This window comes from Oratosquilla oratoria, chromosome 4 (genome assembly GCF_046742065.1).
Source record: "Oratosquilla oratoria isolate Oo_2021 chromosome 4, ASM4674206v1, whole genome shotgun sequence".
NCBI lineage: Eukaryota > Metazoa > Arthropoda > Malacostraca > Stomatopoda > Squillidae > Oratosquilla > Oratosquilla oratoria.
In genome coordinates this window covers 23,230,705-23,293,996 of record NC_134780.1, presented here as the reverse complement: position 1 = coordinate 23,293,996, position 63,292 = coordinate 23,230,705, and the positions used below count along the sequence as shown (strand labels likewise).

Sequence of the window (63,292 nt, the reverse complement as noted above, 5' to 3'; positions counted from 1 at the left end):
AGAAAAAGAGCCGAAAGCAGCTGTTAGTCTTTTGTCACACCTCACTAGTTTTGTCTAACACCTCTTTTCAAAGCTTTTATTTGAGCAACTCTATCTTTGAGCAAGTCAGAGGTGAGGGGTATTTTGAGCAGGTAAAGATGAGCTCTTTTTACGCCGGTATATAAGCCTGCCATGTTGACTCACTCAGAACTCGGTCATCATGGAAATGATCAAGAATAGCTGAAGTGAAGACAAGCGCGATCTTGATGGGTACATGTATCATGCAAAGTTGGGCGCGTTATCGCCGGACAGGTAGTGCGTTATCGAAAACTCTGTGGTGTATTTCCGTCAATGCGTTACCGATTTTAATTCCCTTACAGCGGTGTGTGTGTGTGTGTGTGTGTGTGTGTGTGTGTACACACATACGCAGTAACGCGGACCGCTCTAAGGTAATTAAAATCGGTAACGCGGAAATGCACCCCAGATTTTTCGGTAACGCATTACCTGCCCGACGGTAACGCGCCCAGCTCTGCATGTATGCCAAGAAGAACTTACCGAAATTGGATTCTTCAGAGTCCAAGAGCAATACTTGACTGGAGATACATCATCAGAGGAATCTGGTTCTCCACCGCTAATCTATTTCACATTGTGTACAATAAATTACGCATGTCAAATCTACAGCACTCCCAAATTTCCAACTCTAGCGAAACAAATGTTTAGAATATATACTGGAATACTTATAATCTATGGTAATCTATACAAAGTGACCAAGTTCAATAACTAATACAAACAATAACAGGCACTGCATATTTGGGTCTAAATGGTACGCATTTATCTGGAACGCCTCTATCAAGGTCTTTATAGACCTTGGCCTCCATGGGCACGCGTTCACGAATCATATGACAAATTACAGTCCTTTTTCAGTCACCACCTCATTGGATAACACATATTTCACTGTCTGTAAAAAATAATTATATTGTATACCTTAGTCAGGTAGAGTGAGGAAGATATGGTCAAGCACCTCTCGTCATTCCGGGACATGCTCTCCTCCCTTCCGTCCGTGTTCTTTCATGGATCTATAGTGTTTGCACTGACGTCATAGAAACCCGGATGAGCCGCCATGTAGGTGGTATTCGGATTTGACAGACGATTGTAAACAATGAAGAGGTGTGAAGAAAGTGCATGTTTCTGTAGAGACTAACTTCAACCTAGCGAGAAGATAAAGTATAAGAAAAAGTTCCGGTTAATCAGGGGAGAAATTCCCTACAAAAAGTGCCGATCATGAGGTGCTACTTGCAGTCACCTACCCAGACACAGAGAACTACCTGTTGTTTACAGCCCCCTACACTACAGAGGACCTGAATATATACAATGGGATGGAGGCCTACAACCTACAACCACATAGTAATAAAGTGCTTGTTACGTTTTTAAGTTTTGCCATGTCATGTCGTTTGTATTGTTAGCTAGGCCCTATCGTACTCATGTCATTTGTATTTGTATTTGCCTTTTTAGATTTGACATTCTCAGCGTCTAAGAGAACCCCTGGTACTTCGGGTGATAGCAGAGAAGAATGTTAAGATTCTGGCTATCCATTGCCTTTGCATGAGTGCTCTTGGGAGAGCGTACTCGCACGTGCTCACATGTAGCAGCATTAATGTTTTCGGTGGCAGCAAATGTTAGAATTCAGAACTCAAAGACTGTACTCTAGGAGAAAGCATATTGGCTGCTTCCGAATTCCTTGAAAAAAAAAATGAATACAAAGAATGCAAGGATATTGATTTCACGTCTGCCAAAACAGTGAAAAGGAAACAAGAAAGACAGATAAACAAGCGTCTTCCACCAAATTCTAGTTTATCTACAAGTGGAAGTACTAGTATGAATAGTACACCTTTGATGTCGGATATACCAAATCCCTCAGCCAGAGAACCATCAGAATTCTCAGACTCAGTCCAGGTGAAGCGAGTTGAAAGAAGGCAGCAATTTCGACAATCACCCTCATTCGTTATGATTTTTTTTTTTTTTTTTTTGCAGTCCGTTTTTCACGATCTGATCGGTTTATGCAACCAAAAACTTGACAGAAATTAACAATATTTTTACAATGAACAAGTTCATCAGCCTCTGGTCATGCTGATTTGTTTACTTTCCAACGCCTCCAAAATGGCGTGATACGGTTGTGACGTAGCGTACAAGCGCTCTATACTTAAACCCATTTACACCATAGTTACTATATAATTTATCTAAGGATGTTATACACGGAGGTACTTACTCTTTTCAAACTCCCTTTCTCTTGGGATAGATTTGCGTATTTTGTTTCATGATGCCCCCCTAGATACTTGTCATGGCCTCAAAATGCTGCTGGAGAAGACGACAATTCTGTTGAGTGACTTGTTTCGAAAAATGTCTGCTACATATACAGTGCATTTGCAAAACCAAACTCTTCGACAATTACGATGTACTATACTGTACAGTAGTTGCAGTTGAGAGCACACATGTAGTCAGCAGTGTAGTATTGCATCCCAGAACATTAGTTTCGACAGCTACCCTGTTTAGCTGGCACTTCGTTTGATTTAAACAATTTTATTTGTGATTTACACAACTTGTGATTTGTGATTCATACAACTTGTGACTGGCAATTTACACTATTTTCATGTGAAGAAAAAGTTGAATAAATTATTTCCCTAGCTGGGCATTTTGCAGCTTCTATACGCGTATGTCCGCGCATGCGCAAGCGGACCAAAATAACGACTATTTGCACGTTCACTCAGAAAAAACAAATTCGATCATTCTTATTCGTAGTAGCACCGAGAGAACCACATACAAGTTCACTCACGAAAACGGCTATAACACTCAGGGGATCACTCACGGAATACAGTAACTCACAAAAATATCACAGTAACTCAAATTAGAACTATCCAACCATTTATCCTTCTCCAAACTATTGGGTAGGTTGGGGAGGCTCCTAACTGATCAGTTTGTCAGGCATGACTACAAACATAGCGTGGTTAAGCATCGAGTACTAGCCAGCTCGAGGTGCATGGTAATATCATGATACTGACCTGTCAAATGTAACTCGTGTCTAGTAAATTCATCCAACCATGGGCACGGGATCTTCGCTAATTTATTTGTCAAATTTACCATAGAATGTTTAGTGATGACATATCGCACGTGTCCACCACACCCTAGATTGGTAGACGTAGGGAAAGATGGCGATTTCGGAGGGTATGTATCCAAATGGATACACAGTAGAAAAAAAATAAAATGAAATATATACATGTGTTTTTTGTCCATATAAAGGTACTGTAATATAAATATAGGGCTCGTAGAGTCCTGCTAATACAAAATTAACGTAATTCCAATATAAAAAATGACAACTATAAACAATTGAAAAAAAAACAAAATCAAAGTATTAAGATTATGTGTTCCTGAGCCTAATATAAGAGGAACTTGGTAAAAATAACATTATGAAAATGACCTACATATGTCAATTAATTTCACACGAAACCTATAAAACTTCAATTGTACAGACCACATATTGCCCTGACTAAATGAAAATGGGTGATTTTGGAAATGCATTTTTATGTATGTGTAAAAATGATGCATGTAATTATTTTTCTTTTATGAAATTGTGTTTCTATGTGAAAAAGATATTCTGTGTATGAAATGATGTAGTGGCCCTTACATAGAGGCACTAGAGAACATGGGAGGCGCTTCGGAGCACTCTCGTGCTCTTTAGTTTTGATGAGCCGACTGCACTATTCTATACATATAATTATTTTTTCACATATAAACACAATTTCATAAAAGAAAGATAACTTCAGGCATAGTTTTTACATATTATACATAAAAATGCATTTCCAAAATCACTTTGTCACTTGACAGCAGGAAGAGTGCCACTCGCCCCTTTTACCCCCTGCAATCTCCCACCCCTAACCTCTTATTCGCGGCGTTCGTGGCGCATGACAAAAGTGAGTCTCGTCATAATATTTTTTTTACATTTATTGATTCACAAGAAGTACATCTTGTTTGGGTCTCTACCCATATTCCTAGAAGGCATACAAGTATGCCTTTTACAATAAAATTTACATGTACATGTGTTTAATTATGTCAATATTTGTAGCGCTGCACGGTCCTGGTCGGTCTCCACGATCTAGCCGACGTGGTTAGTGTCCTATGTGTCCGTCGCGTCCCATCCGGTCCAGCCGACGTGGTTTAGTTCCTGCACCCGTCGCGTCCCATCCGGTCCAGTCCAAGGCATCATGCGCAGTTACCTAAGTGAGAAAGGAGAAGATATTAATCCTTTGGCTTGAATTTTTGTGGTGAGCTATAAGTCAATATTTCAAGTGAGTGCAGTTAAGAACCCATCTGTATCCTCTGGGGCTGGCACTTGAAGGAGACTTCCCAGCCGACGTGGTTGGTATCTTTTGCACTCGTCGCGTCTCATCCGGTCGGTTCAGGGCATCCTGCGCAGTTACCTAGGTGAAAAAAAAAAAAAACATTAGTCCTTGGCTTAAGTTGAAATGTGTCATAAGTCAAAAATCAGCAAGAGAGTACAGTCGAACAGAACCCATCCGTATCATCTGGGGGGCGGCACTTGAAGGAGGCGTCCCAGCTGATACGAGTTAAGTGACATCGTCAGTCGACGGATGAGTCCCCCGGCCGAGGTCCTGGGGCCCGCACGCAGAAATCTGGTCGCTGGGCAAAGGGCCACATAATGATCTAGCCCGTTTGCGCCGGCCTCTCCACAGTGGATGCAGGCCTCCGGCTGTCCCGTCACCTCCGAGAAACATCGATACCCGAGACGGAGTCGATGAAGGGTGACTTTCTCTATCCTGGAGAGACGGACTCCAGGGGTCAGTCGCTCATACGCTGTGGCAACTTGATACCAGCGTGCTGACGGCCTCTGGGCTGTCAGGTTCCTATGGCTTTGCAGCTCCCTCTTGGCCATCGTTCTCGTTGCAATGGCCAAGATCTCAGTTCGGCTCGGGAGGACACCGATTCCGCCTTCCATGTCCCCTGTGGCCGCTCTTCTGGCCACTCTGTCTGCCGATGTGTCCAGGCACACAGTTGAGGACGACTGATCTCCCTTGCTGACGGAGGGCCTTGAGCTGAAATAACAGCGAGGTCATTAGGTTTTTATGGTCATTATGATAAATTTTAGATATTAATTGCAACAGAGCTAAACTATCTGTGTAAACCACAACATTACTCTGGTGGGAGTTGAGAGCATGGGTCAATCCTAGATTCACTACAACACCCTCTGCAGCGAATGCCCAACACCCTTACTCCCTGTTGCTCGTCCTTCGTGACAAACGCTGCACCTGCCACGTTGTGTACGGGATCCACGGAGCCGTCTGTGAAATAGACGACGCAGTTTTCCTGGGCGACAGATCTCATTGTGGCCTCCGCATCCGCCCGCAGGCGCGGCAGCGGCGTACCGCGTCGTGACGCCATCACACTGATTTTGGCCAGTGGATTCTCCCAGGGGGAAGACTGCACATAACCTTCCACCGGCACATCCCTCCTCTTCTGAAGGATAAGGTCATGCAGGTGAAGGTCCCTTATGCGGTGTGCAACCCTCGCTGACCACCTCTTCTGCGGGAAGAGATCCGGATCTTGCTGGAGGGCGCTGATTAGCCTTCGCCGCAGGAACGAGTCATGTTCTCTCTGAATGACTCTTATGGCGAAGGCTACCACCAATCCTGAGATCCTCGCACTGATAGGCACCAGTCCCGCCTCTTGCTGCATATTGGCGACCAGAGTCCAGCGCGGCGCGCCCAATATTACGCGCAGCGCCTGGTTCTGTACTGTCTCCAAGCCAGCCAACCGTGTTGCGGATAGACCAGCCAGAGCACTGCTGGCATAGTCTATCACCGGTCGAATTGCGCTGACGTAGAATGTCCGGAGGACAGCGCAGTTGGCACCTGCCTCTCTGGTCGCCAAGGACTTCAAAACGTTAATCCGGCTGAGGACCCTTCCCCGGATGTAGGCCACTTCAGTCCGGAAGGACAGCCTGGAGTCGAGCCAGACACCAAGGTACATGTGCGTGCTGACCCACTCTACCTCATGTCCCTGCAGCAGAAGCCTGTCCCTCGGTGTCACGCTAGTGCCAAAACACATGGCTTTGGTCTTTGGTGGCGAGATCTTGAGGCCAAGCTCTTCGCATTTGGAGGAAATGCGGTCGAGGCACATTTGCGTCCTTCTGGCCTTGGTCCTTCTGCCTACTACCACCAGCGCGACATCGTCTGCGTATGATAGGAGGCGGCATCCTGTGGGTAGAGGGATGGCTATTAATTCAGTCATCAGCACGTTAAACAGGGTGGGACTGAGAACCCCACCCTGGGGTGTACCATTTTCCAGGGGGTGATAGCAGGACTCCACTCCCTGTAGACGGACTCTGGCAGTTCTATTGGAGAGGTAGTCCGCTATCCACTGTAACAGTTTCCCCTGTACTCCTCTGGCAGCCAGACTGTCCAGAATTGCAGCGGGACTGGCAAGCTCGAATGCCTTCTCTAGGTCAAAGAAGACGACCATGGCGTGACGTTGCTCCATATGGCTCAGAAGCGTTGCAATGCACTGAGCCGTGCCCACCCCTTTGGTGAAGCCATAGAGGTTCTCTTGTGGTGGTCCCAGTTTCCACAAAAGTCTTTGGAGAACCATCTTTTCCATGGTCTTCCCCAGGCAGCTCGTCAGGGAGATAGGACGATACTTTCCGGGCTCCCTGGGCTTGGGGATAGGCACGATGTCGGCCCTCTTCCAGTTGGACGGAAGTCTTCCACAGGACCAACTGCTGTTTACCACCTGGAGGAGTGCTTCTTCTCCAGCATCCCCCAGGTGTGCAACCATGGAGTACGTCACTAGGTCGCTCCCCGGAGCAGTGTCGGAGGATCTCTTACGTGAGGCTTGCAGCTCATGGATGGTGAATGGCGTGTCCGTGTCACCCGGAGACCCCATGGCAGCTTGTATCCTGGCCTCTCTTGGTTCACGGAGCATGGCCTGCCTCTGCTGCAGCTCGGCGGGTAGCGTGGCTGTGTGCGTGCGTCTGGCAAATTCTTGCGCCAGATTTTCTGCCTCGCACTGTGGTGCACGGGGAGCGCGCCGTGGTGGGGTACGGCTGGTCGCTATGTGGAGTTTCCCCCAAAGTTCCTTTAGCGTGGTGGACTCACTAAAGCTTTGGCACCATTCTAGCCACTTCTCGCTACGCACACGTCGAGCTGTCTCCTTGGCCTCTTCGACGGCACTCCGGAGGTTGGCCAGGTTAGCAGGGTTGTGGTGTCTACGCAGGATCTTTCGTAGACGGTTGACCCTGTGGTTGGCATCCTTGATCTCTTGGTTGTAGTACCAACCATCACGATGTCTCCTCCTGTTGAGGCCTTTCTTAGGTATTGCCTCCTCTGCCGCTGCATGAATAGCAGAGACCAGTGAGGCCTCCGCATCATCCAACTCACCCATGGCCAGAGCGTCGGTGACGACCTCGCGAGCCACTCTGTCCTTGAACAACGTCCAATTGGCCTTGCGCGGGTTCCACCTTCCTATTCTCTGGACCACTGGGGGTGGCGGGGCTACGGTGAGCGACATGTCTATTCCAAAATGATCACTCGTAGCCGTGTCGTTGATGCTCCACGACATCCGATGCAGCAATGAGGAGACAAATGAGAGATCGAGCCTGCCATGTCGTACATGCGTCGGCGACCCGTCGTTCAGTAGGACCACACCCGGGCTGGTGTTCAGGATTTCATCAATGTGTCGCCCGGACGAGTTTGTAGGCGACACAGAGTGAAGAATGGGGTGGTGCGCATTAAAGTCACCTGCGATGATGTACTGCTCGTCCTCCGCGACGGTGCATACTTCCCCCAGGTCCAAGTGTCCACGCACAGGGGCCTTGTAAATGTTATACACATGGACCGTTTCATGGGGGAAGTGCAGTCGAACTGCGAGCACCTCCACATCTTCCCCACACTCTATTGGTGGGTCTACTCTTGAACATGGGATGGACGCATGGACAAGGGTCATACAACCTCTGCTTGTGTCCGTTTGGGGCGACACGAACACGTGGTATCCAGAGATCCTGATCTCTTCCTCTCCCACCAGGGTCTCTTGCAAGAGGATGACCTGTTTTTCCTCCTGCCGTATGATGGCTTGCAGAAGTGACTGTTTCGCTCTGAATCCAAGGATATTCCATTGGAGGAAGCGAACAGTCTGGGTGGTCGAGCGCACTGTGGACACTCTATCCATGGTGCTCGTTGTCTTCCGATGACTCCGACGACGATGACGGGCTTGACGGCGAAGAAGAAGAGCCCTCGCTGCTAACATCAGTGTCCGTATCCACCCCTTCGTTTCCCCTAGGTACGTCAGGGAATCCAGCCACAAACGCTGCGCCACCTGCCTTAGAGAGGGTAACCTCTCGCCTCGTCTGGTACCGCTGGACTCGAACTGGGCCCTCAGGCAGTGTAGCCTTGACCGCGGTTCCTGCGGTACTCTTGGCACCTGCTTTGCCTTTTCGGGCCGGCTCGTCAGACGTTGGCGGCTCTGCGCGTACTGGGGAGGGCGCTGGATCCTCCTCGGGTGTCCGGACACTGGTCGAGGGCACTGCGGGAGGCCGCGCAGGAGATGGGATCATTGGAGAGCTTTCGGTCACCTGGGTGGTACCTGGTGCAGCGGATGGAGACATGGAGGGCTTGGTGGCAGGTGAGCACTTTTTGATGGAGACCATCGCCTGCGCTATGTCCTTGAGGAAGCTCGTAGCTTCCCTGACCTGGTCTTCCGAGCTCCCCAGGTGGCGGGCCAGCGCAGCCGCGGCGACCATGACGAACTGCATCAGTTCGTCATCCTGGAAGGTGAGTAGCCGCGGAAGGGCTTGCGCCGGCTGCTGCTCCCTTTGGACAGGAGGTTCTGCCGGGGGGCTGCGGTTCTTGGTTCCGTTATGGAACTGGGGCCGCTGAGGGAGCCCAGGGAACTCTGCCTCCGTTAGCGCAGGCGACGGTGTTGGAGGCTGCTGACGTGGCTCCCTCGGTTGCCGAGGGTGTTTCCACACCGAGGGACGGGGCGGGGCCGGAATGTAGTCCTCTCTGGCCTTGTACACCTCCCTCGTAGCCTTGGCCTCGTCTCTGCGGACGCCGCAGGCAAGGCTTCAAGCGTGGTGTGTTTTGTCGCAGTTGGGGCACTTGGCCGTCGTCTCCTCATTTTTCTTGTGCTTTGCAATGCACGTGTCGGTGGTATGTGGGCCACTACAGATGCCGCACTTAAACGAGCGTCTGCAGTGCCTTTGGTGGTGCCCGTACTGCTGGCAGCGAAAGCACCTCATGGGGTCCGGCACAAAGGTGCGTAGTGGGAACGTGCCCCACATGCCCAGGTCCAGTTCCAGTTCCCTCAGTGCGGGCCCCCGGAGGGTAACCACGACCTGCCTGGTGTTCTCCTTCCTCCAGGTGCATCTTTCTGCACTGATCACCTGTGGATGCTCTTCGATGGCGTCCAGGGTATTAACCGTTGACCAGCCCTGTAGCACCATCTTCGTTCCCTTCTCTGCTCCTTCCACCCTCTGGAGGTTTACCCTCCTACCACTGACCTCCGTTAGGTTGGCAAGGGCAGAAGTGGCGGCCTCATCCTTAGGAGAGATGAGAATCTCTCCGGTTGGCAGGTACTGAAAAGTAATGTTCCAATTGCTATGCTGTTTCTCGATTTCTCGAAACCTTCTGGAGACTTTGGGATCTTGTATCCTGTGGTGACCAAAGGGGGCGATGCCCTCTTGGCCCTTTCCGCTTGCTCCCGATTCTCCTGCAAATCTCCAGAGCGCATAGCGCGCTCTTTCTTCTTACTCCTCTTTTGGCCAGCAGTCACCCAGACTCCTTCACCGTAATCGCCCTTAAAAGAAACGCGCGGGGATTCATCCATTCTTGCTGTTAATGGTAGCAGGAAACTTGCGATCGAGAGAGGATGTGAAGGCTGCAAAGAGGAAGGGTAGTGATAGGCGAGGCGGAGGAGGGAGAGGTGGGGAGAGAAAGAGGAGGGAGTGATAAGGGAGGAGGGATAGTGGAGAAGTGAGAAAGGAAGAAGTAAGGGCGAGCGTGAGGGAGAGGGTGGTAAAGGGGGGGGAAGTATAGTGATAGGTGTAGTGTAAGGAGGAAGGGAGTTGGAGGGTGAGTGGCGAAGGGCAAGGATGGAGGAGCAACTAGGTACAGGGGAGGAGAGTGAGAATGTGGGTTAGGAGAGGACGGGTGGAGGAGGAGGGAGATGGTGAGGAAGTAGGAGAAGAAAGGGTATGGGCAGGAGGGGTTATGGAGGAGGAGGAAGTTGTGAGCGGGAGAAGTAGGAGATGGAGGAGCGAAGTGGAGATAGGCGGAGGAGGGAGAAGAGTAGAGGGTGGAGGACGAGGGAAAATCGTCATAATATGGCAACTCACAGGGATTTATTAGGGTGATATTACCACGTGGCACTCCGATAAATATAGTGCCAACTTAGCACTCCATTGTACCGTCCCAATAGTGATTTTGGCTTTATCATTGTTTTAATATCATACAGCCTGTTATTCAATAAAACCATTGCTTGTATACTGTAGTCCGACCGGGCACGACGCGGGGAGTGCCATATCTCTACCATAGCTATTTCTCACCCCAACCCATCTTACATCCTGTTATTCCCACATCACAAGAGAGCGGTCTGGACATGATACAGTGATGTTAGCACGTTGGCACTCTTCCATGGTACCGTCCCAATGGATACACGATAGGAAAAATAAAAATGAAACATATAAACTTGTTTTATTTACATATATTTATGAAAATATAAGCTCACAGAGCCATGGTGATAGATCAATTACAAAAATAAAAGAAGACAACTTTAAACTATAAAAATACTTTGACCAGAAATATATAAGTCGTCTCTCCTACACTAGCCTACATAAAATCTACTGACGCCTCGGTGTGCCTTCCAAAGCCGGACTTTACAAAAACCATGGTACCTGGAATAAATGAAAAAGTGCGATTTTGAAAACGTGTTTTTACGTACAATTTGTAAAAGTAATGCCTATGATTACTTCTTTTTTTTTTATAAAAGACTTTGTTTCTGCGTGTGAAAGATTATATGCGTATAATACAAAAGAGTGAAATATAATAATATATGACCCCTTGTTTTATTTCAGGGAGCTCCCAACAAAGAGATGACCATACTATACGATGCCTTGGTCTACCATAGTAACTTGTACCCCTGTACCAAGGTCAATACAAATAGGTCTGCCAATGTGAAATCGGGTGAGGTGTCTGTGACTTCACCTGAGACCTCTTGAGCAGTAGGGCTCAACTAGGCCCATCCATACCTCATTCTCCGTTACTAAGTTTTTCTTCCCTACTTGTTCAGTTTTAAGTGACTATTTCCAGTTACAATATAAATTAATTAATTTCTAAGTACTGTCGATGTTATATGGAAAGTTCAATTTAGAATAAAACTACATATATGAATGAAACTTTATTGAGACAACTTCTTTGGTAACAAATGTTAAGGCATATGCCGTAAAGTATGTTTTTAATTTCTATCTTGTAAATATACATAGCAATAAATCACATTACAAACTCTTTAAATGAGGACCTGCACCCAGTGAAATCATGAAAATGATACATGTTTTGAACAAAGGAAAGGGAATTCACATGTTGAAGATTCTCATAGCTGTATTATAATTTCTTAGTTTTGCGAGCCTCACTTCTGCATTCTCTCTGTTTTTTCTTTTCCAAAACTAGAAGGATATTGAGATACCTCATTCTAAAGTACAAAGAAATTTTAGCAAAAAATGCTACGACATCTTTAGGTAAGTCAACATTTGCACTTTCAAGATCAGAAGTGAGAGTTAAACAATTGGTTCCTTCTGTAAGGTCTTCAGAATGTAGAGCCTTGAACACCTCTCTCATGATTGTCAACTGGGAAAATAAACGATCAGAAGGAATATACAGATTATCTCTACCATATCTATCCATATCTTGTGTGAGGATGGCTGATCACATACATTTTCCCGTGGCCGAGGGTACTTTGAAGCAAATTTCTTTACTATATAACCTCCTATGTATCGCAATGACTCTTCTTCAATTACTGTTGCAACAGATTTTACTCCATTTTCAGATATTTCCACCTCACTCATGTTTCCATCTATGTCAGCATCCATGCTTTTAAAAACGAGACTAGTTAAGCATATTTCCAATGCAAGTTTTCTCTTATTAGATGTTTCATTTATATCTTGATTTATCCCCTGAGACGTATGACTTGAAAGGCAGTCATAATCGTCATCCTTACTCCTGGAATTTGTTTTGTCACTAACTAATGCGACTTCTTTCCCAAGCAACACCTTTCTCAGCCTGAATTTAAAATCTACAGCATTTGGGTGCTCGAATAGACCACTCATTTGTCTAATGCACCCGAAAAAATGCTCAATACAATCCTGGTTAAGCCTTTGTGTGATTATGTATTTAACATCGTATAATCTTCAACATCTGAATTCACTTTCCTTAGTTCAAAACATATCATTTTCATGATTTCACTGGGTGCAGGTTCTCATTTAAAGAGTTTGTAATGTGATTTATTGCTATGTATATTTACAAGATAGAAATTAAAAACATACTTTACGGCATATGGCTTAATATTTGTTACCAAAGAAGTTGTCTCAATAAAGTTTCATTCATATATATAGTTTTATTTTAAATTGAATTTTCCATATATACTGCTCAAGAGGGGCTCAGGTGAGGTCACAGACACCTCACCCGATTTCACATTGGCAGACCTATATGTATTGACCTTGCCCTGTACTTTATGAATATATTGTACTTACCTATTCGTGGCAAATGACGTGGGAGTGATCTGGGCATATGTGCTTGTCGCAGTGTTGTCCACCGCCCTCTCCTCAGTTATCTATGAAAATTTATAAGGCTCACAGAGCCCTTGTGATAGATCAATTACAAAATTAAAAGAAGACAATTTCAAACTATAAAAAACTTTGACCAGAAATAAAAGTTGGGGTCTATGTATACTGTATATATTACACTAAATAAAATCTACTGACTCCACGGTGTGCCTCCCAAAGCCGGAATCCAAAATCATGGTGCCTGGAATAAATGAAAAAGTGTGAAAGATTAGTTATATGCGTATAATTAAAAAAAAAGAAGAAATATAATGATATATGACCTCAACCCCAACCAAGGAATGACCATACTATACGATGCCTTGGTCTACCATAGTAACTTCCCCTGTACTTTGTGCATATATTGTACTTACCAGTTATTCCTGACATTCGTGGCAGATGATGTTGGAGTGATCTGGACATACGTGCTTGTCGCAGTTGATGCAAACTAACCTGGTTTGTCTGGCTTTTTTCCAAGGACAAAACTCGCAACGTCTCTTCGCGCGTGTAAGTCCAGTGTTGGCCACCGACCTCTCCTCAGTTATTCCGAAGCCCTCCTTGATTGCAGATTTCACAGAGTTTTTCATCCCCCTCCGGGAAATCCTCACCTGGGCCCATGGTTTCACTAGTTCGCTGGCCAGCGTATGCATGAATGTGCGTCGTACTTTGACGCCCTGTATTTTTGATAAAATAAAGGCGTTTACAACTGTCAGGTTTATAACATTATAGAAAAGACAAAGGCTCCACCTTTGTTTTCCTATTGCATGTGTATCTGTTTCACATATTGTCCATCACATCTACTCCTCCCTTAATTTTATTATAATAATGGATAACTGCCGGCTTACTCCTTTCCCCTATCTCGGAAGCATTGTGCTTTGATGATAATAAGAGCACTATCTTTGACCTTCTGGGCTTGTATGACACCATTGTCATGTTTTGTCCAAACAAGAAAATGGTGGTGTTGATGGGCCTATCTAACTTTATGTCGAGCATGGCCTTAGGTACATATCCCTTGCGACGAAGCGTCCCGACTAACGTCGTCCTTCGTCTATACAGCACTTCTGCAAGGGACTTGGATGTGAACCAGTTGTCAGCTGTTACGTTGCGATTGCTGTCAAGATAGGGCTCACACACCTTCATTGTGTAATATTGCCCTATCTTTTCAGGGGGTATACGCTCCTGCCGGTGTCTCCCCAAGTCCACCATTCCATTTAGCATATAGCTGTTGGAGCTGTCACATGCCATTATTTTTTATAGGCCATATTTTTGGGGTTTCTTACTCATGTAAAAACGGAATTTACACCGTCCTCGAAACGCCATCTGCTCGTCTATAGTTATGTCTTCTCCAGGGACATAACTTTCCTTACAGTTATTTATAAACTCCTCCCACATATATCTGAAAGGAGCCATTTTATCTAGCCTGCTTCGCTCTTCTCGTGTGCTGAAATTGTCAAATCGCAAGGCCCGTAACAGGAAACAAAATCTGCCCTCACTTAGCCCAGACCGGCACAAAACTGACCCATGCAATGTGTGAAACAGTTCATTCGCTGTCCGTTTACTATCTTATTTGCAGCCAGTTTCTACAAGGATACCAATCAGTGCCCAAATCTCTTCAGGACAAGTGTGGCCACATTGTGCCTTTTACTGATATTTAAATTTGGAAGCCAATACATCAATTTTCTGATTTGTGAAATTGACAACATTTTGTACCATGTCATCAGAGATAAAGAGGGAAAAAAATCCCTTGCAGAGACCGCTGCACTTGACTTCGCTGTGAGGCCTTGGGTATAAGGAACTTCCGGTCGAGTCGATGTTATTGTTCGCCGGATAGGTGTCCTCGACCACACAGTCTTATCTGATGCCCGACACTGGCCAGCAGATAAATTGAAAATATGCCGACTAGCATCATCAGTAGGGGTGACCGGACGCGAAGGCACTGGTGGTGGAGTGTGAGAGGGAGAGGGGGAGGCAGGGTGTGTAGGCCTATGCACTGATGGTGGTGGAGTGTGAGAGGGAGAGAGGGAGGCAGGGTGTGTAGGCCTATGCACTGATGGTGATAGACCGTGAGGGACAGAGGGGGTAACCGGAGTGCAGGCACTGGAGAGAGAGAGGTTGTGACCGGATGTGTAGGGCTTGGTGATAAGGATGACGCAGCTGCCTTGGGACCAAGCAAAGTACTCGATCGAGTTCGGGATTCAAACACACAATCCGGATCATAGTCTGAATCTGAAACGTCACTCGATTCCTCCGTAATAACAGTACGATGTTGACGGAATATCTTGCAAACTCTGCTCATTACGTGGTGTAATGACAGCCCCAAGATCCCCATGAGGACCTTCTGAGCATTCAATAAGTGTCTCTGGTGAAATAGGAGACCCCAAAACTATAGGTGGTGATGCAGGTATAATGCTCCCTTGGCACTCGCTCCTTGAACCCTCATCCACACTCGCGATGGTTTGATCTAACGTCTCCACCGTATCATCACAACCACGTTGAAACTCATCACAGTTTACGAGCTGTGCTAACTCATCTTTGGTATAGTATATAGTACGTTTCATTTTTAGTCACCACAACCTAAAATGAAATTGAAAAAAAAAAATACATAATGACACTTCCTTCTCTATCATACGAGTCGTGTATACAATGTGTTCATTTATACCTAAACAACACACAATTTTTTTTCTAAACTACCACGTGCACAAATATAATGACCTCACTTTCCCTATCTAATCATTACGATCGTAACATAAGAGCAAGAGGTGTGCCAAATGGACACAAAACCTTACCGGGGCTGTATGAGTATGCAGATGGGGTAAACACATCTTTCACAAAAGGAAGCAGGACCAGTACTGATAACACAAGCAATGAAAGTTACCATTTAGGCAATTCTATGGACACCACAGCCCGCGAAAATTTTATCTCAATTGTACAGACCACATATTGCCTGACTAAATGAAAATGGGTGATTTTGGAAATGCATTTTTATATATAATATGTAAAAATGATGCATGTAATTATCTTTTTTTTTATGAAATTGTGTTTCTATGTGAAAAAAGATATTGTGTGTATGAAGTGATGTAGTGGCCCTTACATGGGGGTGACCGGACGCGGAAGTGGAGTGTAAGAGGGAGAGGGGGAGGCAGGGTGCATAGGCCTCTATGCACTGATGGTAGACTGTGAGGGAGAGGGGGGTAACTGGATGTGGAGTGTGAGAGGGAGAGGGGAAGGCAGGGTGTAATAACAGCACTCAGATCCCCATGAGGACCTTCTGAGCATTCAATAAACTATAGATAGGTGGTGATGCGGCACTGTGCCTTGGCACTCTCTCCTAGGACCCTCATCCACAGTCGCGATGGTTAGATTACTTTGATCTAACGTCTCCATCGTATCATCACAACCACGTTGAAACTCATCAGTTTACAAGCTGTGCTAACTCATCTTCGGTGTAGCATTGAACCCCCGTACAGACCTTATGAGTAACTATGGGCTCGAAGCTGTGTGGATAGAAATATTGTTACCTAAATCGCATCCTATCTTATGCGGGGTCTGTTACAGGCCACCGAAACAGATGTCCTTCTATAGCGCATTAGAATCTACCTGTTTCAATCGGGTCAATATGCATGATCAAGAAATTATTATCCTAGGTGATTTTAATACGAATGTGACAAGTACAAATAACAACCTTATTAAGGCAATGAGAGACTTGCTAATATCCCATGGCCTGACACAACTGATTGACAAGCCTACTAGAATAACGGGCACATCCAGGTCCATTATAGATCTTATCCTGGTCTCCGATTGTAATAAGATAACGCAGTCCGGTGCTTGTGACTATGGTCTAAGTGACCACAAGCTCATGTATTGTACTAGGAAAGCTAGGGAGACGATTTTTAACAAGCACAACACAGTGAAGCTTCGTTCCATGAAGCATTACTCACGGGAACATTTTGTAGATGAACTGGGTAGGACAGACTGGTCGCCAGTTCTAAATTGTACCGATGTTCATAAGGCTTGGTCTAATTTTAAGTACACATTTCTTACTATTATAGACAGAGTAGCGCCTCTCAAAGAGATACGAATAAAACAGAGGACGGAGCCATGGATGACTAACGAAGTACTGGGTTTAATTAGAGATAGAGACAGATTCATTGCCAGATTTAGGAAAAGTGGAAATCAGGAGGACTATAATGGCTTTCTGTACAATAGGAATCAGGTGAAATATTGGAAGGAAAAAGCCAAAGCTGATTATTGTACTAAGATGGTGCACCAGAACAAACACGATCCAAGGAAGCTTTGGCAAACACTGAAGACCCTAGAAGTTCACACAAAGCCTAGTAACAAAGTAGACAGGATAGGACTCATGATAAACGGCGAGCTTAACTCTGATAGGAACACCATAGCCAACCACTTCAACACCTTTTTCACAACCATAGCCACAAAACTAGTTAAATCCCTCCCAACGGGTTCTGGGAAGTTTGGGCTAGGGTACGTTCAGGAGCACTATAGAGACAAGTCCACAAAGTGTTTCAAACTACACAAGACCACCCAAAAAGAAGTGTTTAAATTACTGGCTAGCATAAGTGCCAATAAGGCTACAGGGTTAGACGACATTCCTGCGAGGTTTGTTAAGGATGGAGCCACAATTATTACTCCCCTAATAACCCACATAATAAACTTGTCCATTGGTTCAGGATCTATCCCAAGCGACATGAAGAGGGCTCGGGTAGCACCTCTTTATAAGAAAAACGCAAAAACTGAGGCAGCTAACTACAGGCCCGTTTCAATTCTAGGTATTATTTCCAAGGTTTTGGAACGTACCGTATACAATCAGTTAGATACCTACCTCAGGGAATGTAATCTACTATACGGTATGCAATCTGGTTTTAGAACGAATTACTCAACAGACACCAGCTTAATATACCTTTACAATCTGATAAAACAGGAATGCGACAGAGGTAACTACACAGGTTTAGTTTTGTTGGATCTACAAAAGGCATTTGACACAGTGGGCCATATTTCATTAAAAAAAAAAAAAAAAATCAGGCATAAGGAGTGGCGAATATTGGTTGGTTCAAGTCCTACCTCACAGGTCGCAAACAACTTGTACAGGTAAATGAAGCCTGCTCAGATGACAGAGAGATAACTTGTGGTGTACCACAAGGTTCAATTCTAGGACCGCTACTGTTCCTGGTCTATATTAACGACATGCCAGGTGTGGTGAACTGTAAGTTACTGCTATTTGCAGACTCCGCTCTAATTGTCTCAGGTAGGGACCCAGTTGAAGTAGAAGAGAAACTGAGTGTCGAACTGTCATCGGTCCAGGACTGGCTCAGAGAAAATAGGCTGTCTTTACACCTCAGTAAAACGGAAAGTATTGTCTTCGCATTAAAACCCAACCTCAGGAAACACAGCGATGTACAGGTCAGATGTGGGGTTAATGTCTTGGAGTCAAAAGAAGAGGTAACCTATCTTGGAATACCCTTAGATCAGTCCCTCTCAGGGAATGCCATAATGGATAAGATTGTATCCAAGTGTTCACATAAAGTCACATTTTGTACAGAAAAGCTAGAAATTTTGATCTGGAAACAAAGAAGCTTCTAGTCTCAGCCTTGTTACAACATCACTTTGATTACGCTTGCAGATCTTGGTACAGTAGTCTGAGCAGAAAAAAACAGTCCCGGCTACAGGTTACACAAAATAAGATAATTAGATTCATACTAAATTTACCTCAACGTAGTCATATTGGTATTGAAGAATTTAGCAAGGTAGGAATGTTACCTGTAAAATATCGTGTCCAGCAGTTGAAACTAAACCAGGTTTACAATGTCGTTCATAATTCTGCTCCCTCATATGTGAGCTGTAATTTTACATTATCGGCTGAGAACCGAACCCGGAACAGTCAAGAGTCTCTTATTGTACCTCATGCAGGTCCCTTCACCAAAAACAGTTTTCACTTCACAGGTGCTCAACTATGGAACTCACTACCTGTGTCCATTAAGAAGTCAAATAGCAAGGTTACCTTCAAGAAAAAAGTCAAGGGTTACTATATGTCTCAGCTATGGACAGAGAACAGCCTTGATTTTGTGTACTACTAGCTTAGTGAGGGATACCTGATTCCATGAGTAATACCATCCAAATCTGTGTTCATTCATAACTGTTCTGACCTCCTCCCCCTTTTTTTTGTTCTTCAGAAGTTTAGTTTAGTATAACAATGATTGATGTTTACAAATTGGTTTCCACCTCTGTTTTGCCAGTCATAATATGGTATATGTCTCAGGTAGGGTCCGAGAACAGTTATGATCTGACCTTTTTCCTCGTTCTCCTTGTTGTTTTACTCATTCGAGTACTGGTCCCCTGTACCCTACCCCTGATGCTTCAGGTTAAATGTACTACTCCCTAGTGCTCATACTAATTGCCCACTCCGTCCTGTGATTCAGGTTAAATGTTAGATTTATTTAATAGGTGACCCTAGCTGCAGTGTAGCATTCACTATAACTACATGTTGTTACAGATGTAGAATATTGTAGTATATCATTAAAGGTACTACTCTGATATAGTACTCACTCATACATGTTGATACAGCTGTAGAATAATGCAGTATATCATTAATGGTACTACTCTGATATAGTACTCACTCATACTGTTTTGTTACAGTTTAATATTATTTTGTTGTTCCTTTGCTTATTGCAATGTTCCTTTTTTTGATAGTGCTCAAATTTTTGGTCTCTATTACTGTGTGTACAAACATTTTTGTAATATTAGCTAAACTATAACAATGTTTATGTGTCATGTGTTCTGACTGGTATTACTCATGATTGTCTCTGGTCCCCTTAACCCTCTACGTATGTTGTCAGTGTGACTTAGTGTAGAATAACAATCTGATGAGGACCACAATGGAAATAAGCATACATGCTTTTTGTGTTATCCTCGGTAATTTGCATTTATTATTCCGAACTATGTGTTCTTGTCATTATTTGCACTTCATGTACATTGATTCATTGCCAAATAAAGTCTATCTATCTACCACAACCTAAAATGAAATTGAAAAAACTACATAATGACACTTCCTTCTCTATCATACGAGTCGTGTATACAATCACAGTGTTCATTTATACCTAAACAACACACAATTTTTGTTTCTAATCTACCACGTGCAGAAATATAATGATGTCACTTTCCTTATCTAATTTCAACAATCGTAACGTAAGAGCAAGAGGTGTGCCAAATGGATACACGAAACCTTACCGGGGCTGTATGATATATGCAGATATGGTGTAAACATATCATTACAGAAGAAATATTACCAGTACTGATAACGCAACCAATGAAAGTTACCACTTAGGCATTTTTATGGACACCAAAGCCCGCGAAAATTTAACTGCGAAGTGTGTGTATCCATTTGGCACGGCTCTACCAATCTAGGGTAAGGACGACTTTTTGATGACAGTTGTTGTGGTAATAGGTTCAGTAATAAGCCAATTTCCCTCCCCCATCTACAATTCTCACAAAGTCAATATTATTTTTACCGAGTACGCAACATACTTCCCTATGTAGTATTTAGCTTACAGTTGTAATTTTATTGAAGAAATAAAAACGTTGTTAGACAAATAATTTGAATTTTGTATCATGAAAAACTCGAGTAGGTAAAATTGTTTGCTTGTGACATACATGAATATTGTATTTACATGACTCATGAAACCCCACATTATGATTAGATTCAGAGTTGGACTGGCAGTGTAAACTGTCGAGTAAACTACTGACCTTTTACAAATATCTTTAATTATTCATTCATAGCTACATTAGAAAAACATATACAATTTGAATATATATAGTCCGAAATTATCAATACAGTATTGTGAAGAATAATGTTTCGTTTGAGTAATTATTGATTTCTCGTCTCAATTTGCAGGCGACTCTTAGATTCAAACGCCAAAGTTCGTTGGAGTTGTTTATGAATTGCTGTTTACCTTATTATTTCATATATTGGTTAAGTTAGTCAAGAGCATTTAAATTTGTTTATATTCTGTTTTCTGTAGGAAGTTGTGGAGAGATGGTAAAGGTATTGATGTTTTGTCGCTTAAAATGCGGTTTAGCAGCATGAATGGATTTTAACCACCTAAGATTTACGGATGATATTATTTTTAATTCAGAAAGAGCTGAAGACTTGCAAGATATGCTGAGTGACCTGAACAAGGAAAGTTTCAAAGTATGTTAAAAATGAATAAAAGTAAAACCAAAGTAATGTTCAACTCGAAAGTTCATAGTAAAGATATTATAATCGATGGTGAGAGTATTGAAGTTGAAGAGTATAATTATTTAGGCCAGATGGTGAAAGTAACCAAAGATCATGATAATGAAATAATTGTGGGTATTGCAATTGGTTGGAAAGTGTTTCGTACGTATAATCAATCATAAAAGGCTCTCTGCCAGCAATGATGTACGGGTGTGAGACTTGGGAACTGACGAAGGCGATAGAGACAGAGCTAAGGAATATACAGAGGAGAATGGAAAGATAAGTGATGGGAATAACGCTGGGAGACCGAAAGAGAGTAAGGTGGGTGAGAGAGCAGGCTAGAGTGAAAGATATCGTGGAGGCGGTAAAAGAGAGGAAAGTGTAATTGGGCTGGTAAGTTAACGCGAACGACTGATGAGCAATGGAGCAAGTGTGTTACTGTGTGGACGCCGCGAGATGGGAAGCGTGGAAGAGGGAGACCAGTGACACGAATTTCCTGGACAGTGGAAGGTGATGGATGAGGGGGTGTGGGTAATACGTACCTTAAGTGAGTGATGAAGGGAGGGGGAGGATAGCTGCAGTTGGGGAACCGAAGTCCAGGAGATTTGTATCACCATCCGGGAGCACTCGCGCTCCCTTCAGAGCGAGCGTGAATGTAAATCAAAGAGGGGGGGTGATGGGGCAACTCATTAAGTGAACCGTCCTAGGCTAATGAAACCCAGAACTCCTAATGTGAGTTTTAATGGATTAATTAATTCTATAATTAGACACTAGAATTATACTACTTGTCATTAACAATGTGAGTTAACAATTAACTGGATTTCACATACATCCTAGCTATTCCCTGCGCGCGATTACTAGCTATAACTTATACTAAAACACCTTAACTTAATGTGTGTCTTGCGTGTGGAGACGTCTTCAATTGGCGCGGTCTCCTGCTGAGTTCCGACCGGCGCGGCTCCGCTTCTGGTGGGGGCGGGGGGCGACGGTTTTTGTGTGGATCGGAGCGGGAAACTGACCGACTTCGTAGCTTGATGGTTAAGGACGGGCGCTGAGATGGGCTTTGTAAGCGACACACTTCACCGACGTATTCTTGGTCAATCGTACACTGCACTTTGTGGAGTTCCGGCGGGAGGGGTCTGTACCCAAATCACTTGTTTGATGTCCCTTGATACGCGATCGTCACTTAAGGATGAAAATCCTTAATAGCCACATGAGGGAGGAAAGGACACGATTGGACTTCCGAGAATGAGCGGCCCGACCTCCCTTGTTGAACCCGATGTGAAGACTGCCCTGTGTCCCGCGGCATGTGAGGTCAAAAATGCCCGCCAGCTAGCATCCAACGTTGCCAATACTTCTACGTTCCCGCCACTAGTGTTGAAGGGTACTACGAATAATGTTCATGTGGAAGATGACACAGTTCCAATTGTTCCTTGAGGTAGACACTATTCACGAGCGTGTTAGATACGATCCTAATTATTCTAATTGCCTAGGTTAAAACAAATATGTGGCAGCGCGCAGGGGAGGGGGTGTTTTCGCACGAAGCTGGAACAAGGTCGCTTTGTGCTTGGGCGCGGAAACCGTTGGCCTAGGTCGTGTGAGAACACTTGAATCTAAAGGGGGGGGGGTTCTCTAAATAAATAGAAGTTTCTCTCAACTTCGTTAAGGCACTGTAATTGATTGCCAAAATGGCACAACAGTTGATGAGGATAAGGAGAAGGAGAAAGGACAGGATGTAGCTACTAGAAGTCTTAAGGACTCTGGTAATTCCCCCGAGTATAGGGAATGAAGGGCCGAAGCGGTGAGAAATCGGACGAAAGAAAATGGGAAGGGGAGACAGCGAGCCGGGTGTCACAATAATATTCAAAAATTGTGACAACCAGAGGATGGAGAGACGAGATACAGAAGTGTGCAGGAATGACGTGTCAGAGGTTGGCACGGTCGTGTGAATCATGGAATGCTATGAAAAGGGTCTTTGTTCAGCAGTGGACTCAGGAGGATTAACTGATGGTACAGTGAGGGGTAGTTTTTCATTGGCAAATGGGAGGGGAGGGGGTTGTTTCCTGTCTTGAAGTGGACATGTGTGAGGTGTGAATGCCCTGTTATTGGGTGCACTAGTGCTGTTTCAAATCATGTACATCCAATATCAATCCTTCGAAGTACTACTTCCTGACATGACTCACCACTGTTGTGCACTACACTACCAAGGTAAGTAAAACTTTCAAAGACCCCAGTGCCCTCGCCACATGCACGAGCAGACTAAACTCTGTCATCCAGTCAGCCCCGAAACTCCTGGACCTTGGTCTTGGCCCAGGAGACCTCGAGTCCAAGCGGTCACGGCCCCCTGTGCAATCGAGGCTTGCAACCAAGACTTCCAACGACTCCGCAAAAAGGACAGCATCATCAGCAAAGACGAGGTCAGTGACCTTGGTGTTGCCAATAGATGCTCCACAACGACATTGTTCGACAACTCTGTCCAATACCCAGTCCATGCAGGTGTTGAACAATGTGGCGAGGACACACCCTTGCCTCACTCCTGAAAGAAGCTAAACACGCCTCCTCTATACTTTACAACATTCTATCCTAGAAAATATGCCAAATATGAAGTCATTAATCTTTGCAGGTATCCTACGGATCCGCAGATTATCCTAGGGTCTACGATACACCGAGTCGAACGCCCTCTTGAGATCAACATAAGCTGCAAGAAACCCTTGTTGAAACTCATGTTGGCGCTCCACAAGAATACGAAGCGCCAGGATCCGATCAGTTGTTGACTTACCTGGCGTGAACCCAGACTGATCAGACCTTTGAAACTTTAGCAGATGTAGACGATCCCGTGTCAGCAAAAACAAGCACCTTACCTGGCAAGGTCTAAATATACAGGCCAGACCATTTGAATTATTGTGCGCAAATTCTGACGTCATTAGGCTGGGTCTGTTTTCTCTTTGTGAAACACTGAATAAAACTGTGAAACGCCAAGGAAGACAGGAACTATAATATTTTATATATATATATATATATATATATATTATATATCATATATATTATATATTCATATATATAGACAGGAACTATAATATTCTATATATATTTATATATATATATATTTTATATATTTGTCAGAATATAACTAATTGCGTGGAGCGGTGCGAGCGAAGCCAACGACATACCCGCACGATGCACCAGCTTCAACTGACAGCTATAGGATCCGAGAACCCCACTTTGAACAGCCAAGTGACGTTCACGGGCCCGCTGCGCCAACTCCCTCGAAATTCGGTCGGAAGTGGTTAGACCTTATATCCTTAGATCTTGTTACCTGGCACACTGAGCAGTGTAATGCCGAGGTAATTGGTAAATCCCACGTCTCTGTCACATACAAAGCCGTCGGTACACTCACCCCTTCATACAATCTCCTCTTTGCATCCATTCCCAGACGCCTATTTCTCAATAATAATAATGATAATAATAATAATAATAGTAGTAATAATGATGATAATAATAATGATAATAACAATAACAAAAATTATGATGATAATGACGATGATGATTATAATAACAACAATAATAATAATAATAATGATAATAAAAATAATAATAATAATAATTTTATTTGGCATTGAATCAATATACATGAAGTCCAGACAATGAAAAGAACACATGGTTCGAAATAACAATTACAAATGCCGAGGATAACACAAAAAAAAAACATGTAAGCTTATTTCCATTGTGATTGTGGTCCTCAATAGACTGATTTTCTACACTAAGCTACACAGACAACATACGTAGGGGTTAAGGGGACAAGAGACCTTTTTAATCCCCTAAGGCATTTACTTGCTCCTCTCAATCTACAATTTACCTCCACCTCCATTCATCTCTTCCCTGCCACATGTGACCCCAAATACCTAGAGCTATTCACTTCCTCCAGCTTCTCTCCTGACTTACTTCCACTTCCAACACACTGTCATCCTCTCTCCTTGTACATCTCATCGCCTTACTTTTACCCACATTTACCTTCAGCTTTCTCCTATTTAATATCTCCTCAAACTCCGTCATTAACTCCATTAACCCCCTCTGATCCTGCCACAAGTGCAATGTCGTCAATAAACAACAACTGGCTCGCCTCCCCCTTTTCTCCATTTTCTTTAACCATCTCCAGTTCCCTTGCCTTTGCCTTCCGCACCACCCCATCCGTCCGTATTGAACAGCCACGGCGACATAACACATCCCTGACGCAGTCCCACCTTTAATTCAAACCACTCGCTTTCTCTATTTCTAATTCTAACACAGGCTCTATTGTTCTCGTAAAAATTCTTGACTTCCCTTAACAGCTTTCCCCCCCAATCACATATATTTACAAAATCCCCCACAGTGCCTTTCTGTCCACCATGTGATGAGACTTCCAAATCCATAAAGCCCCAAAAAACATCCTTACCTTTTGCTAAAGCTTTCTCACATATCTGCCTTAGCCAGGGGGGGGGGGACTTTAGCCCCCCCCAAAAGTGGCCAGCCCCCCATTAGCCCCCCCAACTGAAATGAGCAAATTGAAAATTTAAAACACTCATTGAAATAATTTTATTAGGTGGAATTTTTAATTGCCAGGGCTAAAGATTTGTCAGCCATCAGTGCTAACCCTACCACTAACCCCTCCCCTTCTGAAATGAGGATGATATATGTGTATTATCATATTACTATTAGCCCCCCCTTAGCCTCCCCAACTAAAAATTCCTGGCGCCGCCGCTGAACTTCTCTTTGATCAAATTTCATGGAAATCACACATTATAAAGAAAATGGGTCAAATAATGCAACCACATTTTAGTTTTATATATAAAATTGTGCAATTGAGCAAAAACCGTCCTTGTTCGGGTTTTGTCGGTATTAGTGAGACGGACGGTATGCGTAGCTGTGTTGGGTAATTTTGCAGAGGCTAGAAACGTGACTTCTCTTTGATCAAATTACATGTAAGTCACACATTTTAAAGAAAATATGTCAAATAATGCAACCATATATATAGAATTGTACATTTGAGCAAAAACCGTCCTTGTTTGGGTTTTGTCGTTTTTTTTGTTTTTGTTTTTTTTTGTCGGTTTTGTCAGTAATTAGTGAGACCGGAGCCGATCAAACCCGAACAAGGACAATTTTTGCTGCAATGCACGATTTTATATAAAAAAAAAAGATAGGAAATGGTTGCATTTTTTTTACCTATTTTCTTTAATATGTGTGATATCCATGTAATTAGATAAAAAAGAAGTTACGTTTTTATCCTCTGCAAAATTACCGACCACAACTACGAATACCGTCCGACTCACGCCGACCAAACCCAAAGATGTTTTTTGCTCAAATGCACAATCTTATATAAAAAATTAGCATATGGTTGCATTATTTTACCTATTTTCTTTAAAATGTGTGATTTCCATGTAAGTTACATTTTTATCCTCTGCAAAATTACCGACCACAGCTACGATTACCGTCCGACTAACTAATAGCCGACCAACGCCTACCAAACCCGAACAAGGACGGTTTTTGCTGAAATGCACAATCTTATATAAAAAAAATAGCATATAGTTGCATTATTTGACATATTTTCTTTAAAATGTATGATTTCCATGTAATTTAATAAAAAAGAAGTTACGTTTTTATCCTCTGCAAAATTACCGACCACAGCTACGATTACCGTCCGACTCGCTAATAGCCGACCAAACCCGAACAAGGACGGTTTTTGCCGAAATGCACGATTTTATATAATAAATTAGCATATGGTTGCATTATTTTACCTATTTTTTTTAATTATGTGTGATTTCCATGTAATATGATCAAAGAGAAGTTACGTTTTTATCCTCTGCAAAATTACCGACCACAGATACGAATACCGTCCGACTCACTCATAATCAACCAACGCCGACCAAACCCGAACAAGGACGGATTTTGCTCAAATACACTATTTTACATTAAAAATTAGCATATGGTTACATTATTTGACATATTTTCTTTAAAATGTGTGATTTTCGTGTAATTTGACCAACGAAAAGTTACGTTTTTATCCTCTGCAAAATTACCGACCACAGCTACGATTCGTCCAGCCCGCCATTTATGATCACTGGTGGTATGGATCAAACTACACTCTTTTAAGTTTCTTACTATTGTGTTATTAGTGTAATAGATTGCATATAGTAATTCTACAGAGGATAAAAAAGTAAGTTCTCTTTGGTCAAATTACATGAAAATCACACAATTTAAAGAAAATAGTTCAAATAATGCAACCATATGCTAATTTGTTACGGTATTCGTAGCTGTGGGCTGTCATTTTGCAGAGGCTAAAACATAACTTCTCTTTGACCAAATTACATGAAAATCACACATTTTAAAGATGCCAATACAGTACAATTTCCAATCACAATAATGTTGCTAAAATCTAGCGGTATCATACAAGTACTGACGATAGCACAAGCCAGCGAATGTTTTGTAAACACGGCAGACGACATAGAAGATCGCAGTAACTGAAACGGATTACTTGGTAATGTAAGTTCATTTGGGATAATTATGAAGAGTAGATGATGTCATGGTTTTGCTAGTTATTTATGTAATGTTTTCAAATAATTCTTGTACAATAAATTTCCGTAAAGGGGTCATCCCCCATGTGAATATTACCGCATTGGTGACTGTAACCTACGGCTACGGCTACGTAACAATTATTATTATTATATATATACACACTGGACAAGAACTACCTGGATTATATTTTCCCCTTTCAGTAGTTCTAAATAGGTCTTCTGTTTTCATTGTATGATGGCTATAACCTACTAGAAAGTCTTCAATAGCATCATCATTCAGTTATAATTGGTCAACAGTTTCCGTAGGTAAATGTTCAGGACAACACTTTTTTTCCAATTTTGAAATTAACTGTGGTCTAACTTGTAAGATGCTGTAAGGGATGGTGTCATTTTATAACGTTGTCATTGCCAAAGACATTGTTTTGCTGTCTAGCACAAAGGGATGAGAAAGGAAATTATATTTGAGACACAATGAGGAAGGAAATTATACTTGAGAGACAATGAGGAAGGAAATTATATTTGAGAGACAATGAGGAAGGAAATTAAATTTGAGAGACAATGAGGAAGGAAATTATATTTGAGAGACAATGAGGAAGGAAATTATATTTGAGAGATGTAGGGGTGTGGATGGATGATGACTGTGGCTTCCAAGCACACAAAACTAAAACCATTAGTGCTGTTTGTAAAATGAGTGGGTGGATCCTCTGGATCTTTAATGCTATGAAGCCCAAGTACTTGTTGCCTCCGTGGAAGACCATACCAGTGTCAAAGCTGGAGTATGTATGCCAGCTATGGTCTCTACACAAAGTCAAGGAGATACAAGAACTTGAACAGGTCCAGATGGTATTGATGAGGTTAGTTGGGGACTCAGAACTACTGGAAGAGGCTGATAATCCTCAAGCTTTTTTCACTTCTGAGACACACTGAACACTATATTACATCTGGAAAGTCCTGGAGGGCAGAGCACCAACCCATCACAAAATGAAGGAGATGGTATCAAAGGAAAACACCACCCCAGGTTTCGTAAGACATGCAAAAGAAGGTCCATAAGTGCTACTCTTAGCAGCTGAAGACAATCCAGGCAGAAAGCCTCATCTGTGCTAGCCCCAGATTCTTCAAATGTCTCCCAAGAGAGATAAGGGACCTAACAGGAATCAGCATGAAAGCTTTCAAGAGGAGGCTAGGCAAATTTGTGGGCAACATCCCAGATGAGCCTCCAATCCTACATGGAACCTCATGAGGAGTGGCAACGAACTCACAGAGCAGTTCCAATACATGAAACCCTGGCAATGATGTGGGAGTGGTGTTTGCCTAGACTGGCCATGGTGTTAACACTGAAACCTACAAGACAAGACAAGGCAGATGGGACCTTCAGGAATCCTGTGCCCATTTGAACTAATACATAGAAATAAACTGTTCCTAAATTAGTCCTACACATGCACATATACAGTGATTGCTAGTAATTTATAGTAGAGAACATGATTCATGTTAAACACAGGACAACTAGGCAAGGTATTAAGCAGCTATCCAAATTGGAAGGTGGTTGTACAGCTCACAGGGCTGTTCAGAAATTAAGAGAACTGTTGATTATGAAGCCTGCAAATGTATGAAACAAATGTGCATTGTTTAACCAGTCACAGCATGATTTGGTGTGACACATTGAATAAATGATATATTTATTATACCAATTCAGTATTACCTCTGCTTATGATTTGATGGCACAACAACAGTGATTGTAGCCATTTGAAATTTTAATATTCAGTTGAATTAACACCCAAACAATATGCTGTATTGATGTTGGTTGTTGTTGGTATTATTATTATATATATATATATATATATATTGTTTTTTTTTTTTTTTACATGTTTACTTCATTATCTTTTTTCCTGGGCTTAGCCATATGCTTCACTTAAAATATATGTATTTATGTATATTGTATGTTCTTGGCCTAGGTTGTATTTTCATCCAGCTTGTTCCACAAAGCAATAAATCTGTGTAGAAAGGTATACTTTCTTAAGTCTTGCAATCATGCTTTTCCAGCATTTTACTGTGACCTCTTGCTGATCTATGTCCTATGCCAGCAAGTCCTGTCTTTCCATTTTTCTACATCTTTTTTCAGATCTAAACATCATTATCATGTCACCTTGCACTCTTCACTATTAAAATGAGGGAAGTCCCAGCTTTTTTAGTCTTTCCTCATCTTTCTTATTATTTAGGCTTGGAATCATCTTGGTTACTGCCCTTTGTATTCTCTATTTTCTTACATCTTTCATACAGTATGTTCACACTACTGCTACGTACTACAGTCTGGGACAAACCAAATTTTAACTTTTTATCATGTCCTTATTCATGCACTAAAATGTCACTCCTATATTCTTGAGCAATTTAGAAGTCTTTCATGTTATTCGCTTTATATAACTTTCTGGTGACAGTTCATCCTTGATTAGAATACCTAAATCTTTTTCCTCTTTCCAAAATTTTACATTTCTTCATAGTAAAGTTCATTTTCCACTCCTGGCTCAAAAAAATAAATTAAATAAGTAAATAGATAAATAATAATGTAGGTGTTCCTGTTGATAATCATCTTTTTTCACTTTATGATCTTAGTATCACCCATAAAAAGGTTATCTTAGTTACCTATACTGTTCATCATATTGACTCATAGTAGAAAGAGACCAGTGACAGGTACCTACAAGATGAACAACTAAGCTGTCAACCACCTCACCTCCGTCACGAGGCGCAGCTGTGAGGTGCTGACACTCATTCTCCAGACTGGGCCGAAGATATCTCTTCATCAGTTTCATCTGTATTTCTTACACTTTTTCACACATGGAGAGTTGACTATAGGTAACTCTTTTCTTCTCTCTACCACTTTGAGGTGGGAACATAGAAACATTCCCACAGTGATACACACAGACAACATTCAAAATTTTCTTTCCAAAGAGATCTGTGGAATGTTTCCTGAACCATTATTAGCCACTGGGGCTGTGGATTTTCCACTTAGTGAAACTAGAGGCAACAATTGATTGATTAGTACGAAGCAGAAATATTATATGTGCCAGGACTGAACACTGTGGTACTCTGCAAGTCACCCTCCCTAGTTTAACATTTCATCTCTTACTACTGTTCTCCCATGTCTATGGAAATGTCTTTTACCTATTTCAGTATACTCCTTTTAATGCCTCCAATATTTTCTAACTTCTATATTAATTTTTTGTGTGGTGCCTTGTATTTTTTTTTTTTTCTCCAAATTTAGGTATATACAATCCATCCTACCTTCTTTCTTGTTCAACACAACCACTTTCAAAGAAGAAATTAGTAGGTTGGTTATACAAGACTTTCCTTCTCTAAATCCAAATTGATTGTCAACCAAGATTCTTTTCTCCTTCAAGTACAGTATGTTATTTATCTTTTATAATTTTCTCACACATTTTGGTTATACTGGTAAAAACAAATGGGTTCAAAATTTGAACAGTGATCTGCAAGCAGAGTGTGCATGCTTGTAAGTGGCTAGGAGTGTCCCCAACTGACTCAGTCACCATACTGTGTTTTTTTGTGTCAAAGTGTTTTCAGCTAGCAAATATTCATATTATGCTGAAAAATACTTTTTCACCTTACTTTTTTTTTCTTATATATATGTGTGTATATATATATATATATATATATATATATGAAACATAACCCTGGATTGAGTTGCCAGTACTCACTCTCATAACAAATCCAGTTACCAAATCCATTGCCCAAGGTCTCTCTTGCCAGTAATGAACTATGACCAGGTTCAGCCCATAAGTCTCTCGGAGAAGAGATTTTGCATTGTCTAGATGGGGTGAGAGTGGGGCAATGTAGAATGAAGTGTTATTCATGGTCTGTGTAATGGCTGAACTTGTAGCAGTTAGAGTCTGTAGCCAGGCCATTTCTGTATTGGTCTAGTTTTGAAGCAGCGCCATGACCTGGACACAGTCATGTCAGTTTCTTACTTAGCTTGAAAGTGATTTCTCAGTTGGGTTGCCTCATAATGACCCATTCAATTAAAAGACATAGCTTCAGAATGGATTATGTTCATATATAGAAACTGTACTGTATATTGATTTTTGTTTTATACAGCCTTAGAGGGTGCATTTTATTTGTCTGATAAATTTATATAGCTGTATGAAAATGTATTACTAAAGATTTTGACTATGCATAGCCAATACAAAACTGTATATTGAATCCCCTTTTTTCACACAGCCGGGTGATTTACTACAAGCAGCAATGTTTCTTACCAATGCCCTGTTAAAGAAGGTGAAATCAAGGTAAATAGCATAATTTTGCAAACTAAATGTGAAATGTCAAATTTGTGATCCAACATCATTTTATTTGAATTTGCATGTAACATCTTTCAACTTTTTTTTTCTTTTTTTTTCTAAATTTTCAGGAGAGTTATGGTGCTTATGGAAAGTGTAGTCACAGGTTACAAGAAGACTGCGACCAAACAAAGAATCTATGATAAACTTGAAGTCATTGCTTGGGATCCTTACAGTAAGTCATCATCATTTTTGTTACCCTTGGGTATCTAGTTTCTGGTATTACACATTTTTGCGATTAGCCAATTATTAATAACATTTTCTTCTTGTTACAGTTCGTGCAATGTGTGTCTTTAAGGAGAAGAAACGTATTCGTAGTTTATGATTTTGTATAGTTGTAAATAGATAATGATTTTATAAATGTTATTTTATAATTGCTTGTATTCCACATGTAAATCTAAAAAAATAAAGTATGGAACTACTTTACTTCTTTTTTTTACTCCATCACCAAACTGTCTTTTTACTTTCAATGCTTTATTGTATCATCTATACACAGCCATTCTCCTCTCATCCCTATCTCCTGCCTGCTCCCTTCCTTGCTCAACAGACATTCCCCTCTTGCTCAGTACCCCTCTCACCCCATCCATCCATCTCATCTTTGTTCATCCCCTCAAATTCACTCCACCTCTTTTATGAATCTTTCCTCACTCATTCTTTTCATGTGTCCAAACCATCCTAACACTCCTTCATTGGCCCTATCTGCCATCTCCTTTTCCACCCAAGCTCTCCTCATTTCTCGCACTATCCAACCTTGTAACCCCTACCATACTTCAGACATTTCATCTCAAACATATTTAAACTTTTCCTCTGCCTCTCTTAAATCCCAGGTCTCTGCCCTATACAATGCTGTCAGTACAATTACCCTTTCATATAGTTTCCTCTGTGGATTTTTTTATCCCCCAAAGCACTTACTTGCTTCTCTCGGTCTATAATTTACTTCCATCGCCGCCCCTCCCTTTCCTGCTACATGCAACTCCAAATGCCTAAAGATATTTCATATAGTTTTATCATATAACTTAGCAAAGGGTGATACTTTTTCTTTGGTGATTCTATGATTGTAGGGTTTATTGTCAGGGTATGAAATGAAATGCACATGTCATTCCAAATGGATTCTTTTCACTCTGACATCATTACACTTAAAAAGAGTATGCCAACAGCACTAAAGACTCCTTGATTGTGTAAGGTTCTGCAACTTGTACGATGATTAGTGCTGAACCACCATGACCTGGACAAGTAGAGGTGGAGTTGGGTTGGTTCTGTGGCACTGCAGAAGCCTGGTAGGAGCTTCTTCATGAACTATGGAAACCACAATGGGCGGCTGAAAGCCTAGTCTCACATCACAGTTTTAATACAAGGATTACCTATAAAAGTAAACTTATCAGGAAAATTCCTGCAAATCATTGTTAGTACACCAATGAATTCTATGCCTTAATGTCTACTTGTACAAGATACAGGAGGCACACTTCCCACAAACTTGACTTCTCAGTTCTGGTTGCACACGCACTGTAGTCATAAACAGACCATGGCTTCAGAGCAAATTTGCAATTTATTCATGGCAACAACCTGTAGCCTACAGCACCTATAATACCTGTCTATTCCAGCTTTTAATATTTTGCAGGCCATTTTTACAAAGTTCACCCTTACAGCTTCTAAAGTTCCCAAGTGCACAATCCAGCACTGATCACATCTAGCTGAGAACCAATAACCAAGCAGGTCAGTCTTCTTTAACCCTTTAAGTTCCTTTGTTTACCTCATCGATTTGGTTCTGGTAATGCCAGATTATCTCGTTCAATTTGGAGAAACCTATTGTTCTCAAAGGGTTAAATAATGGAATATGTACAAAGATATTAAATGACTAATAGTTAACTTTGCCTAGGTGTCATTATTATCTAATACCAGTATATAAGCCCATAGTTACTTCACATCAGTTCTTTTTCTTGGTCAAATTTGAATTATGTCTGAATATTTTTGCCCACCCTATACAGTAATATCAAAGCTTAAACCTTATTTACCAAGTAAAGAGCCAGTTGTTATTCATGTGAATTACACCATGTACAGACATTTTGTATAACAAAGCATCTTAGTAGAACATACATTCCTAATGAAATGTCTTTATGAAATGCAAAAATAAAAATGTTAAATGAAATTTCAAATTAAAAAATTTTCATGCCCAATTTGTTACCCACAGTGACACAAGACACTTTCACGTTCCTCCAAAACCATTTTGGTTTAAAGGAGCTCTTCTAATATGCCTTGTGATGGCATTGTGGATACGAAATTGTCGAACCAAGATTCATCACAGGTGACCCCTGTGAAAAACAAGATGGTCATCTACACAAGTCAAAAAACAAAACCAAAAAAAGAATACTGGAGGACAAAGAAAAGTCAAGGATTCATGATAATTTTCTAAATCTACTCAGTACTATTAGATTTCAAAGTTAAGTGCCTTCTATGTATACTAGCCCTACTGTTCAACTGTACAAATGAACATGAGCTAGCAGATATGCAACTCCTAGTTCTAATTTTGAAATTATTAATGTCCACACAGTATTGAAAATAGTTTATATACATGCAAATATACATATATTACTCTTTCTTTATTGGGCATATTTTTTTTTTATCAAATTCAATTAAAAGTCCCTTAAAATATGTTAATGCACAGAAAGCCCAGAATTCAGAGATCTGGTTAAACTGCCATAGGCAATGGGACCAGCTCTAGTTATCAGTTATAAACTGACATTTCCACATATATCTCTGTAAATACCTTAAAGGAACTATATGTATGTACACTTAGAGATCTAATCCCTTAGAGTGCAGGGGATGGACCATGAGTTTGGGGTGAATTTCCTTTAAATTAAATTGGATCTAGTGTCATTTCAGGTGAAGGGTAAGTGTACAAGAAACTTTGTTCTGGTAAAAGGCTAATTAAAGTCTACTCACAATCATTACATATATTATTCAGGGAAGGGATGGTCTAGGGATGTATGTTTTAACTAATTGCAATGAGAACTAACAAAGAAAAATAAAATAAAAATAAAATAAAAAATAAAATAAAATCCTTTCAACCAGTGATTTCACCATTGAGCTCTTGAATCTCTTAAGGCATGCAACAGCGCGCAAAGCCTCTCAAACAACCACAACACTACTTCCTTAGTATCCAAACCAATGTGATGTGCCTCAATATCTATCTTATCTGATACTTGTCAATATAATTCAGAAGTGGCTGTCTATCCCACCCAAAATAACTTGTGTTTCTATTGTAAGTTTTTTCTCATTATGAGAGATAATAAATAGATAAAAATTCATTCACACAATGTACAATAATTATGAAAAGGAAACAATACAGACTAGGACTTCATTTTACATAACAACAATAGCCTTCAAATTCTATGGTACAAGTAACCTAAAAAGCCTGACAGTTGACAAAAGATAAAATATTAATGATGGTAATATTGGTAGATGGTGGTAGACAACTCTGTAGAGAGCCAAGTATGAGGAGGTAGTCAAGCAAGTATGTCATCATTCCCATCACTTGCACTGTTTGTTTGACAAACAGAAAATACATTTTTTTCCTTGACGAGATGGTGGTCTTCCTGCGCTGCAGTAACCACACACCCCATGTAGCTTTTAACACAACCACTATTTTACCAGAGTATCACCATCATAACCCTGGAGGTTACCAATCCTCAACTTAGAACACTAGCACATGACCGTAGGCAGTGAGCACGTTTGTAACCATCACACTAAAACAAGAAGTAAACCTTTAAGCTATAATCTTCATGCAACCATATTGATTCAACCTTTAAAATCTTTTAATATAATACCATATGACAAACAAAAGTCTTTATGTAATCCATTAAATTTTATTATTTTTCAGTACCTGTAATCATATTCAACCTGGAAAAGAATAAACCTACTATAGGTAATAAAAGCATACGACTTCTCACATTGAAGCTGCATGCATATAATTGATAGACATGCTGCAAATTCAATATGAAATGTGATATGATCATTGTTCCACTACCTCTGAGTGGGTTTAGTCATTTCAAGTTTGATATTACATTGCGGATTACTTGCCCCATCTTCCATCTGATTTTTGTGTCATGATGAAAAAGTTATTTTCCCCTTTGAAGAAGGCCACACTATTCCTTCTTAAAGTGTCAATAAATATTTGCACATGTCCTCATTAGAAATTAAATTACTGCTAAAATGAGGCAAGAGGTCAGACAAGTTCACTGACCCACCAATAATTTTAGTTACACCATTTTATGGAAAATCTATTGCCAGATCATTCAAAGGTCAACGGGAAAACTATCACTTCTGAAAGACAATGCTGCAACAAATCAAGTGCTGCTTCTTGCTGCTTCTAAGATATGTGTATTTCCAATGCTGAATTTAAGGGGGTTATAACACATAAACTGTATATGAGCATAAACTCATACTCCCATGCTTCTCACTTCCGAGGACTCAATGCAAGTATATGGGCTGTGCATTCTTGCAGGGAGGAACTAAAGCTATTTGGAGATTTTGTAAATATATATGAATCAGAGGTAAAAATGAATGGGATACATATCAGCTCATTCCTGTTGTCCTCCTCACTGAATATGTTGGCTTTGGTATACAACACATTGGTCAAGGCAAGCAAGCGTTTTCCAGCCGTACCGTCCTTCCGTCTTTGCTCAACTTGCTAACTCTAAGGCAGATCTCTTACTGTCCTGTCTTTCATGACCTTACACATAGTTTGTTTGGATTAAGAGTCATTTACTCAACACTATTTCAATGTCATTTTATTCTTCTGTAGGATTATGATTTAAGTAGATTCGGAGTCCTTTCTCCTTGGACCTAAGTGTGCTGTGGCCTGAGCTTGAAGAACCTGGACAAGAGTATTGCAAGTCTCGATTCAACCGTCGATTTTCAGAGTTGCTTAATTCTCTTCTTTCGTCTTCGCTCAACTCCTTTTCTTTCTCGGTTTTGTCCCTGTAAATGAAGATAAGCTTCAACATTTGTTCTCCACACATACACAAAAATCACATATACACATAAAGCATTATGTTTCCATTTATTTGACTTTAGATAACTTGTTGCTAAAACATGAAGTGGTACCTATAATAAACCAATGCTCCATCTTCTGAAATGTAAAGGGGCCTAGAATCAAGTGGTCCTGGTCTTTGAATCCAGTCTAAATCTTGATTGATGCTAACTACGGGCATATCAAAGGGGAACGTTCCTTGTCCCTTTGCAAACTCAACATTGTCTACAGCAATGCCAGAAATACTTGAAAGCTGAAAAATGAAATACACAGGACCTTAGATATAGGACATAGATAAATATTTCAAAATTGACATCAACGCAACTAGGAATAATGGATCCAAGTTTGTAGGAAAACAATTTCAAACAGACATGACGAAATACTCTTTCTTCAATTGCATTGTTAATATATGGCATGGTCTTCCATCCAACATAACTTGTTGTTCCACTGCAGAAGTATTCAAATAAGTCTCAAGATTTACTGAGCTACAAATCCCTGACTAGAATTATTTATTTTAGGATAGAAAAAAATATTAATCCCTGACTAGAATTATTTATTTTAGGATGGCAAAAAAATATTAAAGATAGGTTAAGTACCTGAACAGCCTTGTAAGAATCAATGGGTCTGTGACAAAAATGTAATAATGATTACTGCTCTGAATTTTACTGACTGGAAAGCTGCAGCTCCCTTACTGACTAGCAATAGACTGAAGGCCTTTCCATACCTCTGTGAAGAAACAATGAACAAGTGTCTGTGTTGTATTTGTATGAGACTGTTTCTACGTCACCAGCCTGTCACAGTAGCAGTAGAGGAGCAGTTACTAGTAGTCAGTTCTCCTTATGTGTAGAGGTGGAGGAAATATACTGAAGTCAATTGTGAAAGGAGACTGGACAATTTTGAAATTGATGTCCTCTGTGCATGACTTTTGTTAATAAAAAGAGAATGAATTTATTGTTAGCATGAGAAAGTTATGGGTGACTGAATACACTGTTACTCAGTCAGTTTCTGCCTCTCCTGGTGGGAATCAATCCTAAAATGGCACAACAAGATGATGCAGCAGTTAGCCATCCTCTGAAGAGGACAGGAACTAACCACTCAGATAGACAGACACACACATGCGAAACACTGAGTGCCAAAACTAGACAAGATTTTAAGAATAAACTGGATGTGGAGAGACATGAAAATGGGTCACCACGAGCATAGCTCTCGTCCCGTAAAATACAACTAAGTAAATACACAGAAAAAGATGCTGAGATGGGGAAATGGGAGGAGAAGAGAGAGAAAGAAATTAATCATCCATTCAAAGACATTATATGATGGGCTAGTGAAGTGCTTAGAGAAATGGTAATACATAATAATGATATCAAAGAAACGCTTTTATCTCCCATACTTTCCAATAAATCATTATGACTCAAATTCAACAAGGACCTACCTTTTCTCGAAGTGACTCACTGGTTGCCTCTGGAATTACTATTTCACTAACTGGATCTGTAGTAAAACTGGAGGGTCTCCATCTTTTAACAAATATTGATAACTCATCATCATCACCAGTCTTCGTCTCTGGGCCCTCTATTACCTGCAAAAGAAACGTTTTTTAACTGGTCTCTGTACAAAAATCAAAGGGCTGGAAATGGACAAAAGTTAAAAAAAGACAATCATAAATAATACCATATGCATGGATTTGTGGAATAAATTGGATGAAAATAAAATCCAAGCTAACAACAGAAATGAATTTAAGACAAAGTTTGATGTGCGTAAGCAAAGATACAGGTCTAGGTAAATATAATTATATACATACATACAGTGAGACCTCTCATTAACGGACATTAATTAGCTGTGTTTGCAGTGTTTTCGCTGTGTTTTTGGTGCTGTTGTTTAGTGTGTGCAATCACTTTGCCACCCAAAAACCACTCAAAATCAACGGACACCGTTACCCCCCTTTTAGTCCGTTAATGAGAGGTAGTACTGTACACACCAAAGGGGCTCCTCCCCTTATATTGGGGAGCAGGGGGGGGTCCACTAAGTCTAAGCATACATCCTCCATGAATCTAAATCCCGTTCATCACCCCTCCCATCTTAACAGCTTGTGGCTGAAGGTTCTTCCTTGTCTTGTGCACACCATTTGGATCAAGGGCAATGCAGAGACACAGCACCTTCACAGCCACACATAATACACAAGGTAATTGAAAGACACCTACTTGTAGGAAGAGCTCCCAATTACTGTACAATGGAATATTATCCTCAAACTTTTGAGGATCAAGATATATTGTTTGTGGATTTTTCCAACTCTTTTTACGTAATCGGACATTTTCTACTTTTAGGTCCAATTGACAACGTTGATTGGCTTCCTTTACTACAGCTCTCTTGACGTTTGCTACGGTGTCACCCTTGCAGATGACCCAATCTATGAGGAACTTTGCTGGCTGTGAAAAGAATAATATCATCAAGTTGTTTTTTGAAGTCCCAACAGTAGAACCATATATTCTACTTAATAACATTATGTAATCAAGCAGATCCACTTACATCATCAGGGTTGTCTAATTCAAGAAAATACACTTTCCCCCTCTGTTCACCAGGTAGCAAGGCTCTTCCTAGTCTTACGGTTAACCTTGCATTATCTCCGTATGACGCTAATGTTTCCGACATTCTCGTGCACTCAAACTCTTGACTGAAAGGAGAGGAAAAAAAAAAAAATTACTCAACACGATAAACCATACATAACTCTATATTTCATCAAATATATCACCAGAAACCTTTAATCTGAATCAGCTCTCCACATGCCCCTAACCAAGTGAGATTGGAGCAATGGATTGATTTATTCTGGCTCTGACTACGCAATCTTATTCATATTTGTCACATCCATTCAATACAGAAAAGGTTAAGAAATACACCTACATTTAAAACAGTTACAATGTAATACAAACCTAATTGAATAGCTTTTGAAAAATTTAAAGTGCTCCTGCGAAACTCCTACCCAAGGCTGCATCTCCATTTTCAACTGTCCAAAAGTGATTCGCTTATCAACATAAACACGTAACACTGTAAAAGAAACATTTTAATTAGATGCTTTAAATGCATGTTGTATATTCTAACAAATCACCTCTTCTTAAAATGTTAGCCATTACATATAAAGACAAGAAATACCAGTGTACATTAACTCTTGGGTTATGCAAGGGTTACATTCCTGAACAGGTTGTATATCTCTAAACTGTGTATTTCATGTTTTTCCCATAGAAAATTTTTTAATTGGGGAAGGTATCCTATATTCCTGGACTCTGGAAAACTCTATTTCTGGGTCATCTTACTCTGTAATAGTTATATTCATGTATGGATTTCCTTTACAGCATATATTTGTTATATTTACACATATGCAATCACTCCCAGCCCTCCTCGTGTTTGTCATACACAGACTTGTTTGCCTCTTTCCATTAATTCTCTTTTTATGGAGAACATAAAATTGAAGGAGACTGCAAGTGACCATAGGGCCTACTCTGAGAAGTTGAATAAATGCTCGCTGGTCAAGTGGGTTAGAGCATTGCTACTTGTCAAGATGTTGGCAGTTCAAACCTTGCCACAAGCAAGTTGGACCAAGGGCATGGTTCATTACATTTCACACTACAAAGTCCTCTGTAAGAGGCACCATCCTGGCCTCCTGATAGAGGGAAGTTCACAATGTTAAACCGAATCATCATCGATCAATCACGGAGAAATTGGTGCATCTTGGTCTGGGTGGGTGCATTAAGTCATAAAAAAAATAAATGAAAATAAAAAAATAAATAATAATAATAAAAAGAAAAAAAATAAATCAATCAATCAATAAATAAACAAAAAATCCTGAATGGTACCTATGCTGACAGGTATAATGTTCTTGTTTTGATGCTAGATCCACTGCAACAACCTATCCTTTCCATCGCTGCAGTCCAAGCAAGAGCAAAACAAACGAAGGACATCAAAATCCAAGCTAGAGCACAGGCACAGACTTTGTCAACATTACTCCTGACAATATAGTGCATTTTCAAAAAGGTGCATTATTGATATAGGCACTGCTTTCTCTCTTAACACTTTCAGCTTCTGTTAGATGGTAAGGATTTTCCTTCTTTTCTTGGCTACACTAACAGACAAGGTTGCTGGACACTTGGATGTTATGGTGATGAAAACCTTGAGAATAAGAGAGCAGAGTTGCTGGGATGGCTCTACACAATGTGTGGGCTAACTTGGGAATGGAACGCTTTTCCTGTATATGGTATGGGCTTGGAAGTTTCTAAACCTTGCCCAGGATGGTTAGTGAATAGACTGTTGCACAGCAAAGATTTGAAATCACCACTATGAATTATGTTGCCAGCCTATACTGCATGAAGTTAAAAAATAACTACTCATACCTCCTCCTGTCATCCAGAAGGAGCCAAGATAAGAGGGAGGGAAGGGGATGAGTGGGAGTGGAGTTTATGCCTTTGTTTTTTGGCACTGCCCTTGTAAGGGGGAAAAAGCCTTTGGTATATGTCTGTATGTACTCATACCTCAAATAAGTATCCTTTAATCTTATGGTATGTGCTTTTGATCTGCCTACCTCCCTCGTAAGGGGGTAAAAAGCCTTTGGTATAGATAGAATTTTAGCTCAGGTCAAGTTAAATGCACAAGTAAAACTCATATAACTTAAAGTTAAATGTAGCTCTGGCTATGAGGAAAAAAATTCACTCATTTTGAATATCTAAACAATTATTTTATATCAGTCCATCAAACATGTAAATTCAATGATTTAAAAATCTGAATGTTGACCATTTCATAATAACAATATCACCACACCCTGAACAAGCCAAAATACATACATATACCAAGGCTTTTTCCCCCTTACAAGGGAGGTAGCCAAAAAGGGAAAGGCATAAAATCATTTCCACCCATTCCATCCCTGAATACACTCCACACCCCTCCACCCTCTCTCTTATCTGAGCACCACCAAAATACAAACAGTAATTTACTTACTTTTCTGATTTGTTTCATGATCCGTATAGTACTGTGCCCTGAAGTATCTTTTCACCGGAAGGTCTTCCTTGTCTTCCTCGAACTCTACCCACCCGCTCACGGTTGAATTGGTCTGATCCTGGAAAAGAGGTAATCCCCAACCCATGTCACTCCCGACCTGCAAAGGTAGAGATACATGCCACAAACCACACCACAATTCACAAGTAACAATCTAGGGTTAAATCTTATGAACAAGTAACAGGTTAGGCACTCATGACAAGAATCCTGTCGATCTATATACCAAAAAGCTTCTTCCTCCTCACAAGGGAGTCAATCAGAGCATGCAACCATCTCCATCCATTTGTTTCCCTTTTAAAGAATTTCTTGTGGATAAAGGGCTATCCTTGTCCCACCACCCATTGTCTGGATCAGATACAATGCAGTAAGACACAGCATCTCCATAGCAAGACTAAACAGCCAAAGCTGGTTTACTTGTTCCTCTCACTACATGATTTACTCCACCCCTACTTTTCCATTCCCTTCTAAATGTGGACCTAGATACTTAAAACGATCCACTTCCTCTAGCGTCTCTCATTTAAGATTTACTTCCAACACACTGCCTCCCTCACCCCTTGTACATATCACCACTGCACTTATGATGATGATGATGTGGTTTAATGTCACAAACTCTCCCCTATCAGAAGGCTAGGATGGTGCCCCTCACAGAGGGCTTTGTAGCGTGGAATTTAACGAACCATGCCCTTGGTTCAACTTCGCTAGTGGCAGGATTCGAACCGCCATCCCCTCGACCTTCGCCACAAGTAACGACGCCCTACCCGCTCAGCCATACCACCACACCTATACCCACCTTTAATTTCAACTTTCTTCTATCACCTACTTTCCCCCATTCTGTTGCCTTAGACCCACCTCTGATCCAGTTACTAGCACAATATCATCAGCAAACAATGACTGGCTCACCTCTCACTTCCCTCCACTCTCACTAACCATCTCCAATTCCTGGCCCATCACCCTTATGTGTACTACTCCATCAATATACACATTGAACAGCCAGTAACTATCACAACCCTGGCACAGCCCCACCTTCACCTCAAACCATTCACTCTCACCACTCAAGTTTTTCTACTCATGTAAAAGCTATTGACTGCCCTTAACAATTTACCTCTAATACATACATACACTAAAGGGAGGTAGCCAAAAAACAAAGGCATTAAAAACAACTCCCACCCATTCCACCTCCATTTCTTGGCTCCTCCTGGATGATAGGTCATCCCTGGATCTTACCCATTTACCCCTAATACCATTTAATATCTTAAAATAGGAAAAAAAAAAAGTTTCATGCAGCATGCACTATGACTACAAAAACCAAGACATACAGTATAATTTTATTATAATAGGTCCAATTGTGAAGGTAAACTATTTAGACAAGAAAGAGAGAGAAAAGGTTCAACCTATATATGAATAACAAGTTTCACTGTGCATGATGGGAAGGGCTAGGGTCAATTCTTGGCCATGAAAATATGAAAAATATTTGCCAGTTACTACCTACCTAAATGTATTTGAGATGTATGGTGGATGACACAAATATCAACAGAATAAGGAATGTGGTAAGGCAGAACTGGGGTCGAAAGAGAGCTGTTCAATTAGGTAGATCAAGGAGTGCCAAGATGATTTGGGCATATGGAATGAGTGTGGACAATCCTAGCAAAAGAGTAAGAGTATGGGAAGCAAAAGTGGACAGAGTATACTTGAGTGGAAGACCAAAAAATGAGGTATATGGATGAAGTGAAAGGGGGCACTGGATGCAAGAGGGATGTCTGTCACCCAAGGAAGCAAATGTGCAAAAGATCTGAGTAAATGGATGAAGAATTGACATGTCTCAAAGGGATGTTCTTGTCTTCTCAGTAAATATTTTTGAATGGACATGGGGATGGAGGCACTATAATGAAAAAGTTGGGGTAAAATGGTCTCAGCTGTTGGGCCCTATTGTGAAAGCACTGTGTCTCATTACATTGCTTTTCACCCAAGCTGTATGTCAGGAAACAGGGATGACCCTTCATCCACAATGTTCTAAGATGGGAGTGGGCAACAAGTGGGATTAAGATGGGTGTACGCTTTCACTCAGTCAACTCCCTTTCATGAATAGAAAGGGCTTTCGGTACAAGTGTACCAGTAAATAAAGTGAACATCAAATATGCAATAATTCATACAACAGGATTATTTTTTTAGATTCTTTCTTTAATCAGTTTCATATGTCATAAAATGCAGTGTTTTATAATTTGCTGTTACATTATGCTCTAAAAATGGGCTATAAACATATATATCATAAATTAACATTGCACATATATTATAAATTAACATTGCTGTAGCCCACAAATCAGAGGTCAACTTAAACTCAAGATCAACTTTTACAAAAATATATGAAAGTATGTGAATTAAAAAAATGAAATACTCTGGTCTAACACTTACTTTGGAGTCCTTAACATTGTCTTCTGGTGATGAAACGTTTCTGTAATCTGGGGAACTACTTGTGTCGGACAATTTATCCTCGGGTGGATCCCCAACTAAGGTTCTGGAACATATGTGCATACATATACCAATGGCTTTTTCCCCCTTACAAGAGAGGTAGCCTACAAACATAGGCATAAAATCCACTCCTACCCATTCCATCCCCACATACTCCACTCCCATCCACCCCCTCCCTCATATCTTGTAAACAATAAATATATAAATATAGAGACAATTGATCCCCACTTCAAATCTAGAGAATAATATCAAAACTCTACCTTATGCAGATAACCTAACAATAATGGTCCACCACAACAATTAAAAAAAAAAAACACTTACTAAGAACACCAAAACATACAGGCATACTGAGATAAAACAGAATGGCAGTCTCCCCTGTTCACCCCAGACAACCATGAATCAAAGAAATATCCAATAGTAAGACTGAATGACCAAATTCTTCCATTGGACAGGAGCCTTGAAATCTTAGACCTAACTTTTGATATCCATGTCCTTCAGCCCACTCATCAAGGGCCTAGTAGTGACAATCAACAAGAAAATGAACGTACTAAAAGATCAGTAGCAAGCTCTGGTTTTGGTTAGCAGGTAGAAATGGCAATCACAGTGCATAAACATTCCTACAAATCACACCAAACTATTCCTCCACATCATGGTTCTCTACAATCCAAAAGCAGACATTAAACATGAACTATTAAGAATAATAGCTGGATGCACTAAAACAACCAACTATAAATCATGCAAGAGCCCTAGATTTCACCCACACATCCCATCACATAACACAAGTCCCCCTCAACCACACACAAACACAAACACCCTTTTCATGGGGAAATCTGCCATGTAGAAAATATACACATTCATGTACTGCACATGTATCGTGGATTGAATTGGAGTTAGGATAGACATTGATAAGGCTAAACTACAGGATTAACTCATCTCTATATACCAAGAGCTTCTGCCTTATAAGGGAAGTAGCCCGCCAAGGCATGTTCCCACTCCTCTCCATCACCTACTTGTTTTCCTCTTATCATAGCCCCTCTTTTGTGTATCACCATTTATCTGCACCCATTTGGCCCTAAACATCACTCTTACCGATCACTATCACTGGTTAAAGATGAATCTTCACTGGCACTCTGGTCACTGTTTACAGTAGATGATCCAGCACCACTGTCAGGGTCTACGATGCCCTCGTCCTCTCCATCACTGGCGGCACCCACACTAGTACTCGCTGCTGTGCTAGGAGTTGTCACGCTGCTCCCGCTTTGGCTACAAGTGTCACTGCTGGCTTTACTACATACCTGAATGCACAAGATAATCAATGCATTATCCATACTTCACCTAAAACACAAGGTATTTACAAGTCACAGAATCAAAACAAATAATCAAATTTCTTACCCCACTTTCTTTACTATGGGAACTAGCTGGACTGCTTGCACTTGTTGAATCACTTGGTGTGGTAGTAGTAGTGGTAACTATAGTTGTGGATGAAGTTGTAGTTATAGAGGCACTTTCTGCTGTGCTAATGGTGGGAAGGCTAGGGGCACTGGAGGTGACTGAGGTGGAGGTAGTAGTAGAGGCAGTAGTGCAAGTAGTATATGTACTGCTTGAGGCACCAGCCTCAGTATTTTCCTCCTTATAAGCAGGAATCTGAAGTTCAGCTAATGCATCTGTAATGCAACAATCCCACCTGAATGCCAGTATGCTGAGAAAAATGGAACACTGACCCAGGGCAGAGGACAGGATGCAGGGATGACCTGTCATCCAGGAGGTGCCAAGATAGGAGGGAGGGAGGAGGGTGGAGGGGAGTGGAATATATGGGAAATGAAATGGGTGGGAGTGATTTCTGTGCCTTTATCTTTTTGGCTACCCCCCGCGTAAGGGGGAAAAAGCCTTTGGTATATGTATGTATGTATTAATATCTACATAAAGTACATTCAAAAGAATATCATCTTTAGCAATGATACATCCTACCACATGAGGGACAGTCTGTCGAGAGACAGTCTGTTTTTACATATTTACGTGATTGTAATTTACGGGAAAGGAGTAATGCTCACTGGGTCTTATCTCCTATTCTCCGATTTTCTAACACATCTAGATTTGAGTCTAGGTATGTTACAAAATTTGAGAATAGGAGACAGGCGCCAACAAACGAGTGTAGTAGAGCTTGTATGAGACTGGGGAATGGGGAGAGTGAGTGGTTTGAGGTGAAGGTGGGACTGCACTAGGATTATGGAATGTCACTATGGTTGCTCAACATGTATATGAATCAAGAGGTGAGGGAGATCAGCCAAACAATAACAAATAGTTAAAATTCACAACTATCTTCTCCCAGTAACAGGCACATCTTAGCACGAACAGTTATTACAAAAGAAACTGTCCTATTTTCTTCATAAATATATATAATACTTAATAAACACATTCTAGTAATAATCATGACCTATTTACCTGAACTCGTGTCTGGGAGTGAACAGTGAAGGGTAATGGTGTTTTCGAAACGATCCATAATGTGATACATACTGGAACCAGTAAAGAAATCATTTGGCTCAATACCTGATGCTTCGACATAAACCTGTAAAAGGAAGATAGTTGACAAATACAAATAATAACTAACTAGTTAATAACCATAATTTCATACATTTATTCAAACTGAAACCACATCCTATTTTGCTACTTACTTTACTTGATCTGTAAAACCCTTCCAACTTCAGGGCTTTTGTATCTCCAGTAAGGAGTTTGAGGCCATTGTAATACCTTTCTAAAACTACTCTCATAGTATCAGGATTGAGACTGAAATGACGTCCTAGGAGTTCCTTAAATTCTCGTACAGTCATCGACAGACTTCCCCGTACAGTAAAGGGACCTTCTACTTCTTCAGTCTGCAGGTCAATCAAGTGCACTTTCACTGTGGTACCTATGCAAATACAGTAAATAAAGACCATTATTAAAGGATAAAACTACAAAAAATAAACACACATTTCTGGTCCTCAAGAAGGATGGCATGCACAAGTAATACCATTATCGATACAAGTACACATACCTCCTGGTTTATATACTTCAAACTGCTTGTCCTCATCCCGAACCTCCATGAGCAAATCAAACTTGTACGAGCTCCTAACACCACCAAGAATTTCAGAAATCAGTTCGTCATCTTGGCCATCAAAGGAGCACTCTAAGCTGTCGTGGACTTCCTCGTATTTCACTAGTCGACATCTTTCCAATGGAACAACTCCTTCTAGTTCTAGTTCCTAATAACAAAGACAATGTAACACTAAGTAACACTTCCGTAACACTAATTAAGATTCCAGAACACTACGTAATTTCCTAAACTACAGATTCCAAAATAAAGAACAAAACAATTATTTTCCATTTATGCTGAGAGTAGTATAAAGGAACACAAGGATATCATAGAAAACAATGAAAGGAAATTAAGGAACAACAGTTGAGCTGGCTGTTATGTAGTAGTAGCTGAGGGAGGAGCGCAGTCAACAGCTAGCTTTCCTCATGTGAAAAGGATGAGGAAACACAGAAACAGAGGTCTTGGGCCCTGTCCCAAGACACAAGTGTCAGCTCCTCACAGCTGCACCTTCAAATGGAGGCAAGTGTTTATGGATTTTGAAGAGAAATGGAAAAAAGATGATTCTTTTTGACCACCATTTGGAGGTACCTGTCAATGGTACCTGCAATTGATAACTTCTACTAGATCTAAAATAACTGTATTCTTACTTCATATGCCAGCTTCACCGTTTCCCTGAGCGTCGTGTCCTTGTGAATACGCAGCTTCTTTTCCATCATATGCTTAGTTGTTGGATGTTGGCAGAAGAGTTTGATTCTGCACATGGAGCGTTCCATTTCCCGTGCCTCCCGCTCTGCTGCCTCCTCATCTGCCATTCTCTGCACAAGCTCCTGCAAAAAATTATGAAGCAATTTATATGGTGAGATTTAAACCTGAGTTAAGCTCCTCAATGTTACCACGCAGGTATGAGCAATATGAAAGATCTATTGTATGACATATCTTCTTTGCAGATTGACAGTAAACAATGCAATCACCCATCTTTCATAATACATCTCACCACTACTGATTCCAAATAATACAATTCAAAAGCTGGGGAAGGGGTGGGGGATGAGTTAGTTAGTTAGGTGCAGCCTGTCACACTGGTGAAACCTCAGGATACACCCAAGGGCTGAAGGGTTTTCTCTTCTGCTACATGGGCATGGCCCGCCTTTTTCTAAAGACATGGTCCTGAGTGGATACACATAGGATTTGTGTATTTTACCTAGTTGCATTTACCTAGTTGTATTATATGAGAAGAGAGCTATGCTCAAAGTGAATCTTGTATCTTTCAGCATCAAGTTTGTTCTTTTTCAGATCTCTTCTATAACTATCCTTTTTGAGTTTCTTTTAATGTCCTCTTGTTTTTCTCTTATCCCACTTTAATAAATCATCTCTGTCAAGGACTTCCATCTCATTCATAATTCTGTAAATGGTCAGTAGATCTCCTTTTTTTTTTCTTTGTTCCAGGTTGGTAGTTCCAATTTGGACAATCTTTGTTCATATGTCAATTTCGAGTGTTGGTACCATCTTTGTCATTGCTCTTTGAATTTTTTCTAATTTCTTTATATTCTTTTTAGTACTGGGTGTCCATAGTGTTGCAGTGTACTCCAATCTTGGTCTTATCAGTGTAACTAATATTTTCTTTACCATTTCCTCATCCAAGAAATCAAATGCCTTGTGTGTGTCTTCATCCAAGTAATCAAATGCCTTGTGTGTGTCTATGTGATTCACCATGGTCTTGGATCACATGTTGGACTCACAATTGGCAGCTATTACCCTCCCAGATGAGAGCTCAGAGCTCATATATAATCAATCTATGTGTAATGCTGTGACCTTACACACACACACACACACCCAACTCCCTGCCCACAAGAGGTGGAGTAATGGCTCACAGCTGTGTGTGTGAGATCTATTAAAGACATCTGGTGAGCTGGGCAGGTTGCGAACCAGCATCCACATTGTGTTCATCTTAGTGATTTGAACATGGGTTTTTCATGCATGAAGTGAGAGGGCTGACATCCAGCCAACAATCGGCAAACAAAGATGGCAGAATCCTGGGAGAAGTGCAAATATATATGTAGAGTACCAGGGAATAACTGGTCAAGTACATTAACAGAAGGAAAGGAGAAGGAATCAATGTTAATATCTAAGATCACAGAACACTGACACCAGGAATATGTGGATATCTGATTGTATAATGCTACAAGATAATTAAATATTACTTACTGTGATATGTTTGGGAAAATGTTCCTTAGTAAATGAGTCCACATTTTTTTCTTTATCTATCTGTCTATACATTAACATATAAGCATTTGCACTTGAACTCCAATTGGAATAGTAGCCTCTTGATGACCCTCCACCATATGTTTTGCGAATGTCATCATACGTTATCTGTCAAGGAAAACAAAAGCAAATGACTGAGGTGTGTACAACAGACATCCTTGTTACAAGTGAGACAAAGCAAAAGGTAAGGATGAATGTAAGATGGAGAGAGTAAATTACAAGGGCAAAAGAGTTGTTGTTCCCTTAACTGTCTAGCCGAGCACTCCCGTCTCCCTGAGGAATGCCACGGTTTTCCCACAAATCATGGATCGAGTATATGTTGTGTTGTTGGCATGCATAACTGTGTACAGTGCAGTCTTCCATAATGTGCTATATAGTATGGGGTTAAGTGTCACTTTCTGGACAGTTATCTGTGATGCAGTCATCCAGCTGCCTCTGGTAACTTAGAAGGGCCGGATGGTGACCATACCACAGCCTGACCAAATGGACTCTGCCCTCTCAGGAGAGAAAGGATTTATAGGAACAGGCAAAAGAATTAAAGATCTGGCTGTACTCTCTATCATGGATGCATAGTAATGAGTTTACAAACTTGGAGAAATTAATGAGCACATGATGTATGTGAAAGTAGGAACGAGTGGTATGAAAGTGATGATTATATGTATACACTATCTATAATAAGATTAATCAAGAGTTCTTTGTGCTTACCCGAGAAACACTCTGGTCATTGAAGCAGTACCATTCACCGGTAGTAAGATCCTTAATGTACGCATAATAGTGACCACCTGAAGCACTACCAGAGTGTACCATAATGGAGAACAGATCATACACAAAGGGTCCACTTGAAAGGCAAGTTTTGTTCTTTTCATTATACATACTGCTTACATCAATACCTTCATCTTCATCCTGTCAAGGAAATGGAAAGAATAAGACTAACAAACACAGAACAATGATTTAATTATGCACATACCATTCTCAGGGACAAAGAGTATCTGTGAATAGTGGTCCTAATCAATGGAAGTCAGAGAAAACTGTCTTCCTCCCACCCACTTTCAAAACATATCACCTTTAACTTCACCCAGAGGTGCAGCACCAAGGGATATGTACTTAATCACTGTACCACCCCATGCTAGCTCTCGCTATCTCAATAAATTTGGATTATCTCCCATATTTTTCATATAATGAGAGCTAACAACTGATGTCTACTCCTCTCCTCTTTTTTTTCTCCGCTTGTGAACCAATGACATGGATACATGACCCGTACTAATACAACACATACTACAGTCCAAATAGCCTTCCTAAAGAGCTGCGGGAGGTCCCAAGGACTACTGCCAGCCACTTTGGAACTGTGTTTCCAGATAATGGAATCCAAAGAAAAATCATTATCATCCAATCAATTGATCTATTAACCAGGTCTCTCTTGCAGGAGACCCATGGTTCTCAAGAAACTAGTAATAGCCATGATATGGACCCAATAATAATAATTAATAATAATAATGAAAATAAACAATGATTAATAATGATAAATAATAATAAATAATAATAACAACAATAATAATAATAATAATTAATACATACATACATATACCAACAGCTTTTTCCCCCTTACATGGGGGATAGCCAAAAAGAAAAAGGCATAGAAATCACTCACACCCATTCCATTCCCTACATATTCCACTCCCCTCCACCCTCCTCCCTCCCTCTTATCTTGGCACCCCCTGGATGATGGGTCATCCCTGCATCCTGTCCACTGCCCTGGGTCAGAAACAGTGTCGCAAGACACAGCACATCCACAGTAAGGCCGCTTCATAAATTTGGCAACCCCCCCCTCTCCATCCCCTCATGCAGAAAAGGAGATGGGGAGCAATCCCTTCGGGCTACGTCAAATTTTTTCTCATACATACTTCCTCACCCCACTCCCCATCCACTCCCCCTCATGCATCACAGCATCATCCATACACAACCCTTCTCCATTCACCCCTATCTTCTGTCCTCTCCCGTCCTTCCTCAACAGACATTCCTCTCTTTTGTAATGCCCCTTTCACCCCATCCATCCATCTCATCCTGGGATGCCCCTCGTGTTCACTCCTTCCACACCTCTTTTACTAATCTTTCTTCACTCATTCTTTCCATGTGGCCGAACCATCCCAATACTCTTTCATCAACCCTATCTCCTAACTCCCTTTCCACCCCTGTTCTCCTTCTCACATCCTCATTTCTCACTCTATCTAGCCTAGTAACCCCCATCATACTTCTCAGACATTTCATCTCAAACACATTCAAACTCCTCTCTCTTCCTCTCTAATGTTCCATGTTTCTGTCCCGTACAGTGCTGTTGGCACAATCACTCCTTCATATAACCTCCTCTTAGCATCCATTCCCAGATGTCCATTTCTCATTACACTTTTTAATCTACCAAGGCATTTACTCGCCTCTCTCAATCTACATTCTACCTCCACCCCCACTCCTCCCTTCCCTGCCACATTTGCACCCAAGTATCTAAAACTGTCTACTACCTCCAGTCTCTCACCCTTAATGCTCACATCCAGCCTGCTGTCACTCTCTCCCCTTGTACATCTCATCACCTTACTTCTACATACATACATACATATACCAAGGCTTTTTCTCCTTTACAAGGGAGGTAGCCAAAAAGGAAAAGGCATAAAATCATTCCCACCCATTCCATCCCTGAATACACTCCACACCCCTCCACCCTCCCTCTCATCTTAGCACCTCCTGGATGACAGGTCATCCCTGCACCTTGTCCACTGCCCTGGGTCAGAAGCAGTGTCGCAAGACACAGCACATCCACAGCAAGGCCGCTTCATTAAATCAGCGACCCCCCCTCTCCGTCCCCCCATGCATAAAGGAGAAGACGGGGAGAAATCCCTTCGGGCTGCATCAAAATTTGCTCACACATACTACCTCACCCCCATCCCCCCACCCATTCCACCTCATGCATCACAACATCATCCATATACAACCATTCTCCATTCACCCCTATCTTCTGTCCTCTCCCGTCCTTCCTCAACAGACATTCCCCTCTTCCCCAAAGCCCCCTTCACCCTATCCATCCACCTCATCCTAGGACGTCCTTTCATGTTCACTCCCTCCACATCTGCCTTCCATACCTCTTTTACTAGTCTTTCTTCACTCATTCTTTCCATGTGTCCAAACCATCCTAATACTCTTTCATCAACCCTATCTCCCAACCCCCTTTCCACCCGTTCTCCTCCTCACCTCCTCATTTCTCACTCTATCTAGCCTAGTAACCCCCATCATACTTCTCAGACACCTCATCTCAAACACATTCAAACTCCTTCTCTCTTCCTCTCTTATGTTCCATGTTTCTGCCCCATACAGTGCTGTTGGCACAATCACTCCTTCATATAGTCTCCTCTTAGCATCCATTCCCAAATGTCTATTCCTCATTACACTTTTTAATCCACCAAGGCATTTACTCGCTTCTCTCAATCTACATTCTACCTCCACCTTCACTCCACCTTTTCCTGCCACATTTGCACCCAAGTATCTAAAACTATCCACTTCCTCCAGTCACTCTCCCTTAATGCTCACTTCCAGACTACTGCCACTTTCACCCCTTGTACATCTCATCACCTTACTTTTGCCCACATTTATCTTCAGCTCCCTTCTTTCACACACCCTCTCAAACTCTGTCACTAACTTCCTCAATCCCTCCTCTGCTCACTTCCAGCCTGCTGTCACTCTCTCTCCTTGTACATCTCATCACCTTACTTTTGCCCACATTTATCTTCAGCTTCCTTCTTTCACACACCTTCTCAAACTCTATCACTAACTTCCTCAATCCTTCCTCTGATCCTGCTACAAGTGCAGTGTTATCAGCAAACAACACTTCCCTCCATTTTCTTTAACCATCTCCAACCCCTGACCCACTACCCTTGCATTCACCTTTCGCACTACCCCATCCATGTATAGACTGAACAGCCAGGCGACATAACACATCCCTGACAAAGCTCTACTTCTCTCGTAAAAACTCTTGGCTGCTCTTAACAGCTTTCCTCCTATCCCATATATCTGCAGTACCTCCCACAGTGCCTTCCTGTCTACCTTGTCATAAGCCTTTTCCAGATCCATAAAACCCCAAAACACATCATTACCTTTTCCTATAGCTTTCTCACACATCTGTCTTACCACAAAAATCTGACCTATACAACCCCTACCTGTCCTAAAACCACACTGTTCCTCACCAATTACTCCCTCTGTTCCTCTCCTAATCCTTTCAATCAAGACCCTCCCATAAGCCTTCCCAACTACACTCAACAAGCTGATCCCTCTGAAACTACTACACTCACACTTGTCCCCCTTTCCCTTATAAAGCAGGACTATACAGGCACTCCTCGAGTCCCCTGGCACTCTACCCTCTCTTAAACAACAATTAAATAATCTCACCAGCCAGTCCACCATAACTGTACCTCCTTTCTTCAGACATTCTGCATGGCATTCATCCAACCCAGGTGCTTTACCTGCTCTCATCATCTTAACAGCTGCTTTCACTTCATCCTTCCCTATTTCTCATCCATTTTCCTCTCTCATCACTCTCATTTTCTTAGAACTTCCCACTGCAACTACCTTTCCCTCCCTATCCTCCTTCACATTTAGCAACTCCCTAAAATACTCTGCCCACCTTCCTCTCACTGCCTTCTCTTCCATTATCATCTCTCCATCTGCACTTTTTACCTTTTCTTCTCTACTTGATTCGCCTCCTCTTCCTCTTTTAATTTCTTTCCAAAACATCTTTTTATTACTTTCAAAAATTTTCTGTCATACTCTTATCCCTTTTCACATCTGTTCTCCTCTTTGCTTCCTTTATCTTATGCTTAACTTCCCTTCTCTTTACTTTGTACCTCTCATACGATTCCCTCATCCTAATTTGTAGCCAATCTATGAATGCCTGCTTCTTCTCTTCTACACCCTTCTTTGCTTCCTCATCCCACCACTCACTACCCTTCCTTCTATTTCCTCCCACTCTCCTTGTTCCACACACCATCTTTGCACATCTTATGACTCCCTCCTTGAACCATCCCCATTCCTCCTCCACTCCTAGTTCTACTCTATCCTTCACTCCCTCCCACTCCTCTCTCAGCTTCTTCTTATACTCCTTCTCCTTTTCTTTCTCATTTAAGCAGTTCACTTTAAGTACCTCCCTACCTTCTGCCCTTTTCCTCTTTCTCCACCTATTCTCCACTCTCAATTTACCTTCCACCAGAAAATGATCTGATATTCCCCCACTCTCTCCCCTTAGAACATGTACATCCTTAACTCTTCCTACCATACTCCTGGTCATCACTATATAGTCCATTAATGCTCCATGTGCCACCCTTCCATCCACCACCCTCTCCCATGTGTACTTATGCTTGACTTCCTAAACACTGTATTTGCTGTATTTTATTTTATTTACTGTATCAACTCTCTTTCAAGACACATCTCCACCATCAATTCTCCACAACAATTTTTACCTCGAACTCCATACTTCCCAATCACTCCGTCTATTGGTTTGTTTCCTACCCTAGCATTAAGGTCTCCCAATACAACTACACTGACATTTCTCCCTAATCCCTCTATGCACTCATTTATATCTACCCAAAAAGCCTCCCTTTCCTCTACTCACTTCTCACTAACAGGCCCATATGCACTTACAAAACCCACATCTCTCTTCCCAGCTTCACCTTCATCCACATCAACCTTGATGAAACCTCCTTCCACTCCACTACACGCTTATTTATCTCTTCACTTACTAGTATAGCCACCCCTTCTCTCCCTCATCCCCTCTTCACTCCTGAGTACAGTACCTCCCAGCTACACTCCCAAATTCACACTTGCCCTTTCCTTTCATTTTAGTTTCACTCAAAGCCAGCACATCCATCTTTCTTCTCACAAACATACTGCCTATCTCTTCCCTTTTACTCTCATCTGTACCACATCCACACACATTAAAAGATCCAAACTTTAGGGTACTGGTTGGAAAACTCCCAGACCCTCTTATGCCTTTACTTTTTTTAGGAATGTCCCCTTTGGGGCTACAGGTAGCAGGACTCCTAATCCCATCCCCTGTCCCGTTTTTTGTCGCCTCTTACGACTCAAGTGGAAAGACTTGGTGGTAGCATTCTCTTCCCCCACCACAGGGTAGGCAAAAAAAGGAAATGAATATTCAGAGAAATGGTACAGGACAGTAACAAGGGGTTGGGGGGCAGCATAATGGAGGGACAGTCGTAGTATAAAAGTGTCATAATTTCTCTATGAAGAGTTTTCCTCTATCACAGACAAAATGATGTGTGTCTCTGGTCTGTAGGGGCACCCAATATAGACCCTAAAGTATCAACTTCATGCTACTTTGCCATAATAACATGCAGCCAATAATAATAATAATGTGTTCACCATTCTTTGAGTAATGGTTGTATCTATGGCGGCTTAATTCTGTGATCAGGTCTATTCTGTGTTGGTGCTGTCTATAGCTGGATGTTGAGATATTGTGACAGGTTTGAGGTAGGTGGAAGAGTAAGACATGGGTCTAGGGCCGAGTTCATTCCTGACCGGTTTCGCTTTGAGCTTCTTAACCTCTTCACTCCGGGGCACATCGCACGTCTGGCAGCATTAGCTGTCCGATGTGCGATGTTGCGTCATAATAATTGCATTATAAAAAATAAAGTCAGTGCTCAATCGTTCGTTCTCTTTCACCCGTGTATTTTGATAACCATAGAAAATATGATGAAGCCAGTTTAGAGAGAATGGAGGTTACGTAAGTACGACTACAATAAATATAATCAAGATGCTGACGTCGGCATCATCGAGTACCCAATTGCTCCTCATGCCGCCTACGTAGGCGTCACCGTATGGAAGTGGTTAAGAGGATTCCTCCAATATCCTCTGAAGAAGCTCTAAGCAAAACTGTGTCTTACTCTTCCACCTTCCTATAGCTGGATGGTGACCTGAATGTAAATGTATTATTGTGGTCCTTGTTCCTCTAGAGGAATTTTTCTGTGGGATTAAGTATCAAGTTTGGTGGTTTGTTTTGAAGATCTTGTTTAGTGATCTGAATGTGTGTGTTTGCTGTCAATATACTGTGTGGTACAGGTGGTAGGTTGTTGTACAGTGAGTCCCCCTTATACGGTAATTCTTTATCCGGTAAATTCACAGTTACGGTATTTGGTAATTACTACCCTCGATTCTATTTATGGTAAGAAAAATTCACAGATATGGTATCCACTCGTGTTTTGGAGGTAAAATTAGATATTTTGAAGAGGAAAGAGCAGGGAGAAGGTACGTCTGCCATAAGTCAAAACTTGGGTTCGGTATATGGTAATTTCAATTTGCGGTAAGATTTTCAGGAACACATATGTACCGTATAACGAGGACTCACTGATTATGGGTAGTATACTGTTATATATTCTAATATTTGCTAAAGTTGAAATAAGAGGAGGAGCCAAGAAAAGAGGGAGGGAGGGGTGGGGAATGGGAGTGAAGTGTGTGAGGTTGAAATGGGTGGGAGTGGATTTATGCTTTTTGACTTTAGCTACCTCCTTTGTAAGGGGGAAAAAAACCTTGGTATATGTATATACCAAGCTCATTGGCTGAGCGGGTTAGGGCGTTGTTACTACTTGCAGCGAAGGTCGAGGTGAGGGTGGTTTGAATCCTGCCACCAGCAAAGTTGAACCAAGGGCATGGTTCATTAAATTCCATGCTACAAAGCCCTCTGTAAGGGGCACCATCCTAGCCTCCCAATAGAGGGGTGTGTGATGTTCAACAATATCATCATCATCATCATCATCATCATCATATGTATATATATATGAAGAGTGATTTCCCAATTGTTTACAAATGTGGCCAGCTCTAGTTGGAGCAATGTATGCCTTCAATATTACAATTCTATATCTTAATTGCTATCCATGTTTAAATAGAGTTCTACTACAATATATCCAAAACTGATGACACATCGTAACAATAACAACTTCAAAGGAATGGGAAGAGTGAATCCCTTAAACATCAAGATTATATCTTAGTATCCATCATGTAAAAAGGAGTTCTACTATAATACATCCAAGACTGATGATAAACTACAATAACAGTTTCTTTAATCAATGAAAAAATTAAATAAAATTAAATATTTAATAATTAAACTATTTTGTATTTTTCTAGATGAATTGAGAACATTAGAACCAACTTCAACTCCTAGGGCAGGATGCATTCTGACCGTATTTTCATGTGGATGAGGTGGTACATGTGTATGCTCAATGCTGCTGTCCTCTCCGTCAATTGTAGCCAGGCCCGAGTCCGAAGTGGAGGCATCATCGGGTTTATCTTGTGCTACTTTCTCTTGTCCTACGTGAGTGGTGCTCTCGATTTTCTCCTCCTTATTTTCACTTGCACAATCTATGAAGTTATTCAGGTCCAGTACATTGGGGAAAGTGACTCTGTAATATAAAGGTGTATGATAAAACATATGCTATACCAAAAAACTAATGCTCCTTATCTTCTCCATGCAGTCTGTTTACTTGCTGAATTCACAAAAAAAAACAACAACAAAAACTTACTTGTCATTTAATTTTATTCTGTGCAGTGTCTGATAGTCAAAGTCAAACCTCTTCAAATGTATTGTTAAAAGGTAAGGGAATCTTGTAAACTTGAGTCCTTTGTGAGCGTCACACAGGTTGTTGCACTTGGAGCACTTGTACTTGTTGTTACCTGTTAAAACCTCTGGTTCTACAAAATGCTTTAATGCTTCTTCCTGCAAACAAATCAGAAGTGACTGGTCATGGTTCAGGGTGAACATATATCTTCCAATAAATTCATTCTAAACTGCACATTGCAACTACAGGCAAACATTTTTAATCAGCTCATATGTATCAAATTCTAACGACTTTGTAAACAGAAGCAGTACAACACAGGCTTACCACAGACTGATATGCCGAGCTGGAACCAAAGGGCCGAATGGGCAAGGGAATGTCCAAATAAGTGTCCTCCCTGGCACTTTCATAGCCACATTCTAAACACTTGACATAGTCCTTCATTTTGCCTTCATATAACCTGTTGATCAAATCAGCCTGGTCAGTGTTCTTGAAGGACAATTCAAGAGCATCAAACATGACTCGACACAGTTCCTGGATGTCGTGCTGCTGCCAGGCTTCGCTGCTGTCCCATCCAAAGCTGCGGGTCAAGTTGGTGGTCTCTACGGCACTCTTGTTGGCTGTCTGGAATACAATCTTCAATTACATTTCTCAACAACATACATCATTGTTAGTTAATACATACAAAACCTGTCAAGAGCCCAAACAAATACATCAACAATATCATTAGAACATGAATAGTTACCAGCTTATTCAATTTACGTTTCATAAGCCTTTCTGCATTTCAATATAAAATATTTGAAATTAATTCTGGAATAAACACATGCTTTCATGGTGAAAACCCAGAAGAACCTTCTGTTCCTTAATAAAATTCAACGCTCAGTATAAATAATAACTTAGCATATGATACTACATACATACATACATACATACATACACACACACACACACACAGTTGTGTGTTGGCATCTGGCAGAAGCAGTCATATAACCCAGCTCTAGAAGTCAAGGAAAAGTTCCAAGTGATAAACAGATATGGAGGAGGACATGGGGTCCTAATCTTATATCAATATATATCAAAGTTGTGTATTCAATATGAAATTTTTGGAAAGCAATAAAAGAGATAACCATAAGCTGGAGTGCACTGTAGTTTAAAACAATGACAACTAACGATTAAGCAAGTAACGAAATGGTTATTGGTAATAAACAGGAATAAAATAATGATTGTAGAAAATTCATAAACGAGCAAAGTAATTTAGACCAACTGAACACAGGAATGGCAACCATGAATGAGAGTGAAGAGAATAGTAGAAGATAAAGTACAGGTTAAAAAAATAAATGAAAACGCTCACAAAAGAGGTAATTAACCATATGATCAAAACAGAAAATTTTAAGACTATACCAAATGAGATCACAATATCAAAGGAATTCTACAAAAGAGAATTTGAGGAGTTAAATGGTGATTATAAAAAGTTAAAAGAAGAAACAATTAAGTTATAGTACCAAGATCATGAAGAGAGTGAAAATTGAAAAGTATTGTCAATTACTACAGGAAGAGTTAGATAAGTTTTATGAATGGAGCTAAGAGAGGAAGATGAATTTCAATAAAAAGAAATGTAAAATCCTGGAACTAGGTCTAAGTAAAAAAGATTGATGAGAAGTTACAAAGTGGGAGGTGAATTAATATCAAAGACAAAAGAGGAAAAAGATTTGGGGATTTTAATCAAGGGTGATCTACTGCCAGCATATACGAGTTAACGGAAAGATTTACAGCAGAAAGAACTGTAACTAATCCTCCTGCCTCCTCAAACAAACATGGAGACAAGGAGGGTCACTCATTCAGCATACTTCTCACAAACATCACACAAGTGCTGGAAGGATTACACACAAAAGCACCACAAGAAAGAACAGTCATGATGGGAACAAACATCCACAAGAGATTTGATAAAGTTCCTAGACACATACTATAAAAAAAAAAGGTGACAGAGATAGATATCCACAATGACAAAAAAAAACAACCAACAAACTTCTTAGCTGGTAGACAATACAATGGAATCCCACAAGAAGAAATACTTCCACCTACACTATTCAACCTCTTCATAAATGATCTCTACTTTCAACACCAAATCCAAAACAACACTAAAGTGTTTACCTACACAGATGACCTGACAATGACCCATTACAGCAGCTAAGAACACCAATGGCTACTTAAACAAACTAGAGCAACGGCTTTGAAATAACAGAACGTCGGCCTCCCCTCAAGGATCACCAGTAACATTACTCACCCCAGACAACCATGAATCAAAGATACATCCAATAATAAAACTGAGAATGGTCAAACCCTTCCAATGGAAAAGAAAGCAAAAATTCTGGGCCTTGCTTTTGTTACATGACCTTCAGCCCATACATCCTAGATCTGACACTGAAAATCAACAAGAAAATATATTAAAATCAGCCACAAGCATGGGCTCTGGAGAGTAGAGGGAAACTCTAATCAAAATCTAAAAACAGTTCTTGAGAACTACACTCAACTATACTACCACACCATAGTTCCCAATAATTTGGAAAACAGACGACCAACAAACCATACAAAATGAAGCACACATAATAACAACAGATGCACCAAAACCACCCTCAATAGAAAACCTGCACAGAGAAACCACAGAACATCACATGAAAATGATAGGTATGCATTTCTATGCAAGAGCCCTCAACCCTACTCACCCATCTTGTTACATCACAGAAGCATTACAAAAAAACAGCAGTATGCTACTCAAGCATCTACAACAACCTACTACCTACACCACACAAAAACACATTCACATACATTCTGATAAAAAAGCAAGCTTTTCAAAACTGACCTCCAAACACCTTTCTTCATCAAAACCTTTCAGACATTAGTCCAACAGAAAATTCCATTCCTTTCCAAGGGAAGCAAGAATCAAACCCTGACTGCATTCATATCATTATCCAGCACCAAGACAATACCAACACAGAATAGACCTGACCACAGAAGCAAGCTACCCCAGGTGCAACCATCACACAGAAGACATTGAACACATCATTTTACACTGCTCCATCCCAGACAACAATACAATATTTCTTCCTTGAGTGACTTATGAGACTAATCTCATGGCTGTTGGGAATCTCCTGCAAGAGACCTGGAGCAATGGATTGATTGACTTACATATTTATACATATATACATACATACCAAAAGCTCTATTTCCTTTTATATGGGGAATGGCTGAAAGTAAACATACAAACATCCAAACCCATTCATCACCACTCCCATCTTTACATCTAATAGATGAAAGGTCATCTCTATCACTACTTAGGCAATGCAGCAAGACACAGCAATTCCACAGACATGAAATTTAGCTAAAACCAGCTCTTCTTAATTTTGCAGTAACAGGACTTATAAACATCTCAAATGGTTACCATTCATCTATGCCTTACTAAATCTTTTTTAGAAATGAATCACAAATAGTGAGCTCCACAGTAGCTCCATTCTCAATGTGCAAGGTTCTGCCTAGAAAAATGGTAATGATTCCATACCATATTCTATGCTTTGAGGTTAAGATAAACTAGAATGTATAATTACTGAATAAAATCTGTGTTCTGATACACACTACCACCTACCTAAAGCTATGTACATGGTATCACTTCTTTCATGATAATATGTCTTCCCCTAACCAGCTTCACTTCCATCTGTCCATCTGCACCTTTTACCTTGTCCTCTCTACCCAACTTGCCATCCCCCACACTCTTTAATTCCTTCCAAAACATCTTTTCATTATTTCCAACATTTTCTATCATACTCCTAACCCATTTTACATTTGTTCTCTTTGCCTCTGTCACCTTATATTTTGCTTTTTTCTTCTTCATGTCTTTCTCATATACTTCCTTAGCCTTACCTTAAAACCAATCCACACATACTCACTTTTTCCCTTCTACTATTGTCTTCACCTCTTCCTCCCACCATTCACTCACTACCTTTCTATTCCCTCCTATCCTCCTTACCCCATATACCACTTTGGTAACTACTTCCTACTTAAAACATGCCCATTCTTCTTCCACTCTTACTTCCTCTCTCTCTCTCTCTCTCCCAATTCCCATATATCTTCTCAGCTTTTCCTGGCATTTTTTCTCATTTTGTTTCTCACCCAATTTGTCATTTCTAAGCACCTCTCTACCTCCCACCCTTTTCCACTTTTCCTCCATTCTCTATTTTCCTTCTAGCAAAAAATTATCTAACACTCCCCACTCTCTCCCCTGAAAACATGAACATCCAGAACTCTTCCTGTTCTTCCTTTTGATGCCAATACATAATCCATTAATGTTCTATCATCCACCTTTCTCTTCAACACCCTTTCCCACTTATATTTATGTTTGATTCTCTTCTTTAACATTGTGTTTGTTATCATCAACTCCCTTTCTAAACACATCTCCATCATCTCCACTACATTTGCATTCCTCCCAAACTATCTAAACACTCATTTGAATCTATCCAAAAAGTCTCCCTATCCTCTTCACTTTTCTCACAACCAGGTCCATACACACTTACAAAAATCCACATCTCCCTTCCTAGAATGCTAACATATCTATCTTCCTTCTCACAACCTTAGTGTAAATCTCTTCTAATTTACTCTCATCTATATCACAACCACATACATTTTCACATTAAAATTATTTCATTGCACATTCCAATGTCTATTCATGAATGCTCAGTTCCTAGTTAGAAAATTTTGTTATCTACCTGAAGCATCAAGAACAATCTCTGCAATTGACAGGGAATATTTTTTGAAGCCTCTTCTTCACTTCCTTTAAATTCCCATCTGTATAGTGCATTT

At 40.9% G+C, this 63,292-nt stretch overlaps 2 protein-coding genes and 1 long non-coding RNA gene across 9 annotated transcripts in view; 1 reads left to right on the top strand and 2 right to left on the bottom strand.

The window, feature by feature from the left end:
* Positions 1 to 10,812: 10,812 nt before the first annotated feature.
* On the bottom strand, positions 10,813 to 13,508 carry LOC143024310 (uncharacterized). Its single transcript, XR_012966276.1, has 3 exons — positions 13,228 to 13,508; positions 12,785 to 13,058; positions 10,813 to 10,933 (listed from the first exon to the last, which is right to left on the bottom strand). It is a non-coding gene; the product is annotated as an uncharacterized LOC143024310 (long non-coding RNA).
* A 13,975-nt stretch (positions 13,509 to 27,483) lies between these two features.
* On the top strand, positions 27,484 to 32,399 carry mRpL33 (mitochondrial ribosomal protein L33). Of its 2 annotated transcripts, none has more exons than XM_076183653.1 (4): positions 27,484 to 27,602; positions 31,862 to 31,926; positions 32,049 to 32,152; positions 32,253 to 32,399. In XM_076183653.1, the coding sequence occupies exons 2-4, from the start codon at positions 31,886 to 31,888 to the stop codon at positions 32,300 to 32,302; spliced, it is 195 nt and encodes a 64-aa protein (XP_076039768.1). In that variant the 5' UTR covers positions 27,484 to 27,602; positions 31,862 to 31,885; the 3' UTR covers positions 32,303 to 32,399. The 2 variants fall into 2 exon arrangements, with proteins under 2 accessions (XP_076039768.1, XP_076039769.1); XM_076183654.1 differs by having other exon boundaries at positions 27,510 to 27,597.
* Positions 32,400 to 34,913: 2,514 nt separating this feature from the next.
* Positions 34,914 to 63,292, bottom strand: part of LOC143024667 (ubiquitin carboxyl-terminal hydrolase 47-like) — a 130,525-nt gene continuing 102,146 nt past the window's right edge. For 5 of the 6 annotated variants that reach the window (XM_076183644.1, XM_076183645.1, XM_076183642.1 and 2 more), the window contains 20 exons: positions 63,199 to 63,292; positions 58,769 to 59,065; positions 58,409 to 58,602; positions 58,069 to 58,288; positions 50,547 to 50,744; positions 49,785 to 49,949; positions 48,230 to 48,409; positions 47,544 to 47,751; positions 47,182 to 47,417; positions 46,952 to 47,075; positions 45,902 to 46,173; positions 45,599 to 45,804; positions 44,453 to 44,555; positions 41,987 to 42,143; positions 39,931 to 40,045; positions 39,530 to 39,674; positions 39,205 to 39,429; positions 38,439 to 38,582; positions 37,081 to 37,259; positions 34,914 to 36,954 (listed from right to left, as the gene is read on the bottom strand). The exon at positions 63,199 to 63,292 is cut by the window's right edge and continues 82 nt beyond it. In XM_076183644.1, the coding sequence (XP_076039759.1) occupies positions 36,765 to 36,954; positions 37,081 to 37,259; positions 38,439 to 38,582; positions 39,205 to 39,429; positions 39,530 to 39,674; positions 39,931 to 40,045; positions 41,987 to 42,143; positions 44,453 to 44,555; positions 45,599 to 45,804; positions 45,902 to 46,173; positions 46,952 to 47,075; positions 47,182 to 47,417; positions 47,544 to 47,751; positions 48,230 to 48,409; positions 49,785 to 49,949; positions 50,547 to 50,744; positions 58,069 to 58,288; positions 58,409 to 58,602; positions 58,769 to 59,065; positions 63,199 to 63,292 (3,652 nt within the window). In that variant the 3' untranslated portion in view covers positions 34,914 to 36,764. The remainder of the gene's footprint in view (positions 36,955 to 37,080; positions 37,260 to 38,438; positions 38,583 to 39,204; positions 39,430 to 39,529; positions 39,675 to 39,930; positions 40,046 to 41,986; positions 42,144 to 44,452; positions 44,556 to 45,598; positions 45,805 to 45,901; positions 46,174 to 46,951; positions 47,076 to 47,181; positions 47,418 to 47,543; positions 47,752 to 48,229; positions 48,410 to 49,784; positions 49,950 to 50,546; positions 50,745 to 58,068; positions 58,289 to 58,408; positions 58,603 to 58,768; positions 59,066 to 63,198) is intronic. The other variant, XM_076183643.1, reaches the window with a different exon arrangement.

Excerpts from the sequence above, each read along its gene's own strand:
- mRpL33 (XM_076183653.1), top strand. The coding sequence starts at position 31,886 with ATGTTTCTTACCAATGCCCTGTTAAAGAAGGTGAAATCAAG. Across the intron at positions 31,927-32,048 it reads TTAAAGAAGGTGAAATCAAG|GAGAGTTATGGTGCTTATGG; the intron begins GTAAATAGCATA and ends CTAAATTTTCAG. Across the intron at positions 32,153-32,252 it reads CATTGCTTGGGATCCTTACA|TTCGTGCAATGTGTGTCTTT; the intron begins GTAAGTCATCAT and ends TTCTTGTTACAG.